Below are 71,516 nucleotides of genomic sequence, written 5' to 3'. Positions count from 1 at the left end.
GGGAAGGGCAGTTTCCAGTCACCAGAGGTGCATGGGTCACAAATGCAGCCCTTCCAGCTCCCTTGATCCAGGCATTTTGCGTGGAGAAGGCAGGATTCCCACTGGCATGGGATGCTGTGTTTATGCCCCCCACCTCCTGCCCCCTGCCAGCAAGCCTGTGGGGTGCCTCTGCAGTCCCATTGCCATAGTTGGTTGGGACGTGTAGGGGTGAGGTGGGGGAGGCAGATGGGCACACTCAGCAGCTGATGTGTCTTCTTCCACATCCCTGCTGAGCGAGCTGGTTTCGCTGGCATCCTCAAACATGTCCTGGGAGCACACAGGAAGAGAGGGTGGTGGCTGAGTGGCTTGGGGAGTTACGCGTTTGGACTGTGTCCGAGCAATTGTCAGACTGCCTGCCACGCGTTTGGGGCACACCGTGGTATCCCCATGGAAAATGGCATGTAATTTATCGTAGTAGGGGCACGTGGTGGCATTGCTGCCTGACCTCTCATTATGGTTCCTCACACTCCGGTAGTCTGTCCGCATGCCCTTGGATTTAGTGTGACACTCTTTTGCGGTTCAGTCATGGCCTATCTTGGCCATCTCCCGTGCCACTTCTTGGAAGACATTAAAGTTGCAGTGGCTAGCCCTCTCCCCAAATGTCCAGCAGATCTAGAATCTCCTGGTGCTGCCAAGTTGTTCCCCTCCCTTTCGGCCCCATGCCTGATACCTATACAGGGGCCAAGCAGAGAGAACGGGGCTCGTCAGTTTCCGCACCACCGGAGGTGCGAAACCGGCATCAGCAGCCTGCCCCCATCACTCCCCCCCCTAGCAAATGCAGTCGGAAGGACAGGGGAGTGTATTGGCAGTTTAAAGGACCTCCAGGGCAGGTGCCCCCCCCCCCCCCGGCTGATGCTTCCTTGACCTTCCGCCTGCTGCCACGTGGCCGCTGGAAGATGGCCGCCCACCCTCACTTGTTGCGCCCTTCCAGCCAGCTGCCGCGCACCCACAGCAATAGGCACACAGACCTTCATGGCTCTACCGTCCCCTCAGTCTCTGCTGGCCTTTACATCTTCTGCGCAGCGTAAAGCACCGGCATTAGACGGTCCCTGTGGCTGCCCACCGCGAGGAGTCACCAACTTCCCATTACTGTTGGATGCCCGCCTTCCCGAAAAGTGACCCACACAGAGGTACCAAACTGCACATACCCCCCATCCCCCAGACCCCCCCCCCCAGCAGCTCACCAGCCACTTTCCCGGTCCTCCGTTCGTGCGCAAACCGTAACTGTTGGAATGGAAAAAAAGCCGCCGCGCCGCTGCCACAGCTGCGGACTGGGCGCAAATGGCGAAGGCGGCTTGGCCGAAGGCGCTGACCACTCCCCTTAGCACACCTTTTCCTGTCCAGTGCTGACCACGCCGGAAAGCGCACTGACCTCATGTCCTCCCACACCTCCGCCTCCCGAATCCAAATTAGAGCGCGCCGGCAGGAAAAGGCGCGCTTAAAGTCACTTTAAAAAACACGGGGAAAAAGAGGCTTCACCACAGGATGACCACGGATCCTGGTGAACGTCATCTGGATCTGTCGACATGACTACGATATGTAACGCGTGCTACAGCCCCATCTAGCAATGCCCTGTGTGTCTTAACTCTCTCACATGTGTGTCCACATATATAGTACCTAGTTTAATTGGGAAATCCTGGGTTGGTATTGACAACCCATGGTGTGAAAATATTAAACGTGTAAGTGTCTAATCCTGTTTTTGCCCTGAGCACTGATGTGGACATTCAAGGTTATTTTGGTAGAGCTGCAAGTTGTCAGAAACTTAAGGAGTGAGGAAGTTGAGGATAAGTGGTTTCTTTAATAACAGCATTAGGTTGTCATTCAGACCCACAGTGGGAATGCAAAACTCTTTGTTGAATTGTGGAGTTGTCACCCGCTTGCTTACCACATGCTGTTTTGACTGAAAGAGGCAAGTGGGGCGGGGGACCACCCATCAAGGCATGTCTGGGCACTTCTTATTTTGTTGTTTATTCGTTCAGTCATTTCCGACTCTTCGTGACTTCATGGACCAGCCCACGCCAGAGCTTTCTGTCGGCTGTCGCCACCCCCAGCTTCCCCAAGGTCAAATCTGTCACCTGCAGGATATCATCCATCCATCTTGCCCTTGGTCAGCCCCTCTTCCTTTTGCCTTCCACTTTCCCTAGCATCCGCCTCTTCTCCAGGGTATCCTGTCTTCTCATTATGTGGCCAAAGTACTTCAGTTTTGCCTTTAATACCATTCCCTCAAGTGAGCAGTCTGGCTTTATTTCCTGGAGTATGGACTGGTTTGATCTTCTTGCAGTCCACGGCACTCTCAGAATTTTCCTCCAACACCACAGTTCAAAAGCATCTATCTTCCTTTGCTCAGCCTTCCTTATGGTCCAGTCTCGCAGCCATAGGTTACTATGGGAAATACCATTGCTTTAACTATGCGGACCTTTGTTGTCAGTGTGGTGTCTCTGCTCTTAACTATTTTATCAAGATTTGTCATTGCTCTCCTCCCAAGAAGTAAACGTCTTCTGATTTCCTGGCTGCAGTCAGCGTCTGCAGTAATCTATAGGCAACTAATAAAAGCCATTTGTGCAACCGACTCTGGTGCTGGCATTAGCATTGCTGAGCTTGTTCTGTTTCATTGCTTTCAATACTGATGAGTGCATCAATGTGTCTTGCATTTATGGAAGTATCAAAGTTACTCCTCAGCCACACCAAGCAACCTACAGTAGTGTTTTGTTTTTGCATACATCTCTGTTCCTGGAAAAGCATTCATGGGTGTATGAAAACTTGTTCTGCTTTTTAAAGATATGCTCTGTGCTTTGAATATTCTGAAGCAAACTGGGGTTTTTGATAGTGGCAACACTCCTCCAGCAGAAACTGGATTCAGAAGTCACAAAGTCTGAACCATAGACTGGAATCAGAAGTCACAAAGCCCCACAAAGGATTAAATAAGCCACAATGGCTTGTTAAACCCATCGTGGGTTATCATGTCATCTGTTGGGAGTTTTGTTTTTAATCCACGATGGCTTATTTGGCCAAAATAACCCAGGGAGAGTTTGGATAACACTTTCAGCAATAGAGGTGGGAAGAGGCAAAGCACAGTACCTTATTTTAGAGGTACTCCCCACATGACATGTTGCCCCCCACCCCGTTGATCAGCTGAAGCTCCCAATGTTCTTTGGGGTGGCCATTACTCCTCCCTCCCTCCTCCCAGGGCTATCCCATCAGCCACTGCAACTTCTGCCAGCTGTAGAGGAGCCGCTGGGGTACTTTGTGGAGCCGCTGGGGTACTGTGTGTTATTTTGGTAAGCCATAGAGTTCTCCTGCTGGAGAACTCTATGGCTTACCAAAATAACACACAGAACATGCAATGGAGCCCTCTACATGACATGTTAACCAATGGGTCTCTGGAGAAGCAACGGAGCAGCCCATTGTGTTTTTTTCTGTTGTTTAATTCCAGAAAATAAAGTACAGTGAGTTGTGTGTCCGTCCCCAGATGATACAATAAGCAGCACACCGGACACTTGCACAATCACCCGTTGTTTATTGTGTCATCCGAACCCAGCCCCACTGTAATTACCCAGTCTGCCGAGTGGGTTATTTAACCCATCATGGGTTATCGAGTTGTGTGACGGTCACCGTGGGTTATTTTGGTTGCCTACAGAGTCGCCAAGAGTGATCAAAGCCACTGCTGCTGCTCTCCTCCACCCAGCAGAAGTTTCCATGATCTACCATGCAACTGATTGCACTTGCAGCCCGAACCCTTCCTCTGGCAGTGTGCTTTGCAACCTCCCCAAGTGTCAAACACTGTCTCGTTGGGTGGTAGCCGCTGCACAGGGCTGTCATTTTGCTTGTTGTGCATCCTTGCAAGGGGATGCCGTGTATGAAGATTAGTCACAATTTTGCAAACTTCTGAGAATAATCTTTGCACCACCCCCTTTTTTTTAGTGCACCCAGGGTTTTCGCTCCTTTGTGTGTAATCAGTGAGTGAAACAGCACCACTGCTGGGGCAAGAGGCAAGGGGATGACTCAGATTACACACAGTAGCTTAATAAACTAAACACAATAGTTTATTTGTCTGATCATGTTGCGGCTAACAGTAACTTACTTTCAAAATAAGCTACTACAAGTAGCTTAATAACCCATCACGGCTTAAAATGATGTCCGAACATGGCCATAGAAGCATTTGTGATAGAGCATGGGCAAAGGGAATCTTAGGCATTTCCCAAGATTAGTGGCACACCAAATCTTAATAAAGGAAGTCCAGGTTCTCTTGTAAGTATATTAATTGAAGTAACACAAGAAATCTATTATGAGCACTCATTTAAGCAAATGTTCTTGCTAGATCTTCAATTGTCTTTAATATACTATGTACCAAAAATGATCTGTATACCTCAAATAAATCCTAACTGTGTAACATTATATATACCCTCAAATAAAAACTTTAAAACCAAAACAAACCAAAACGCGTTTTGACCCAATTTGGGTCTTCCTTAGTGGTATAATGGAATTGACATATATATACAATACAGAAAGATAATTTGGAATCGTCTTAGCCACTATTCTGTTGCTTCTTTTTAAAAAAGGCTAAAGGGAGCCTACTACGTTCAAATTCTTTTGACAAACTGGTGGCTTTTATATACATGCCCTCATGTTTCATCTAATGAGGTGATTCTGAAATGGCATGGAGCTATTTTATGCAACTGGTCTGACACTACTTGTGATTAATCTGTATGTTGTTACACAGGCTGCTAGTGGAACGATTAGAAGCTTTCCCACGCCTTTCTTTGCAGTTCACTGTTTTAGCCATAAGGGGTCAGGCCAGATCTCTTGCTAGATCTTCTAGAAGCAGAATCCATCTGGGAAGCGCAGTCTACCTTGAGTAGGAAATAATATAAAATGCTACATCTGATGAGCATAAATGCATACCAAAAAGAAAAAAAATACCCCTTAACTAATCAAATACTAATTTTTTTACATCTAATCAACAAAGCAAGATCTCTCTCTATATCTATATATATATACACACACACACAACATTGTGATTTTTAAAGGTTTCTATGTGCACCACAATCTAAAAATGCAGCTAGTAATGCAACATCTCTTTAACCTCCTTTCAGTATGATGGAACTGCATACTAAAATAGCTTTCTATACATGTTGGAGTATTTTAGATGCACACATTACAAAAAGCTTCTTTGTTCTTAGAAGAATGCAACTGATTAGAGTACTTCAATAAAGCATCAAGTCTCAAAGGTGAGTATTCTGGTTCAGCGCTCCTCACCTGTGGATCAAAAGCTCATCAGGCTAAGGAACTGAAGAATGAACACTAAAGTAAAAGCATGCCAAATTAAGCCTTGAGATACCTAAATTATGTGCCCTACAGAAGTAAAAGCATCTGCTCAAACAACCAGAAGTATCATTTATATGTCACACTATTGTGTAGTCCTAATCAGTGCTGGAGAGTCAATACTTTAATTCAGACCAATTGGTCTGACACTATTTAACCTTCATACCCAATGTGGTATGAAGCAATGTAGCAATAAATGATCATTAGGTGTACCAAGTAGCTCAACTGCCCAAAATGTAATTTGTAAGTCTGTAAGTGGCTCATTTTCCTTTTCCCTAAGTGTTATCATAGGTGCAACACTAAAACATCATTACTTTAAATGAAGGAGAATTTATACATTAGTTGATACTTTTTACCAACTGATAGGGATTGGTGGACTCCCCAACAACCACGTCACGTGCCACTCACCAGACCCCCGCTGCTTGCCTGACAAGGTACAAGCCCCTAGTTGCCCGGAGTGAAGAAGTATTAAAGTACACCTATTTCTCTCACACACCCATGCTTCTGCTGTGCTATATAGCATTAGAGCAGAGATGGGCAATTTGCAGCCCTAAAGATGTTTCAACCCATAACACACATCCTTTGCCATTGGCTACTGGGCTGATAGGAGTTATGGCACCCAACACCTGGAAGGCCATGAGTTACCCACCTCAGCACTAGATGGTTTCCAAGCCCAAACCCAAGTATTTTATAGCTATTTATGGGGAGGATCAGACCAAGGGTCCATCTAGTCAAGCATTCTGTTCATGCAGTACCCAACTGGATGCCTACAGGAAGCCCACAAACAGGTCATGAGGGCAATAGTCCAATCCCTTTGTTGCTTCCCAGCAATCAGCATAGAGGCTTACTGCCTCTGATTCTGGAGATAATATAGAGCCATCATGACTAGTAGCCATTGATAACATTCTCTATGTATTTGTCTAGTCCCCTTTTAAAGGGGTCCAATTTGGTCATTGTGTGAAAATCTGATCTGTCCTGAATGTCTCACCATTCAGGTCTCGTTCTAGAATTAGGAGAGGAGCAGAACTTCTCCCTGTCCACTTCCTTCATGCCATGCATAATTTAGAAACCTCAATCCTATCTCTGAAGGCCTATTAGTAGGGCTGTGCATGGCTCTTCCAGATTCGCAACTTCCGGATCAGGTCCGCTCTGCTTCGCTGCGGAGATCCGGATCGGAGCTCCGCTTTCTGACCCATAGACTTGCATTGAAATCCAAAAATGCCTACAACTTTTTTTCTGTTAATGTAGGAAACCTCAAACTTGGCACCATGATAGCTTATCCATGTATACACATGCATGCCAAGCCTCAAGCAAATCCAGGCATCCCCTGATTTTGGGGGGATTTTTGAAAATCAGACACCCCATTTTCAGAAATGGGATTTACTCTGACATTTCTACAGATAAAAACTTGGATGCAGGCACCCTCACAGATGCCATCTAGATACACATTCATGGCAAGTTTCAAGCAAATTCCATCATCCCCTGATTTTTGGCGGGGTTTTCCCTTTTAACTCACCCCAATTCAAGTCACATGCTAGAACTCCATCAATTTTCACCTTAGAAACCTCAAATTATGCACCATGACAGCTGATCCATGTATACACATGCATGCCAAGCCTCAAGCAAATCCAAGCATCCCCTGATTTGGGGGGGGGGAGTTTTGAAAATCTGACACCCCAGTATCTCAGGGATTTTTAAAGCTGCAGATAGCTCAATGGGCTTTCTTTATTTATGGCCATTTCAAAGGAAATCCCAACATGCCATGAATTGGGGAGTAGATAAACCTAAATATGAATCTTCTTCCACACTTGAAAAATTGATTTGGAACTTCAAAAAGTCTAAGTAAGTGCAGGAAGGACTTATCCCCTGAGTCAAAGCAAGACACACACAAACCATCCCTGCAAGGCGAGCACAGAGGAGGAAAGGCAAGCATGCCAGAGGCTTGTGGGGTTGAACCACAAAGCCCATCATGTAGTACAGCTCCCAGGCACTAGGCAGGCAGAGAGGCAGGCAGAGATATGCCATAGATCTATGGGGAAGTCAGTCCCAGCAGATACCCCAAAACAACAGCACCCAGGCAGAGGCGGGAAGGCAGGCATGGAGCAGACATTTCTGGGGGCATAACGAAGTGAGCCAAGGATGGTTTCAAAGCCAGTAATGCAAACCATCCCTGTGAGGCAGGAGCAGCACAGAGAGATGCCTTTTCTTTTGCATCCCATAACTAGGAGGCTAGGAGGATAAGAGTAAAGCTTTGTGATCCTTGCTTCAGAGTTGATTGACTGCATTGTGATCACAGTCATTATTAAAGAACAACAAAATAATAACGTTAATAATAGCAGTACTAATTAATATTAATAGCAATAACAACAACAACAACAAGGAGTTGAACCACAATGAAAGCCTGCCTGACTTCACTGAAGAGGAAAAGCCAGGAGAGTTTGCACTATGGGGTGTATAAAATGTAATAAATAAATAAATAAACAAAGGAGGGGTGGAATTAAAAGCAGCAGTGTTGCTGAATAAACAACAAGAAGATTTTTTTTAAAGGCTATGTCTGTCTTTTACCAGTAAGAGGAAAGTGGACGTGCCGAGGGGGAGGGGGAACTGTGCCAATTTGACTGGCCCTAAGTACCAGTCTTTAAGAAGCTACCAGACACTTCAACTCATGACAGGCATTGCTTCTCCATTGGTTAATCTTTAGAGGGTTCTGATGACCCTCCAAGGACAGGAGTGTGGGCACTGGGCTAGGGGATGTCATCCCCTTGCACCACATCTATTCAGTTGTTCACCAAGGTTAGGGTGGGTAACAGTGCTGTGTTTCCAATCTGTTATGTATTTGCTTAGTATATGATTTCAGGTGGTGTTTATGCGTTTGGTGGGGCTACTGTTTAAAAAAACACTGGGAAAAGTCCGTTCAGAGACTAAGAAAGAAAAGTTTCCCAGTATCCCAAGTTACTAAGTATCCCATTTTGATTATCCCCCCCTCCAACTTTGGGATTGGAGGATGCTTCATCAGGTGATCATGATTGGGAGTTGAATCTGCCTCTGAGCACTTCAAAAAGGTACCTCTCCCGCTTTTTTTACTCTTTTTTTAAAAAAAATATAACAAGCAAACCGCAGCACGTAAAGTGCTGAAAACAGGCTCGAAATAACCCCCACCCATGACTCTCTAAGCACAGCAAGTTTCAAGAGATAGCTTGAAAAACAAAAAAGTTATCCACTAATCTTTTCCGCAATGCAATCCTATGGGCGAAAAAATCCAAAATGGCGGGCGGAGCGCTCCGCGAAAAGAGGAGCAATCCGCTTATGGTTGCTTCTCTTCGCTATGCTTCTCCAGCCCCCCAATCCGCTTCTCCTCCATCTGAAGCGGAGGTGGATCACCCCGATCTGCTTCTGCTTCTCCGATCCGAGAAGAAGTGGATCACAGCCCTACCTATTAGCCATGATTGACATGGGGGCAGGAGACCTGAAAATGCCTTACACCAACATGAAGGTTTGGACCAGGCATGTTTTGTTGTTTTGCAGAGGATGCTTTCCTGGTGGTCTGGGTATATTATTTCTGGTGACCCAAAGCTTAGTTTGGGGTGTAAATTCACCAGTTATTTTTAACACCTGTTGTGCAAAACTATCTTTGACCAGATAGAATTCTGATGGAGTTTGACAATCCACCAGCCATATAGACATATGCTATAAGATAGCCCAAAGCTTTAATTGGGCTTGGAGGAGAATAGGAACCTCAGTTTTGTATTCAAATTGCTCATACAGCTCTGTGTTGAATAAGGGACTAGGAGCTAGGGAACAATTCCAGCCTTGTAAATTTAACTGATCTACCCTTCCTCTCCATCCCCCTGGGCTAAGTTTAGGTGTTGGGCAAACCAGGGTAAATGTGTAGTGTTGGGGAAACCATGCTAAATTTAGGTGCTGAGGAAACCAGTGGAGGTATTGATCACATATGCTTGAATGTAATGGCCATTGGCTATAAACAATGACATTTGATGGATACATGCTTGGAAGAAAACACTAACAAGAGAATTAGTAAAATTAGAAGCCACCATTGTTGAATTTTCCCTTGGGGCTTTTCATTATGGCACTGAGCGCCATTTTGAAAAATGAAAACCTGTAATCCTAGAACTGGCCATGGGTTCTGGGTGGCTTATTAACCACTCCAACAACCCACCCTCACCAGGTTCGCATGTAACAAGCTGTGCCTCCACTACAGCTTGAATTTTCAAAATGCCAAGTCCCACAGGGAAACTCACTTACAGTGGCTTGCCTTTACGTGTGAACCAGGTCACTGTATGATCTTGATCCTAGCTCTTTTTATTTGGAAACAAATCCTGTTTATTCCCAAGGAGCAAGTCTGCCTATTTCTGTTCTAGATGGTTTAGGTAGAATCTAAGATCCACTGAAACTAATACATGTAGGCTACAATCCTAAATGAACCTACCAGAGAGGAAATCCTGTAGAACTCAGTGGAATTTATTTCTGAGTAAACATGTTTAATATAATCAGGCTCAGGAAGTGAGATTGCAGTCTTGAAGCCAATGGAGCTAAAGAGATTGTGTTCCCCCTCCCCCCACCCACAAAATTGAAGTTATGGTCCTGTACACACTTACTTGGGAGTAACCATCAATGAACTCAGCATACTTTCAAGTAAACTGCATAATCGAAAACTTCATTGCTACAAACCTAGACACACTTAAAGAGTATTTCCTGTTGAACTCAATCTGCATACTACAAATATGCATAACATTGGTTTGTGCTTCTTTTTGAATAGCTAGGCTACTGGTGCTCCTTAAGGAACTGGAGAACATTTGATTAATGCCATTGGATTGGATCCTGACATCCCATTCCACAGATGGCAGAGCTCCTTCTGTTTGCAGAAGTTAGTTGGAACTAGCAGAGGCTCCCACGGGTGGGTGGGTGAGAGAGACATTGGTACTTACCGAAAAGGTTCCTTCTGGGTTGGTGTGCAGCAGGCATCCCACAATGGGTTATCTCCCCCTATCTCCCAGGAAAACCAGGGACTCATGTGACTTGAGTTTTAAGCCCTCTATCGGTCTGAAGCTCCTCCTAGCCAGTTCTGTCCATGGCTAAAGCTCAGAAATTGAGGAAGAAAACATCTTTGTATCATAGGTAAGGAAGAACCACAGAGGACTACATACCTAGAAATCAATCTGGGAATCCAAACTTTGAGGATCCTTGGGAGAAGGTCTGGCCAGCCATGTGCAAAGACAACCGGTGTTGTTGTAGGGTGTGGTTGAGATGCCTTCCGAACACCAACCCAGAAGGAACCTTCTCAGTAAGTACCACTGTTCCGTTCTCCAGGTTGGCGTGAGGAAGGCATCCCACAATGGGACATCCTAAAGCTAAAAACCCTTATTTGGGTGGGAAAAACCTGAGCCCGAGTCTATTGTACTGTTACTCCTTGCTGGAGGACTCTCCTGCCAAAGGCATGTGTTTCTATTTTGTAATGTCCTGTAGAGGAATTAGGACTTGTCCAGGTGGCCGCCTTGCAGATTTCTGCCAGAGGGGTGTTAGTACTTAACACAGCTGCTTCTCTAGCGGAGTGAGCTGTGACTCCTAATTGCTTGGGGAGGGAAGAAGCCTCATAAGGCTGAGAAAAATGCATGCTTTTAATGATCTAGCTAGGGTAGATCTGGTAACCTTCTTGCCCATAGCAATAGGGCGAAAAGAAACAGACAGTGAGTGAGATTTTCAAAGTGACTTTCTTAGGTGAACTTTAATGACTCTGTGGACATCCAACTTGTGCCAGCCTTCTTCTGTGGATGAGAAGGGTTAGGGCAGAAAGATGGAAGAATAAGCTCCTATGATCTATGGAATAGCGTGTTGACCTAAGGGATAAAGTTCAAAGGACGATGAAATCCCTATGGAAGGTGATGTTCAAAGGAAGGTCTGTTCAAAGGATGACAAAATCCCTATCTAAGGTGATGAGGCTTTTCTGATTGAGATGGCAGATAACTTTGAGATTCTGCAAGCAGACATGATGGTCACAAGGAAAGGAACTTTTTTGTGACAGAATTCATAGCAGGATAGATCCAATCGTTCAAAGGGAGGTTTAGTCAATGCAGAAACTAGGGATGTGCTCCGCTCCGATTAGAAGCGGAGAATCAGAAGCGAATTGGCCTGCTCCGCCTTGCCCAGAGGCAGAGTAGAAGCGGACCGGGGACCCGTAGAAGCACGGCGAAGAGAAGCGCCCATACATGGAGCGCTTCTCTTTTCGCGGTGCGATCCGATCGCCATTTTGAAAAATTTCGCCCATAGGATTGCATTGTGGAAAAGAATAGGGGATAACTGTGTTGTTTTTTAAGCTATCTTTCTGAAACTTCTTGTGCTTAGAGAGTCGTGGCTGGGGGTCATTTTGAGCCTGCTCTCTGTGTGCTGCGGTTTGCTTGCTAGAATGTTTTGAAAAAATTGGTTTAAAACAGCGAGAAGAGGTACCTTTTCGAAGAGCTGAGGGGCAGAGTCAACTCCCGGTCATGATCACATGATCCCAAAGTTGGAGGAGGGGATAGGCAAAACGGGTAACTTGGGATTCTGGGAAACTTCTCTTTCTACTCTGAATGGAGTTTTCCCAGTGTTTTTTAAAACAGTAGCTCCACCAAATGCACAAACACAACCTGAAACCATATACTAACAGGAAACACAGCACTGCTACCCACCCTAACTTTGGGGAACAACTGAATAGATGTGGTGCAAGGGGATGAGCTCCCCTAGGGCATGTGGACGTGCCCAGTGCACTCTCCTGTCCTTGGAGGGCCATCAGAGCCCTCCAAAGGTTAACCCGTGGAGAGAATGCATATCATGAGTTGAAGTTGAAAGTTTGCTTCTTAAAGACTGTTCCCTAGACAGGGATAGTCAAATTGGCACCAATGATTCCCCCTCCCACTGGGCACGTCCACTCCCCTCTTATTGGTAAAAGACAGATATAGCTTTTTTTTTAAAAAAAATTCTTCTTGTTGTTTATTCAGCAACACTGCTGCTTTTAATTCCACCCCTCCTTTGTTTATTTATTTATTTATTCCATTTTATATGCATTACTGGCTTTGAAACTATCCTTGGCTCACTTCCTTATGCCCCCAGAAATGTCTGCTGCCTGCCTGCCTTCCCTCCCTCCTCCCCTGCCCGCCTCGCAGGGATGGTGTTTGTGTCTTGCTTTGACTCAGGGGAGAAGTCCTTCCTGCGCTCACTTAAGAGTTTTGGAAGTTCCAAATCAATTTTTCAAGTGTGGAAGAAGATTCATATTTAGGGTTATCTCTACTCCCCAATTCATGGCATGTTGGGATTTCCTTTGAAATGGCCCCATTGAGCTGTCTGCAGCTTTAAATCCCTGAGATACTGGGGTGTCTGATTTTCATAAATTCCCCAAAAATCAGGGGATGATGGGATTGGCTTGAGTCTTGGCATGCATGTATATCCCTGGATAAGCTATCATGGTGCTGAGTTTGAGGTTTCTAACGTGAAAATTGACAGAGATATCGAAAGGGGTGTGAATTGGGGTTATGGGTGGTGCGTTAGAGGTTAGAGCCCCGCCAAAAATCAGGGGATGATGGGATTGGCTTGAGTCTTGCCATGAATGTGGCTCTAGATGGCATCTGTGAGGGTGCCCACTTCATTTTTTTTTATCTGTCAAAACGTCGGAGAACAGTCCATGTCTGCAAATGGGGTGTCTGATTTTCATGAATTCCCCAAAAATCAGGGGATGATGGGATTAGCTTGAAACTTGGCATCCATGTGGACACATGGATAAGCTGTAATGGGACCGAACGTGAGGTTTCTGACGTGCAAATTGACGTAGTTCTAGCATGGGACTTGATTTGGGGTGAGTTAAAAGGTTAGATCCCTGCCAAAAATCAGGGGATGATGGGATTTGCTTGAGTCTTGCCATGAATGTGGCTCTAGATGGCATCTGTGGGGGTGCCCACTTCAATTTTTTTTATCTGTCAAAACGTCGGAGAAAAGCCCATGTCTGCAAATGGGGTGTCCAATTTTCAAAAATTCCCCCAAAATCAGGGGATGATGGGATTGGCTTGAAACTTGGTGTCTATGTGGACACATGGATAAGCTGTCATGGGACCAAACATGAGGTTTCTGACGTGCAAATTGACAGAGATATCGAAAGGGGTGTGAATTGGGGTGAGTTAAAAGGTTAGAGCCCTGCCAAAAATTAGGGGATGATGGGATTTGCTTGAGTCTTGAGAGAAAACCAACATTCCAGTGCTTGAGCCAAATAGAACGTCTGGCCACGTTAGCAGCTGTTATGGAGGTGGCTCAAAACTGAAGTGTATCTTGTGTAGCATCAGCCAGGAAGACAAAAGATTTAGAGAATTTGTTCAGTCCTCTTTATAAAGTGGTCTGATCTAATTCCTTATTGAGATGGAAGCTCTAGCAAAAATAAGACGATACTGCTGAGGCCCTTCAAGTGAATGCTGAAGCTTCATGTGCCTTTTTAAAAACCTGTATCCGATTTCCTTTCCCCATGGTATTTTAGGGGAATGTCACCATCTTTTGGCATTAGTTAACAAAAGAAACAAAAGAAACTAAATAATAAATAATATTTAATACATAGTGTGATTTTAAAATTAACACTTAATATAATTTCCAGAGAGCACGTTTTATACACATTCAGTACTGATAATATAATAAAAACCATGCTCAATGATCACAGTAAGCATAGGCCAAATGCGTTTCGACAAGTTGTCTTCTTCAGTGGCCAATTAGCTAAAAATATACATAAATCTCAGATACAGGAACAGGAATTTTAATTTGAGTAATATAAAAGTAAATTAAACCTACCCGGGCTGTTTTGCACTTCAGAAGAATTATTGAAAAGGGGGGGGGGCTGACCTGGTTGTTCCCAAACTTAGGAAAGGAAAGGAACCTCTCGTGCAAGCACTGAGTCATTGCTGACTCCTAGAGGGCGCCTGCTTTTGCTGACGTTTTCTCGGTAGACTTTGTAGTGGGGTGGTTTGCCATTGCCTTCCCCAGCCACAGTTACCTTTCCCCCAGCTAGCTGGGTGCTCATTTTACTGACCTCGGAAGGATGGAAGGCTGAGTCGACCTGAGCCGGCTGCCTGAGAACCAGCTTCCACTGAGATCGAATTCAGGCCGTGGGGAGAGTTTTGGCTGCAGTAACTGCCGCTTACCACTCTGTGCCACATGAGGCTCCCAAACTTAAAGGATATATAAACATTACTCCCCTCAATGGAAAGTACGGTGAATCCTGGAATGAATTAAAATATTTACACATCGCTAAACTTAAGGCCGGAATGCATCTAAACATTTACCAAGGATAAATCATAAAACAAATAGAGAGTACTCACAATGTTTATGATCTTCCTCGGCTTACATGAACAAGTAGCTAATGTCTGAAAAAAACATTTTGAAGCGAGGCTATTTCTAATGAGATAAATCAGTGGTTCCCAAACTTTTTCAGGTCACCGCCCCCTTGGTTCCACAAACTCATGCCCAGCACCCCCCTACCCTACACTATAAAAATCATTATTCAGAATAGTGGTTTTCAACGACCCACCAAGGAAGATAATAACAATAAAATACAAAACAGTAACAATTAATTGAATACTTTATTCAAAATCCAATTCGTGTGCCCCGCCATGCTGGCTGCAAACAGAGGTGTTCGCTCTCTTTTCCCTCCCTCCCTCGGCAAGCCTGGGGCGGGTGCTTCCCATTTAGAGGGGATTCTAGGAGTTGAAGGACTTTTTTCTGTCTAAACATGCATAAAATTGTGCCTTTAACTTATCATGTCACACTAGCATGAATACAGGAATCAAATAGGATTTCCTTCTTCAGTGGAATACACTTACTTAGGAGTAAGCACCATTTTGTTACAGGAAAGGATAATGTATTTTAATTAAAATTTTAAAATAATTATCTGCCACCTGGTACAGAGTTTTCCTATGGAAAACCTGGCTGGGACTGAAGTAGAGGGGCACTAATTTTACTGTACTTATTGTCTTTCAATATGGTTAAATATCCCACAGTTACCTTGCTATTCTATTTCTACAATTCATTTTCTCCTGTCTTTTCTTCACCCTCTCTTCGTTTTCAGGCTGAATCCTATGCACATTTACCTCAGAGTAAGTTCTATTGATCTCAGTGTGGCTTACTTCTGAGTAGACATACTTAGGATTGTGTTGCAGCTCTGTTTTTATGGTGACACAAAATACCATGGTAAACATACCATGTTTACCAAAAGAACGCTTGAAAAAAGGGGGTTGGACACCCTGAAATAAGCAAGGGCAGATAGGAATGGTTTCAGCAAGCATTCTGGAAAAAGGTGCTGCTGAATCTTCTCTAGCCAGGAAGGACCTGGGGAATTGCAATTCTCTCTCCCTCCCCCTTTTCTTTTCTCTCCCAATCCTGTTGTAGTCCAGATTTTTGGGGGGCTGGGAGCACACACAGAGACACACAGCAGCTCTCTCTCTAACCCCCCCTCCCTCCAAGCCCCCCCTCTCTGTCTCCAACCCTCCCTCCCCCCAAGCCTCACAATAGCTGCCGGGCTGACTACGACAGGAGGGCAGCAGCTCAGAGGGGAGATGGCCCCAATCTGCAACTCCTGACAGGGGAAGGGAGCCTGGTGATACCTTGCAGCAGCACAAGCAGTCCTGCTCCCCACCCAGCCTGCCGGCTGACTGCTGTTCTTGAGAGCTGCTCTGCCGCCCGCCGTCCTCCACATGCTCCTTCCTCTCCGCCACATGGCTGCTGCTCCCGCCTTGTGCAGCAACTATCGCGAGAGGTCAGCCAGGGCAGCAGCTCTGGCCGAGGGAGGGAGGGAGCGGGTGGGTGATGGTGGTGGCGGCTCCAGCAGGAAAGAAGCCCTGGGCCCTCCTAGGCAGGAGAAGAGTGGGCAGGGCAGCTGAATTCGCCGCTGTTTCCTGCTCTGCTGCCTCCTGTGGGCGCTTCCCCCACCCCCTACTTCTGGTGGGGCCGCTGTGGGCTTGAGATAGGAGGAGAGAGCGGCTGCGTGAGTGAGAAAGTCCTTCCTGAGCAGGAGCAGTGTGGGGAGAGCAGCTGAATTTGCCGCTCTTTCCTGCTCGGTCCCTGGGTTTTAGGACCTTCTGGAGAGACCACCTCGAGCATCCCCCTGCCGCCCCTTTGCCTGTTAGTGCCCCCTGCCAGTGCCCCCCTGCAGTCCCTTTGCCTCTTAATGCCCCCCTATGCAATCCCACCGCCCCCAAGGGGGCAATACCGCCCACTTTGGGAACCACTGAGATAAATGGTGGTGATAATCACCTGTGCTCTCGCCAAAGAAAGCTAAGCCCTTCAAAGGCAAAAGTTCCTGCCTGTATCCTGAAAGGCACTTCAATTTGATTACAACAATAAAAAAATCAAAGAAAGGACAATATGATAACAAAGGCGCAAATGCAATCCTACAAAACACGGGACCAATTCCACTCATCATTCAGACCTGCTGGCATAATTGTTTGAAGCGTAAAAATCCAAAAGAGTTCCCTTCTTTTTAGTCTGTTCTCCAGTATTTTACCAGAGCCAGTCTGTTTTTCAAGTACCCAGAATTTAACATCTATGGTATGACCTAATTCCATAAAATGTTTGACTAGGGGTGCATTCACTCTATGATTTCTAATGCAACTCTTACAGTATGCTCACATATTCTTATCCTTATTTTTCTGGTGGTCATCCCTACATATAGGAGTCTGCATGGACATTGAATAACATTTATTCAATTTAAATGTTGTAAACCGCCCAGAGAGCTTCGGCTGTGAGGCGGTATATAAATGTAATTAAATAAATAAATAAATAAAATAAATAAATAAATAATAACATAGATGACACCCTTAGATTCACAGTTGTACAGTTCCCGAAAGGTATACTTTTTATTTAGAGGGTTTGTGAAGTCCTTACTCTTAGGCGGTTTACACAAACACTGCAGTGGTGGCACAGATAGTTGCCCTTGGTTTTCTGATGTACGGTGCATACCTGGCTGCCGTTACTGTTACTCTTAAGGGTGCTGTGAACTAGTAGATCTTTCAAATTTTCAGCACGTTTATAAACAAGGATTTAATGTCACAGCTGCCACAGGGGCATCTACTAAGCAAAGCTGTCACAGGGGCATCTAAGGGAAGTTTTCGTTCTTCCATCACATCATGAGGAAGAGTGTAAAACCTCTGTGCTGTACTGACTCCCTTTTTCCCCTGGGAGTTTTCCACTCATCCTTCATTAATTTATTGAAGGAATTAGGAAAAGGTACCTCTTTGGTGTCTGTCTTGGGGTCTGGAAACATTTCTGTCCCTCTAGATAATGTTTGCTGCTGCTCAGATTGTAGTGGCTCGCTAGCTAGGGAGGCAATTGCTTTGGACAATAAAGGTTAAAAAAAAAGTCTTCTTCGTTAAAGAATCGATAGGATGAGAAATGGTCTGCAATTTGTGTGTCTGACCATCCACCCTCCTCCCCTTCTGAAAAGGACTCCTGCAGTGATATTATGGAGGAATCACTGTCAGGGTGGAGCCCAGCCAAGGCGGTCTTGGATTTTGTTAGTGCGACCTCTGGCTGTGGAGTGTGGGTCTGGAGAGTCAACCTCAGAGCCTACTGAGTACAGACTGTGGGAAGGATTGGGCTGTTTTGATTTTGAAGCCTTATTTTTGTTTTTAATTTTGTTTTCTAAGCACAAGTGAGGAGAGGAGGAAGACTTGGAATTGTGCAAGCTTCTGGTGCATTTTGCAGAACAGCTTGATCTCAAGGTTTGCTTATCTAATAAATGATCAGTCAGACTGTCCAGTACTGCCTTAGTGATCTGTGCTAAGACTGATTTATCTGTTTGAGCCATGCTTGAGTCAGGTGTTTGGGCTATCTCATTGTTCTCTGAGCAGTGGAGGTGGAAGGGGGAGAAAAAATGGATTTGATCTCACCCTTGATGTTGTTAGAGTGTCTAGCTGTTTGGTTGCTGCCTCCAGCTCTGAGTGGAGATGGTGGCCGTGCTTAGCCCCCCAACCCCACTCCAATGCCCCTTCTTTTGAGGCCAGGATCACACCATTCCTGGTGTCTAAGATACTCAGCAAGGGGCCGTAGCCCTGAGCTGGTGATCTCTTTGATCCCTCATGGCTGGAAGACTCAGTAGGTAGCTGAAGCTGGCAAACTGGTTATCTCCCAGATCATCCAGGTAGACCGTCCTTTTGTCCGTTGTTAGCTCCTTTTCAGGCCTTGAAATGGTTCTCTTTGCAGGAGGGGGTCATAGAGAATGATAGGCAAGCGGCAGAGAAAAAGAAGCAGAAAAGAAACTTTTTTCTTTTTGGTAAGAGAGGGTGAAAAGAAAGGCTGGATGTGAGAGAGAAAAAAGGTCAAAAGGGTAAGGAGTTTAAGAAATCTTAGAAACAGAGATAAGTATAGGCTTGATATAGGAGATGAGAATAAGCTCTGTCCTGAGCGAAAAGCAGGGATGAACTGGCTAGGAGGAGCTTCAGACCCATAGAGGGCTTAAAACTCAGTCACAGGAGTCCCTGCTATTCCTGGGCGATAGGGGGAGATAACCCATTGTGGGATGCTTTCCTCCCACCAACCTGGAGAAAGGAGACAATCTTTACTGATTTTTCCTTTTCCATGCTGTCCTCAGTACCACTTCCCATGCTATTTCCAGAGCAGATTTTTTAGGGGAGGAAAAGAGGAGCTGCTTGAGGAAGGGAAAAACTGAAGCTTGTCTCCTCCCTGCTTCCATCCACAGGAACACCCAATTAGTGGAGTTCCACTCCATGCAATTCTGGAGCCAACCCATTCATTACATTAAATTAAAAATTGCCATTAAAGTAAGTAAAAACAAATATCATTTGGGAAGTTATAAAGTAGTAATCAACTAAAACAATGACTTTAAAGCTTTTATTGTATCATTGTCACTTCAAACGTTGTAAAACAGTTTTCTACAATTTTGAGCTTTTCTTCAGAAAGGAGATTTTCCTGCTTCAGTTTTGAAATAAGCGCTTCCAGAGATTTGAGTCTGCTTAAGGTTTTTCTCTCCTGTACTTCTAAAAGTGCTATTTTGGAGTGCAACTTCAGAATTTTTTGCCAGAGTTGTTCCTTGTCTGTGTCTTGCCTACAGTATGAATGCTCAGTTTGTAGTACTTCAATGCCACTGCAACTGGTGATACACACAGATTGTTCAACTTCTATGTTTAATTTCTGGTCTGCAGGTAGGAATGAACCCTCTAACAACAAAGGAGTTCTTGAACACTCTGAAGGAACTATAATAGTGATAACAGATTCCTTATTTCCACTGAACTGTTCTAAAGCTTGTGACACTGTGTGGAACAACACAGAATTTTCATCAGTTTGTTGTACTTCTACAGAAGAGCCTGCAATCTGAGTGTCCAGTTGATCAGATGGAAGATCAGAAATTGGTACAGTGACATTATTAAATTCCAGAGTTGAATCCAAGTGTTCAAGATGCAAAGCCTGCAAAACTGTGGCTTTAGAATCCGAGACACGCTCAAGACATGAATGAAGGTCATGAACGGAAGTTTGCAAAATTGTGGTTGCACTACTGAAGATGTTCTCTACAGAGTTATTAAAACTATTTTCTGGGGAAGTCGAATCGATGGTTCCTGCATTCTGCACATCGGCTGCTATTAACACAGAATTTGCTTGCTCCATATTCTGTTTAACTGAGTTATTTGGACATGCAATGTCATCTTCAGCTTTTACTATATTCTGAAGTAGTCCTTCCTTTCCTGGCGACTTGCTTAAAGTTGTACAAAGTGCTTTTCTATGTAGGTTTTCTTCAAGTATAATATTTCTCTTTGGTGAACCATGTTTAAGAGATGTATTTGCTACACTTATGTTCCTTTCTCTGACATCTTCTATTCTTTTCTCTTGCATTTTCTTCTGGGAAAGTCCTTTTTCCTAAGAAGATAAACATTAAAAAGCCACTGAATATGACACATTACAGTAATTCCTCCCCCTATGGAGCTTTACAATGCAGTCCAATGCATGCTTGTTCAGTAGTAAGTCCCACTGTGGTCAACAGGGCTTACTCCTACTAAGTACAGGGCTGCAGCCCTAAATGCACTACCCTAGCATTATCCTGCTGCTCAAAAGGAATTTAAGCAATGTCCATAATCGTCTGTTCCTCTACGATGAACAGTTTACGCATTTGGGATTAGATCCAGAATTTACCTTCCATGAGAGGAAGGGCTCTGTTCACAGAATGTCTCTCTGCCCAATTTTGGGGGATTGCCCTCCTGCCCACACAACTTATTCCATTCAGCAAGGTCTCCTGATTCTCTGTAGCGTTTTCAGGGGGTTGGAAGAGCTGCCATCAGAAGGAGGGAGCAGGGAAGTCCACTCCCATCAGTGCAATCGATTTAGCGTAAATCTGGATCCAACCCCTGCTAAATAATTTCTAGGCATCTAACTTTTATTATTTTATTTTCAACGTTAAAATAAACCCAGTCAAATCTAAAACTAATGCTGCAATTAACTTTTCTCAGGTGCAGATCCCTACGAAGTACACACATTTATGTGCACAGCTCCACAGGCATGCTAAAATCAGTATGTGAACAATTTTCAGCTCCTTTACGGCGGTGAAGCATTTTGAGCTAAACGTTATGGCTTAACGTGTTGTGTGAACCATGCCTTAGCATGTCGTGTGAATCATTCCTAACCATGGTGGCTATATAACCCAAGGTTTAAACACGTCCGCTAACCATTTGCTTCAAAAGGGTCAGTGGGCGGCCTAACCATGACTTACCATGTTGTCTGTACAGGCCCACAGGGTTGCCATGTCTTAAGATACTTTCCAAGTAAAGGTTTAATTTTGTTTACATATGACATTTCAACCACACTAGGTCCACTTTGCTGAATTTTCCCTTGGTCAGATATTTCGATTCAACTACTTCTTGCTTCTGGAAAACTTTCTCAAATATTTATATAGCGTGTAAAATTAACTTGCCATACTTTTTTAAAGTTTTGTTTATCAAATATGCTACAATGGATCCCATTGTTTTAAGGGAATAGAAAACATTCCAGAAAATTTACATCACTGGTTGGTGTTAGAAGGGATTCTATGAAAGGTCAGCTTAATCACAAATTCACACCACATAGTTATAACCAAATCATGTCCACAAGCTGCAATCTCCCTTCTCACCCCTCTTGTAAGCAGACAAGTGCCTGTGAAGAATTTAGGAATGGCTTTAATACCAATCCCATTACAGCAGTGGTTCTCAACTTTTTTTGCTCCATTCCCCTTTCACGATTGTTCAGAATAATTCCCCCCTTCCCAAGATAGTCTAACTCAAAAGGTGCATTCCAAATAATATGCATATAATATTGAAAATCTTTTATATTTTTCTGTATTAGTCCCATTTAAAGGGGCAACGCAAAGCATGGCCCCTTTTACATTCTCAGCTCCCAGGCTTTGCGTTGCCCCTTTAAATGGGAAGCTTGAAACTTCTAGGATTACGAGGGAGGGAGGGAAAAGAGAGCAAAGGCCTGGCTTTTGCAGACAACATAACACTTTTCTGGGACGTTTTTAATAACATGTGTAGGAAGACATAATCTACAGTACTTTGCTGAATAGTGGTCCCAATTCCCCCCCTGGAACCCTAAAATTCGCCCAGGGGGGGGAATTCCCCCCTTGTTGAGAACCCACGCATTAGAATCAACATAAATACTCCCACTGTCACTATGAGGCAAAGCATCTTCATCACATGACTTATTTCTAGTCTACAATATATTATTTTACCTGATTATCAGATGATGAAAAAATAGTTGGCACTGCAGTTGTTTTCAAATATCGAATACCCCATCGGACGTCAAGAGAATCTGGTGTAAAATGGTCACTACAGAGGACCTGATGTTTACTGGGAATCCAGGTGTCACATTTCATATTTCGTAACCATTTCTCTAATCTTTCTTTATCATGAAGAGGAAATCTGCTTCAAAGGATTTGTACAAAACAGTATGTCATGCTTCTGGTAAAGTATTGCCTGCACAATTGCCTTTATTTATTCAATTTATATTCTGCCCATATACAAAATACTCTAGACAGCATTTTGGCATTCTCATACATTAGGATCGAACTAGGGTCTTAGAAAACATATTATTCTTAGCAGTATTATTTATTTATTTATTACATTTTTATACCGCCCAATAGCCGAAGCTCTCTGGGCGGTTCACAAAAATTAAAACCATAATAAAACAACCAACAGGTTAAAAGCACAAATACAAAATACAGTATAAAAAGCACAACCAGGATAAAACCATGCAGCAAAATTGATATAAGATTAAAATACAGAGTTAAAACAGTAAAATTTAAATTTAAGTTAAAATTAAGTGTTAAAATACTGAGTGAATAAAAAGGTCTTCAGCTGGCGATGAAAGGAGTACAGTGTAGGCGCCAGGCAGACCTCTCTGAGGAGCTCATTCCACAACCGGGGTGCCACAGCGGAGAAAGCCCTCCTCCTAGTAGCCACCTGCCTCACTTCCTTTGGCAGGGGCTCACGGAGAAGGGCCCCTGTAGATGATCTTAAGGTCCGGGCAGGTACATATGGGAGGAGGCGTTCCTTCAAATAACCTGGCCCCAAACCGTTTAGGGCTTTAAATGTCAATACCAGCACTTTGAATCGGGCCCGGACCTGGACTGGCAGCCAATGAAGTTGTAAAAGGACTGGCATAATGTGATCTCGCCAGCCAATCCCTGTTAGTAAATGGGCTGCCCTGTTTTGTACCAGCTGAAGCTTCCGGACCGTTTTCAAAGGCAGCCCCACGTATAACGCATTGCAGTAATCCAAACGAGAGGTTATCAGAGCATGGATAACTGTAGCTAGGCTATCTCTGTCTAGATAAGGGTGTAGTTGGTATATCAACCTAAGCTGATAAAAGGTGCTCTTTGCCACTGAGTTCACCTGTGCCTCAAGTGACAGTTCTGGATCCAAGAGCACCCCCAAACTACAGACCCGATCCTTTAGGGAGAGTGCAACCCCGTCCAGGACAGGGCAAACATCACCTCGCCGGACAGATGAACCACCCGCTAACAGTACCTCCGTCTTGTCTGGATTGAGTCTCAGTTTGTTAGCCCTCATCCAGTCCATTACCGTGCCCAGGCACTGGTTCAGAACAGCCACTGCCTCACCTGGGTTTGATGAAAAGGAAAGGTAGAGCTGGGTATCATCCGCATATTGATGACACCTCAGTCCACATCTCCGGATAACCTCCTCCAGCGGCTTCATGTATATGTTAAACAGCATAGGGGATAAAATAGAGCCTCGTGGAACCCCATGGCTTAGGAGCCACGGCACAGAGCAATAATCCCCCAGCACCACCTTCTGGTATCGGCCATCCAAGTAGGAGCGGAACCACTGCAATGCAGTACCTCCAACTCCCAGCTCAGACAACCTATCCAGAAGGATACCATGGTCGATGGTATCGAAGGCCGCTGAGATTTCCAGGAGAACCAACAGGGTCACACTCCCCCTGTCTCTCTCCCGACAGAGGTCATCCCACAGGGCGACCAAGGCAGTTTCCGTTCCAAAACCAGGCCTGAAACCCGATTGAAATGGATCTAGATAATCTGTTTCATTCAAGAGTGCCTGGAGTTGTCCTGCAACCACCCGCTCAAGCACCTTGCCTACGAAAGGGATATTAGCCACCGGCCTGTAGTTGTTAACATCCTCTGGGTCCAGATTAGGCTTCTTCGGGAGTGGTCTAATTACTGCCTCTTTTAAAGAGGCCGGCACCACTCCCTCTCTCAAGGAGGCATTTACAACCTCCTGGACCCAGCCGGCGATCCTCTCCTTATTTGATGTAATGAGCCATGAGGGGCAAGGGGCAAGCACACAGGTGGTCGACCGGACTTGGCCAAGCACCTTGTCCACATCCTCGGGCCTGAATAACTGAAACTCATCCAATAAAACTGATCCGGACAGCGCTCTGAACGCCTCTACTAGTGGTGCTGCATTAAGTGTGGTGTCCAATTCATGACGAATCTGAGCGACTTTATCTTCAAAGTGCCGTGCAAACTCGTCACAGCGTGCTACTGAGGGTTCAACTATCTCACGCCCTGGCCCAGAGTTTAACAGGCCACGAACCACTCGGAAAAGCTCCGCCAGACGACACTGAGAAGATGCAATGCTGGTGGAAAAGAACTGCCTCTTTGCCACCCTCACCGCCACAGAGTAGGCTCGATAGTGAGCTCTAAAACTAAAATTAAAAACTAGCAATTATGAGGGTCACATATAAATTAAACAAATGGCATGACATCACAATCCAAAGTGTTGGTATTTGACCTATGAAGCTACCTAAATGGGTTAGGAACAACCTGGGTATCTCATGGACTTCTTCTGCCCACGTGAGTCTGACAATGAATCAAGAAGTACCTCAGAGGCTCTTCTCTGAGTCCCACCATCATCACCAGAGCAGAGGCAGGTGGTGCCTGAAGCCAGGACCTTTTTTATGGTGGCACAAGGAGAAAGCATTTTTAGTTTCCTAGGCTTTTTGGGTCCGTTTCTTTCACTTGACTTTTATATAGCTGAGCTGCTGTGTACATATTATGTTAACTTACAGCTCATGTAATTTTGTTTATTTTATGCCCATAAAGTCTTTCCTTTCCCCAGCAACACAATAGCTCTGTTCAGAAGACACCTTAAACCACAGCTTTAACCATGATGAAGAAAGCAAAAACCTGTATTCACTGTGGTTAAAGCCAGGTTTAAGGTGCCTTCTGAACATGGCCAATGTGGTCTGACACTGGTTCCATGTTCTTACTGACTGCTTTATCAACAAAAACCATTCCACTAAATTATCAGAATTCTAGTTTAATTATCTATTCTTCTTATTTCACTAACAAAATTGAAGTTTGATGCAATCCAATTCTTTGTAGCCATGCCATAAACTTCTTCTGTGCCAACCAACAAAGACAAAGTTCCCAATGAACTAATTCAAACAAAACACTCCAAACAACGATGCCTGGACCAGTATTTAGCTTTTTATACAAAAACGAGAATATTAAGTTGTACAATTAAACTAAGTAATTATTTGAAATAATCATATAAAAGTCACTAAGTTTTTAAACTCAGTAATTATTTGAAATAATCATATAACAAGTCAGTAGGTTTTCAAAAATAACAATGTCAGTGAAAGTCTTAATCAGTTTCACAAAAGAATTATACCAGGCAATCTACAGTTGTATCTGGCAGTCTACTAGTTTTCAGACATACCAGTTATATCTGGCAGTTTACTACAATGGACCCCGGGTGGAATTCCATTTTGAAAGGGAAGTCTTCAGGTATTCAGATAAACGTTACTCATAACAGTTTATAATAATTTACAAAACTTATAACAATTTTTAAGTACTGATAATGTTGAAAAAACAGTTTAACATTCCTGAACGACTGAATTGTCAACAGTCTGCCAGCTAGTAAAGGTGAAAGAGCCTATTTTGGGGCTGGGATAATGGTGAAATAATCTCTTATTTCTTCAGCTTACCCTTCCCAAAAAGTCAATACTCCTAGGATCAGTCATAGACACACCCAATATCATGATGGCCACTGAGAAAGTTGCTAGAAAATACAAATTGTTTAAAAACCTACCTATACTTCCTTGAATGAATGCATTAAAAGTTACTAATGGTAAAGAAAATGAACTCTAAATGTGCTCTGATGCTCTATTTCTCAGCCCTGTCACAGAAAATTTGTTCCAGGCATAAACTATGCTGTGATATCATTAAACCAATGCTAAATACTTGCTGGAAGACACTTTATGGCCAAACCTGTATTATTTTGTGGCGGCTGATAAAACAACCACCATTTTGCAATCCTGTGTATATATACACGGGTTTATGTTCCACTGAATCCTGGGGGGTGTCATGCCAAGAAAACATGTATTGGAGCTGGCTTTGTTTTATAATTAGTTTCTTAATTTAGTAGGGGAGAAGTGAAAGTCACACTCTTGTCTAATCTGGCAGCACTAAACCACATGTTATGTTTTTATCCCTGTCAATGGTTCCTTTCCCATACCCATTTTATTCTCACAACAATCCTGTGAGATAGGTTGGGCTGAGAGAGAGAGAGGGAGAGAGAGAGAGAGAGAGAGAGAGAAACTGGTCCAAGGTTATCTAGTAAACTTCATGGCTGAATAGGATTTGAATCCAGGTTTCTCCAGTTGTAGTTTGATACTACTGACTCTTGGAATGGCAGGCAGCTGCAGGTGCAGTCTGGACTCCAAATACACCTATGCACTTTAAGAACATAAGAAGTGCCTTGATGCTGGATCAGACCAAGGGTCCATCTAGTCCAGCACTCTGTTCAACAAGTAGGACATGGTGCAATAGCACCCTCCCACCCATGTTTCCCAGCAACTGGTGCACAAGGGCTTACTGCCTCAAATACTGGAGATAGCACACAACTATCAGGGCTAGTAGCCATTGATAGCCTTCTCCTCCAGGAATGCATCCAACCCCCTTTTAAAGCCATCCAAATTGGTGGCCATCACTACATCTTTGAGGAAGGAATCCACTCACACATTCAGCTTCTTTTCTCTGCTGTTTCTTTGCATCCTTATGGGTCTATATTAGACTAGATATGAATAAATAGATCTACTTACTGCAAATACCGATGGCACGGCTGACATTTTAACCTCCGAGCACTAACCTGTCATCTGGTTATTACATGCTCAGTAGGGTGTGTGCAGATGCATAAGGTTGAATGTGTTCACATGCAAAGGAGCTGGTTTTCAGATGTGAGAACAGTACAGCACGGGTGCATTTGCTGTGGCTTCTACTGTTTATTTATTTATTTTATTACATTTATATACCGCCCCACAGCTGAAGCTCTCTGGGTGGTTTACAACAATTAAAAATGGTAAACATTAAAAGTATACAAAGTTTAAAAACCATCCAAAACATAAAAACAGTATTGTTCCAGCCTTCCCCAACACAGTGCCGTTTAGCTGGGTTGGACTTCAACTCTAATCATCCCATCCAACGTGGTGAATGGTCAGAAAAGATGGGGGTTGTAATCCAATATATCTAGAGGCCACCAGATTGGGGAAGGCTGGTTTATTCTTTCACATCCTAGCTTTGGGACCTATGCACACCGCCTGAGGGAGGGAGGGAGCCCCCTTGGCACTAGGGGCGCATACTTCCAAGTCAGCATGGAAAGGATCACGCTGCACAACCCTAAGCACGCTCTGCATGCCCGCCCACCACAATGAATTTCTGGCACCTATTTCCCTGTCAGCGTGAGCTTCGTGAGGGTTGCCTGTAGTTAGGGTGGCCATATGGAAAGGAGGACAGGGCTCCTGTATCTTTAACAGTTGCATTGAAAAGGGAATTTCAGCAGGTGTCCTTTGTATATATGGGGAACCTGGTGAAATTCCCTCTTCATCACCACGGTTAAAGCTGCAGGTGCCCTCTTTTGTATCTGCTCACTCTAGTATAGCTGCTGCAGCTTTAACTGCGGTGATGAAGAGGGGATTTCACCAGGTGCTGCACACCTGCCATTGTCCCCTGCTGAAATCCCCTTTTCTATGCAACTGTTGAAGAGACGGGAGCCCCGTCCATTCTTCCATAGGGTCACCCTTGCAGTCCCCGCAAAGCCACCCCTCCAGCCTCCCTACGCGAGGCACTCACGGGTAGAAGCTGAGCTTGCGCTGGTCTCGGGCGCTCTGTCCCGCTCGGTTTCTGCAACAGGTGGCTGCACAGTACCGAGGCATGGCACGGGCTCCGCCGCGGCCAGAGGCTCCAGACGGCACCAGGGCGGCAGCAACTCCTCCCACCTCTCGCCCTTAGGTATACACACACATACGCTTCCGCTTCCGGGAGTTTCTGTCCCGCCTTCTCCTCGTAGCCGGAAGGGGCGCTGCGTTTGCGCGGTGTCAGTCAGTCAGTCCGTCGGTTCGTCACCCGCGCGGGGCCACAACAGCCTTCCACGTGCACCCAAGCGGGCGTCCCGCGTGACTCCGGGCGGCCAATCAGGGAGCGATTCGTGGAGGACAGTGGCCCTTGTGCTTCGCGCCGCGCCTCTCTCGGGCGACGTTATAAAGGAGGCCTCGCGGAGAAGAAGACGAGCGGCGGAGGCGGCGTGTATGTTGGGGCGGCAGCAGCAGCAGCAGCCGCCGGTGAGTGGGGGATGCCGGGCGAGTCTTGGGGGGGGGGGGTCTTCCTCAGAGCTGCTCCCGTGGCAGGCGGGGCGGGGCGGGGCGGGGCGGGGCGGAAGCCTGAAGCCCCTGAGAGGAGGAAAGAGCAGCGATGAGAGGCAGAATACGGGGCTCCGTCCGCGTCGGGTGAGGAGACCAGAAGATGGCCACCAGTCATTCTCTTTGGGTTGTTTCTCATTTTAGTTAATTCCACTTAGAATAGACCCATTGACATGAATGGACCAGTCCCATTCATGTCAATGGGATTATTATTATTTATTACATTTATATACCGCTTCGGCTATGGGGCGGTATGTAAATGTAAATAATAATAGTAGTAGTAGTAGTAATCCCATTGACATGAATGGGACTGGTCTGGTCCAAGTTTATTCTAAGTAAGGCTAACATTGGGCGCTACTTAGTTTTTTGCCACCCCCCCTTCCCTATGGGGTCAGTTGTGGGTTTTTAAAAAATGGTTTAATAGGGACCGAACTGTGTGCTCAGCATTTTATTTTTCCTTAAACAGTTTTTAATCTTGCCCTTCAGTATAAGTTGCTGTCAGGATGTCTAACAAGCCCAAAATTTCTTTTCCCCACTTCACAGTTGGCGTCTGTTGGCTCAGGGAGCGTCATGGCGGGGTGGGGTGGGGGGTGGGGGGTGGGGTTGAAGCCAAGCCTTAGTTTAATACCCCAAATGTCATTTGCCACCTTGGCTCTTCTGAGCTGTCGAATCTGCCTCGGAGCGCGTCTTCTTCCCTCTGTAATTATAGGCGTGGAAGGAGGGAGAGGTTAGGCTGCTGCAGAAGTTGCTCTGTGAGGAGGAAGTGGCGCTCTGCACATACTTGGAGGCAGTTTCCTTTATTGGTACGTCACGTAGTCCACAAAATTCCATCAAAGCAGATATAGGGTGGGGTATGTGCTTTCTGGTGAGAGTTTACTTATGGTAAAGTTGGAAAACTAGTAAAATAAAAGGGCCCTGGATGGAAAGCTGATGAATTTTATGAGAAAGAGAGAGAACCTGAAGTGGACGAATGTGGCAGTAAATAGGCTGTGTTTCAGTTTTTGGTTTTGGTTTTAAAAGGGACAGTGTGGTGTTAAAGTCTGAAACTCGCCTATCTCTCCTCCTCTTCCCACCCTGAATTTTAGTTGTTTAAATTCACCTTGTATTTACTCAATGTTGAGGGAAAGAAAGACTATGTGTGTTCTATGTGTTATGTCAAATGTTTTAATTGGTGGCTTGGTGAGATTCTTAAATTTTACAAGGAGATGTTGGTTCTGAAATGTAAAGGAAGTGGAGAAAGTTTTAGAACCATTTCTCTTGAATGTTCTAGCAGTCCCATCTAGCTCAACATGCCTGAGCCACATGTCTTCCACATGCTTAATTAATACAATGCATATATATTCAGCCGCTACTTGAACTGCGATATGTGGCTTGCCCTATCTTCTTGGTTTTTCTACTTTGCAAAACTATTATCAGTCAGGAACACTTTATAGCTTGCATATCCATCTTTGCCTGCCAGGCTCTGCCCTTTCCCTACCCAGATATTGAATAGTATCACATGTATAGCTGCTTAAGTGGAGTAGCAGTTGCTCCTTGTTGGTAGTACAGTAAAGTGAAAGAAACTAGGAATGCTGTGTCTACAGATTTTTAAAAGCCAGTAAAGTTTTGGGGGAGAGTTCCCAAGATGTGGGAGGTCACTGAGAAATCCCTATCCCTAGTATTTGCTAGCTTAATGGCTCTCTGGTGGGTCACAAAGTAGAGCCTTTAATTCCTTGCACAGAACAAGTAGCGATTGATAGCCTTCTCCTCTAGTACTTCTGTCTTCGGCTTGTTAGCCCTCATCTAGCCTCATACTCCTCTGGCCCCTGTCCATGGTTTTAATTGCCTGCCTGGTATCACCCAGGGAGGCAGTTAAAGGAAGTGGAAAAGAGAGGCAAAGCTTATTTATTTATTTATTACATTTCTATACCACCCAATAGCTGAAGTTCTCTGGGCGGTTCACAAAAATTAAAATCATAGTAAGACAACCAACAGGTTAAAAGCACAAATACACAATACAATATAAAAAGCACAACCAGAATAAAAGCTGTGTCATCCACATCCTGATAGCACCTTACCCAAATCTCTAGATGAGTTCTTCCTGAGGTTCATGTCCTTCATGCTTTTCAACATCTACAAGATGGAACCTTGAGGCATCCTAAATGTCAGTGGCCATGGGGCGGAACAAAAGTGTGCCATTACCACTTTCTGAGCCTGTCTGAAGGACTGAAGCCACTGCCTCCAAGGACCATTCTGTTGAGAGGATCCAGAAAGATATGTTCTTCAGTGGCATTGAAAGCCACTGAGTGGTCCAGGAGAACCAATAGGGTCACATCCTCGCCCCGCCCAACATAACTCCATCCACCAGGACAGCTTCTGTCCCAAAGTCAGATTGGAATGGATCTAAATACTCAACATAATCCTGAACTGCCTGGAGCTGACACCACATCTACTCCATGACATTGCTCAGAAATGGTAGATTTGCAACTGGACAATAATTTTCTATAGCCAGTTGATCTAAAGTTTGCTTTTTGATCATTGGCAATTTTACTACTGCCTACTTCAACCGTATCTGTATATTAAGCCAAGCCCTGGCAGATTTCACCAACTAGGATGGGCAAGAATCTAAAGAAGAGGAGGGTGGTAGGCCTCATTCCTCCAAGCAGCTTGTCAACATCCTCGGGTTACACAAGCTGAAAAGTGTACATAACAAGACCAGATGGTGCCATAGCTACATCCATCTCAGATTGTCAAAATATGTATTTAATCCTTTGTTTCTGAAGTATAGTTCTTAAATTTGAATGATTTATGAAATAAGTACTTTTTGTGGAACTATATTGATTTTAATTAGCGAAATGAAGATTTCAGAAATCTTCGTATTTTTCTTCTGGTGTTTAAACTTTAAAAAGTTTAGACTTTAGAAACTGTCCCAGTCAGTTTGTGTTGAGCTTGATTTATAATAGAAAGTTTTAGTGTGTGTGTGTGTTTAATAGAATCTATATTATTATATTGCCATTGCATGGGTAGGTGTCAACCTTAAAAGACATTATCTCTCCTAATGCTGCTGGTGAGGCTGCAACGTAGTCAATAACACTGGTGTCTAGGTGGTTAATGAACGTGAACTCACCTTTCCTGTCCTCGGGGAAGGAGCCATTTAGGACTATAAGTCCAGTTTTAAAAATCATTTGGACAAACCTCTTCCCTTGTATATTTATTGTTGGATCCTTAGAACGTCTGTCATCTATAAATGGGAAGTCGTCCGGTATAAAGTAGGATAGTTGTTTTATTGCGGACCAGTCCGTATATTTAAATAATATTGTCCCTACCCTAACTAGTCATAACTTCTATCCACCCCGCTTAAAGGATAGGAACATTTCGGTGCTATTGTATGCAGACGACGCTGTTCTCCTTTCACATACGCAAGTGGGGATGCGTAGAATGTTGAGAGCGCTAAGCGTATATTGTAAGAATGAAGCCCTTCAGGTTAATTACAATAAAACCAAAATCTTAGTTTTTGGGGAAAGGAGGAAAGTATATCATTGGCAGCTAGATAGTCGCCCGCTTGATCAGGTGAATAAATATAAATACTTAGGAGTAACTTCAAAGCTCCGGATCCTGGTCTGAGCATTTGGGTGCAGCAGCCTCAGCGGCCAATGTAACAGCTAATTCTATTTTCCGCTTCGCAGCTGGTGCAGGAGGACAGTGGATAGCACCACTGTTACAACTGTTTAAAAGCAAATTATTCCCTCAGATTCTGTATGGAGCACCCATTTGGGCCCATGCAGATATCACACCATCAGCAGCAGTACAGCATAAATTTCTATCTAGGACTCTTGGAGTTCCCAGATCTACATCTAAGGATATTGTCTGACTGGAAACTGTATGTCACTCAATCCATACATTGACTCTAAAAGCAGCAATATCCTTCTGGTTAAAGGTAGTGTTTCAGTTGGCCTCACCATTGGTGCTGTCCACATATGACGATATGGGGAAGGATTCATGGGCAGACAGGATGAGACACTGTCTCCAAATTGGGCTTCTCGCAAGCATTCCTCCTTACGAGGGGGTTTGACGGGACCAAGGATGAGATTTCTAGAAGGCTGTATGACTGTGATATTCAGACATCTATGGCAGTGGTTGAAGTGAGGCGCTCAAATGGGCTCTATAAAAGTATCATTACTGCTCTGGGAAAGGCTCCCCTATATTTAACTTCTGGAATGCCACAAGAGCTGAGATTGCTATTTACTCGGTGCAGGTTAAATTCACTCCAGCTGATGGAGGTGAAGGTGCGCTATAAAAATCACCCTAGCGCCAATGTAGATTGCCCAGCAGGCTGCCCTAAAGCTGAGGATATGATTCATCTCCTAGTTGAGTGCCCAAGGTATGCGGAGCTGAGGAAACATTACCTTGAGCCTTTAATTCCCAGATTTAATTTCATGTCATCTAAAGGTGTAGTTCAAACACTTTTAGTTGGTACAGACTATTATACATCATTTAGGACTGCCAAGTTTGTACACCGGGCGATGGAGGTCCGGAAACTATTGATTGACTCAAACGATTAAATTCTAATAACCAATATTATATGTTGGATAACATTGTAATTATAACCTGGATGATTGTTATCCTAGTAACTCTCTTTTTTGTAGCACTTTTGCTGGATAGTGGCAAGCTCACGGCGGGTATATTATTGTCTCATCTGTTTGCGAATGGCCCATGCGGCTAATATGCAATAAAGTTTGTTTATATTGCCATTTTAAGACCAAATTCCTGTTGATTGAATCAAATGTGATCAGAAGAGACATGTTCTGAATTTCTCTAAGATTGTTAAGCTATGACTTTTAGAGGTGAATTTTGTTAAGCAGTAGTTTCCAATAGGTAGTGGGTTCAAAGAGTCTGTCCCAATTCATATTAGTTTTCAGGAGTCACAATGAGCCAGTGTGGTATAATTATTAAAATATTGGATTCAGGAGACCCAGGTCCAAATTCCCATTTACCCAGTGAGCTTCATGGCTGACTGTGAACTGGTTCCCCTTTTCAGCTTAGCCCAGCTTTTCTGAACGTGGTGCCCTCCATTGGCCATGCTGGCTGGGGCTGATGAGATTTGGGCCAAAATATTTAAAGGGTACCTAGGTGGAGAAGTTTAGCCTAACTTGTTTCAACTAGGGCTGTGCACTGCCTCAGATCTGAACCCTGGATCTGAGGCAGTTCGGGCGAAGGCTGAGATGGCCCGAAGCCAATTGGCTCTGAAGTTTCAGGCCTACTCGGTGCTTCGGAGCCGCCTCCAACCCTCCACCAGCCTCCTTACCTGCTGTCGCCAGTGCCATCTTTCTTCTGGCAGCTTCTGGTGCTGCGGCCGGAATGAAAGGGAGTAGGCTGCGGGATTTTAAGATATTGTGCGGCCTACTCCCTTTCATTTTCAGCGGCGGCACGCAGAAGAAAGATGGTGTCAGCAACTGAGGCAGCAGGCAAGCCCCCTTCCCCACTTATCTGCTGCTGCTGGACGCAAGTTGGCAGCAGACCCAGGTAAGCCCCCCTTCCCCACTTACCTGGGTCCGCCACTGGCTTGCGTCCGGCGGCTTCCACTCTGACGACGTTGAAGCCCAGAAGTAGGCTGCGGCCTACTTCTGGGCTTCAGCGTTGTCAGAGTGGAAGCCGCCGGACGCAAGCCAGCAGTGGCAGATGCAGGGAGGGGGGGGAGGGGTTTACCTGGTGCCTGGCTGAAACTGGGGCTGTGCAGGGACTCTCCGATCTGCCTCGGAGGGTGCACAGCTGGTTGCACAGCTTTGGCGCCAAGGCGGATCGGGAACCCCCGAGGCAGCCTAGAGGTGGATCGGGGCTGCTTCGGGGGCTCTGGATCAGCCTCCAAGGCAGATCAAGGGTGGGGGTCCTTTGTACAGCCCTAGTTTCAACCACTCACACTGGAGTAGTTGCACTGATATCTAGAGGAATGACAGACTTAGTCCTATAGGGACTTTTCCTTTGAAACTGCAGAGCTGAAGTGAAACCCACTAGCCTCTGCCATCATCCAGGTGTCTGTGGGATGCTGGGTTATGAGTGTCTGAATATGTCTGCTTAAACACAGGGAGGCCCACCTGTCTAGATCAGAGAATACTGCTGAGATTGGTACCTGAATCTTTTTGCTTTCATCTTATGACTCCTTTCTCCTTTTGTATCTTGTTTATTAGATTGTGAATGTAGAGGCAGGGATTTATTTATTTATTTTAACAAAATCTCTGTATAGTGCCTAGGGGGAAAAATAGGTGTGTTATAAGTGATAAATAACCTATCTCAGCTAAAGGGTAGAGGTGAGGATAAAATTTATAGAGATGCCCTATAAACTGCCTTGAATTCCTTTGGAGAAAGGTGTAGTATAACATATAAATAAACACAGTGGGTTAGATGCAGTCTTAGTAATACTTGCAGTAGACCTGTTGAAATCAGCCAGACTCTGTTCCCAATTATTTAAATTCCATTGATTACAGTGGGTCTAAGTGACTAAGGCTGGATCTGAACCAATGTGTAGACAATAAATTTACTATTTTCATATGGATCATGTGCTGCCCACCCTTAGTTTGATTGTCCAGGTAACCTGGAACACATGTGTTTTTTAAAAGTCTTCTAGAATCATTCTAGCTAGCATGTCTGAGATGGTTTCTAGCTTACTGTTAGGTTTTATTGGTCTTGAGTTGAATCCCCATCAGACCTTGAACTTGATTATGCTCAGCTGGACTCCGCTTCTTATTTCTGTCAGTTTTTTTTGTCACATCACATCCTAATTTTAGAAGCAAAATAGGATGTTCTGCAGTTCAGCCTTTTTATACAGTTGCCAGCTTTGTTTTTCCATTAAACAGTGACACAGCTAACAACTTTGAAAACACAGTGAGCATTTTAATTGAAAGGACTCTCGTATCTTTTCCCAGTGTGTGTTTTCAGAAATCTATTTCTTAAAGGGCTGTAGTAGAAAGGAGTGGGGAGTGGGGGGGTGAACTGAGGGAGGAGATAGTGTTGACAATGAAGCAACTTGTTTGTTTCAGAGTCTGCCCTTCTGTGGTCTCCTTTCTGGGAACAAGGTACAAAACAGACATGTTTAGGCATGTGTAGTAATTTGCATATGTAACGTATAAAAACGGTATAGGTGGGGATGCATGCCATTGTACAGACTGAAGTTGTAATTACCAATGTTCTGAGATAATGAATATCTGTGCAAGTGTTGACAACTGTAGAGAACAAAGAAGTTGTAGTGGGAGTTGGCAGCCTTGAAAAGCAGATTTCACATTTGTTTTAACTATTTATTTATTTATTTTAAAAAATTGTATCCCGCCCTATATCACTAAGATCTCAGGGTGGTGTACAGATAAAAACATACAGTATAAAGCAATAAATATACACAGTTAAAAACAAATTAAATCTTATAGCCTACCTTATGTGGTGGGTTCAATGCAATTTCATCAGAATATCTCTCTCCCCAAAGGTCTTATAATTAAGTACTGCCCTTATTATGAGTAAGCAAAGAAAGATAAACTAAAATTTTCTTTCCATTTGCTATCAATCCCATTACCCTAAAATAAAGTTCTCTTGACTTACATTTTATTCTTTTTACCATTTTATTCTATTTACCACCTCCTTCCTATTCTGAGACCACAAATGCACAACTAAAAGGGGAAATAAAAATACCCTAGAACACCACCACCTGCCACATCTTTTTTTAAAACAGTATAGTTAGTTCTTAATTGGTTTGCTATGAAATAGAAAGGCCTAGTCCTTGCTGAAGAAATAGATGCAAAAGGTAGAGGTTGTGGCCATGATAGTTCAACTGAGTTTCTTTTATGCAAAGCAATAATTTCATTATAGTACTTACCTTCTCTTGTAAAATAGTTCAAACATGACTCACATTTTAATAAATGTCAGAAGTATTTGGATAACCTTAGTTTACAAAGGCAAGTGCTTCGTTTAAGAGATGCACATTTGCCCCTTCCTTCTCAGTTATTGTCAGTACATATGAATGTAGATTAGCATTAAAACATTCATTCCATTTTTATACTTCTCAGTAGCCAAAGCTCTCTGGGTGGTTCACAACTACCAAACAAAAATATAATACAAAAAAATTCACATATAAAATTTAAAAATGTTTTGAAACAGCAAAAAACGCTTACAGTAATATACCAAGACCTGATAAAAAGCTGACATTTTAAAAAAAACATAATATGCTGTGAAATGCCTGGGAGTAGAGGACAATCTTAACCTGCTGCCAAAACTATTTATTTATTTATTTATTTATTACATTTTTATACCACCCAATAGCTGAAGCTCTCTGGGTGGTTCACAAAAATTAAAACCATAATAAAACCAACAGTTTAAAAACACAAATATAAAATACAGTATAAAAAGCACAACCAGGATAAAAACACACAGCAAAAATTGATATAAGATTAAAATACAGAGTTAAAACAGTAACATTTAAATTTAAGTTAAAATTAAGTGTTTAAATACTGAGAAAATAAAAAGTTCTTCAGCTGGTGACGAAAAGAGTACAGTGTAGGCGCCAGGCGGACCTCTCTGGGGAGCTCATTCCACAGCTGAGTGCCACTGTGGAGAAAGCCCTCCTCCTAGTAGCCACCTGCCTCACTTCCTTTGGCAGGGGCTCACAGAGAAGGGCCCCTGTAGATGATCTTAAGGTCTGGGCAGGTACACATGGGAGGAGGTGTTCCTTCAAATAATGCACCAAATGGAGAACTTCCTACCATTGGAGAGCTACCACTAAGAAGGCCTTCTCTTTTATTGCTGCCCTCTGAGCCGCCCTTGGGAAGGAAGGAGTTGTTGCATGGTGATGGAGCTAGAGATTACTTGAGCTCCTTTATGCAACAACTCCTCCTCTTGAGGGACCAGATCGCATGTGGAGAGAAAGCCCTCTCCCTAGGGTCTCAGTCAGAAATCTCAATCACATTCTTCCCATCCAAATTTGAAGAAAAAAGATACATTCTCAAAAGCCTTTACGGAGACAAAGGGAGAATAGAGGATACCTTTAAACAGGAAACAAAACTAAGCTTTTAAACTATTTAACCTGTTCAGACTACAAACTTGCTCCCGCATGACACTCACCAGAGAACACCTCGCAAACCACCACCTCTTTGTTGGGAAGAGAACCAGGGTCCAGAACACTTAACACATCAAGCTATTTAATAAATAAAATGTATGCATATATCAATATCCCTTATTCCTGCACATAAGGCAACTTCACAAATTGTTTATCTTAGGTTAACATCACCTGTTGTTTCCTTGGTTTTTCTTTCAATGTAATTTCTGTGCATTTTAAGGGGGAGTGGAAAGACATGTCTCCCAGTATGGGCAAATTTGATGATATCTTCCATCCTTTAATCCTGCCATTATTTTTTAGGTGATTATAAATCTTTATTAATTGAAATAACGAGAAGAGATTCTAAAAATAAAACTCATTTGATGAAAACTGTAAATAATTAAAACAGTTTATAGAAACTTTGCTATAATCCTACCAAAGCGAAGCACAACTGCCATGGATTCCAATGATAGTAATTTAAGCATTTTGCTGGATATTTAATTTAGATTTATGTATTAAAATTAAGAGGAAAAAAACATTTAAAGACCCCAATACACTATTTTTTTAAAAAAAGTTATCCTGAAAATGGCTGCTTTTTGAAGTTAAGCTTGTGGGAATATAGATACAAGTATAAATGGTCTGGAAGGAGGACTGCAGACATATGTGGGAAATGGAAATATATTAACTGTAGGAACCTCAAATCCTATGAACACTTATCAGCCTGAAAAGTTAGCATAAGAGTAAAGACTTGAAACTGTTCTTTCTCTACACGTTTTAAATTAAGTAAATAGTTGGGTAGTGAGACATCTGTGTATAAAAATATTAACCATGATGTTGCTGTTTTTCTTCCCAGGTGTCCTACAATGGCGACCACACAGTCTGTCTTCATATTTGCTCTCTGTATTTTAATGATAACGGAATTAATACTGGCTGCAGAAAGTTATTATGACATTTTAGGTGTTCCAAAAAATGCTTCTGATCGTCAAATCAAGAAGGCATTTCACAAATTAGCAATGAAATACCACCCAGACAAAAATAAGAGTCCTGGAGCAGAAGCAAAATTTCGGGAAATTGCAGAAGGTAAGTTGAATCCTATTATATTTTATTCAGTATTCATTGCAAGAAGAATATTAAGGCTAGATATAATAAATGTGTTCTGTAAAACACTTGGCATCTTTCAGATAGAGCTGATGCTTAGCTACTTGTGTTATGGTCTGTGTACTTACACCTCTTGGAGCTCAAGGGAACTAATAACAAATGAACACAAATCTTAATTCTACTCCAAGGAATAAAAAATTATCTACCTTCCACCTATGGTGTCCCTTCAGTCATCTTTGGAAACTTGTGTAAATACATTTTTATTACTATTTATTTAATATTTATACCCTGCCTTTTAGGACAATGACTTCACAGGGTAGTTTCCACCAGTAGATAAAAACAACTGCAGTAAAAAGAGAAAATGCAAATTAAGATTAAAGACTGAGTAAATAAACAACCTAAGGTCTAGCATGGGAGTGATCAAAGCAGGGCAGCTTAAGCATAACATTCAGAAATACTTAATTTTTTTGTTAAGAGTTCAGTGTGGTCATCTTTGAAAATGAATTTGCAAACTAGCTAAAAGTGGGCTAGATGGAACAACTATTTTTATTGTATTTTATATTATGGTTTTATACTGTTGTTTTATATTATGAATGTTTTTAATTTTTGTGAACCGCCCAGAGAGCTCCAGCTATTGGGCGGTATAGAAATGTAATAAATAAATAAATAAATAAACTATTAGGTGGATTCACAGTTGGCTACAGAATCGGACTCAAAGAGTACTTATCAATGGAACCTTCTCAAACTGGGGAGAGGCAACAAGTGGGGGTATCGCAGGGCTCAGTCTTGGGCCCAGTGCTCTTCAACATTTCTATTAATGATTTGGACGAGGAGGTGCAGGAAACGCTGATCAAATTTGCAGATGACACAAAATTGGGTGGGATAGCTAATACCCTGGAAGACAGAAACAAACTTCAACGTGATCTTGATAGGCTGGAGTGCTGGGCTGAAAACAACAGAATGAAATTTAATAGGGATAAATGCCAAGTTCTACATTTAGGAAATAGAAACCAAAGGCAAAGTTACAAGATGGGGGATACTTGGCTCAGCAGTACTACAAATGAGAAGGATATTGGAATTGTTGTAGATCACAAGCTGAATATGAACCAACAGTGTGATATTGCTGCAAGAAAGGCAAATGCTATTTTGGGCTGCATTAATAGAAGTATAGCTTCCAAATCACGTGAGGTACTGGTTCCTCTCTATTCGGCCCTGGTTAGGCCTCATCTAGAGTATTGCGTCCAGTTCTGGGCTCCACAATTCAAGAAGGACGCAGACAAGCTGGAGCGTGTTCAGAGGAGGGCAATAAGGATGATCGGGTCTGGAAACAAAGCCCTATGGAGAGAGATTGAAAGAAGTGGGCATGTTTAGCCTGGAGAAGAGAAGATTGAGGGTAAACATGAAAGCACTCTACAAATACTTAAAAGAGTGTCACACAGAGGAGGGCCAGGATCTCTTCTCGATCCTCCCAGAGTGCAGGACACGGAATAACGGGCTCAAGTTAAAGGAAGCCAGATTCCAGCTGGACATCAGGGCAAACTTCCTGATTGTTAGAGCAGTACGACAATGGAATCAGTTACCTAGGGAGGTTGTGGGCTCTCCCACACTAGAGTCATTCAAGAGGCAGCTGGGCAACCATCTGTCAGGGATGCTTTAGGGTGGATTCCTGCATTGAGCAGGGGGTTGGACTTGATGGCCTTATAGGCCCCTTCCAACTCTGCTATTCTATGGTTCTATGAAATGTAAATAGACTAACTAAGAAAAGTTTAGCCACCTCAATTACATTTTATTGGAGAGTAGCACATGATTAGAATAATCCAGGGTAATCTGTCCTGGCAACTAGCATTCTGAAATTAATATTTTTCTTTTACACTCTATTGGCATGGATGTTATTTTGAACTAGTTTGATTTTTAGAGCCCTTAAGAGGCTCTGCTAGATGTTTTCAAAGAATGCAATCCTGTACTCAAAAATCAAACTACATTGAGTTCAGTGGGACTAACGTCAAGGTAAATGCGCACAAGATTGCAGACTAAATCAATTCCTTAAATGAGGTTGTTTACTTCTCCTGAGTAATTTAAATGGAACTGATCTGGAAGGGCTGTAACCTGGTGATGCAAAAGGTCTTGGTAGGGCTTGGGACCCTGGAGAGTTCCTGATAGTTCGTGTAGACTCAATAGAAGCTAGATTGACCAATAATCTAAAATGGCTTTCTGTTTCTATGTTGCCTATATCACTCACAGTATCAGAGTGGTTCCCTAACTGGTGGTTTTAATTTTTGTGAACCGCCCAGAGAGCTTCGGCTATTGGGCGGTATAAAAATGTAATAAATAAATAAATAAATAAATAACTTGAATGCACAATTTTTTCTCAATCCTGTTACTTGGGAGCTTTTAACTGTTTTAATTGTTTTACTGCTTTTAAATTATATATTGTTTTAATTTGGTTCATGGTTTAATTTGTTTTTAGCTGTGTATATTTACTGTTTTATACTGTATGCTTTTATCTGTATGCCACCTTGAGATCTTAATGATATAGGGTGGGATATAAATGTTTTAAATAAATAACTTGAAATGGCTAGAAACTGAGCAGGCATGCTGAAGTACATGCTCTACTAAGCTCAAACTTTTCTTTCTGTCTGTGTTAACATATTTTAAAACGGCTTCTTGCATTGCTTTTACAGCATATGAAACATTGTCAGATGAAAATAAACGTAGAGAATATGACCAATTTGGCCACGCCGAAGGACGAAGAAACAATGGAAACTCTTTCCAGCAGCCATTTAACTTCAATTTTGATGACTTATTTAAAGACTTTGACTTTTTTGGCCAAAACCACAATACACAGTCAAAGAAACATTTTGAAAATCATTTTCAAAATCACCAGCAGGCTCACAGCAGGCAAAGACGTTCTTTCCCAGAATTTTCCTTTGGAGGAGCAGGAATGTTTGATGACATGTTTGAAGACATGGAAAAAATGTTTTCGTTCAGTGAATTTGACAATACGCAAAGGCACACAATGCGAACTGGAAACAAATTCCATGGATCTAGTAAGCACTGCAGGACTGTCACTCAGCGTCGAGGAAACATGGTTACTACGTTCACGGATTGTTCTGGACAATAATACTTCATAGTTTCTTTCTTCTGTCCTTAACTACTTTTTTCTTTTTACCCTTTGCTGCTAAATCACAGAGATCCTTCTGCGGACTGTGTGAGATTTATAGCTTAATCACTTTAACTGCTGAAAATAAACTAGCTAACCTGATAAATATTACCAGAAGTGCAACAAAACAAAATGGGATGGTGTTAACTTATTCCATTGGCTGCATAGAATGTCCATGTGGGGGGAAAATCTCCATGTGACAGTGTTAGAGTCTATTTTTAATAATATAGAAGCAAGGTTACCAGATTACCTCACTGTTATGCTTATACTTCACAGTTGATGAAGTGTTGAGTTAGTGGTACACTAGACATCATTTGTTTAAAGTGTTAACCTGTTGAGTGCTTGTGTGATGTTGTTTTTATTTAGCACTATGTTTACCTACTGTGATCTTGAGTTTGCAAGTTGCCAGTAGTGACTTTAAAATACAGTAAAAACAGATGGTTGGGCAATATTCTGAGCTTTCAGTGTTCTGGGGCAAACTGGTACTTTTGATTGTGGCAAAGCTCCTGCAGAAACCATATTTATTTATTTATTTATTTATTACATTTTTATACCGCCCAATAGCCGAAGCTCTCTGGGCGGTTCACAAAAATTAAAACCACAATAAAACACCCAACAGTTTAAAACACAATTACGAAATACAGTATAAAAAGCGCAACCAGGATAAAACCACACAGCAAAGTTGATATAGGATTAAAATACAGAGTTAAAACAGTAAAATTTAAATTTAAGTTAAAATTAAGTGTTAAAATACTGAGTGAATAAAAAGGTCTTCAGCTGGCGACGAAAGCAGTACAGTGTAGGCACCAAGCGGACCTCTCTGGGGAGCTCGTTCCACAACCGGGGTGCCACAGCGGAGAAAGCCCTCCTCCTAGTAGCCACCTGCCTCACTTCCTTTGGCAGGGGCTCATGGAGAACGCCCCCTGTAGATGATCTTAAGGTCCGGGCAGGTACATATGGGAGGAGGCGTTCCTTCAGATAACCTGGCCCCAAACCGTTTAGGGCTTTAAATGTTAATACCAGCACTTCGAATTGGGCCCGGACCTGGACTGGCAGCCAATGAAGTTGTAAAAGGACTGGCGTAATGTGATCTCGCCGGCCAGTCCCTGTTAATAACCTTGCTGCCCTGTTTTGCACCAGTTGAAGTTTCCGGACCGTTTTCAAAGGCAGCCCCACGTATAACGCATTGCAGTAATCCAAACGAGAGGTTATCAGAGCATGGATAACTGTAGCTAAGCTATCTCTGTCCAGATAAGGGCGCAGCTGGTATATCAGCCTGAGCTGATAAAAGGTGCTCTTTGCCACTGAGTTCACCTGTGCCTCAAGTGACAGTTCTGGATCGAAGAGCACCCCCAAACTACGGACCCGATCCTTTAGGGGGAGTGCAACCCCGTCCAGGACAGGGCAAACATCACCTCGCCGGACAGAAGAACCACCCGCTAACAGTACCTCCGTCTTGTCTGGATTGAGTTTCAGTTTATTAGCCCTCATCCAGTCCATTACCGTGCCCAGGCACTGGTTCAGAACAGCCACTGCCTCACCTGGGTTTGATGAAAAGGAAAGGTAGAGCTGGGTATCATCCGCATATTGATGACACCTCAGTCCACATCTCCGGATAACCTCCCCCAGCGGCTTCATGTATATGTTAAACAGCATAGGGGATAAGATAGAGCCCTGTGGAACCCCGTGGCTTAGGTGCCACGGCACAGAGCAATAATCCCCCAGCACCACCTTCTGGAATCGGCCATCCAAGTAGGAGCGGAACCACTGCAACGCAGTACCTCCAACTCCCAGCTCAGACAACCTATCCAGAAGGATACCATGGTCGATGGTATCGAAGGCCGCTGAGAGGTCCAGGAGAACCAACCGGGTCGCACTCCCCCTGTCTCTCTCCCGACAGAGGTCATCCCACAGGGCGACCAAGGCAGTTTCCGTTCCAAAACCAGGCCTGAAGCCCGATTGAAATGGATCTAGATAATCTGTTTCATTCAAGAGTGCCTGGAGTTGTCCTGCAACCACCCGCTCAAGCACCTTGCCCAGGAAAGGGATATTAGCCACCGGCCTGTAGTTGTTAACATCCTCCGGGTCCAGATTAGGCTTCTTTAGAGTGGTCTAATTACCGCCTCTTTTAAAGAGGCCGGCACCACTCCCTCTCTCAAGGAGGCATTTACAACCTCCTGGACCCAGCCGGCGATCCCCTCCTTATTTGATGTAATGAGCCATGAGGGGCAAGCACACAGGTGGTCGACCGGACTTGGCCAAGCACCTTGTCCACATCCTCGGGCCTCACTAACTGAAACTCATCCAATAAAACTGAACCGGACGGCGCTCTGAACACCTCTACTAGTGGAGCTGCATTAAGTGTGGTGTCCAATTCATGACGAATCTGAGCGACTTTATCTTCAAAGTGCCGTGCAAATTTGTCACAGCGTGCTACCGAGGGTTCCACCATCTCTCGCCCTGGCCCAGAGTGTAACAGGCCACGAACCACCCGGAAAAGCTCCGCCGGATGACACTGAGAAGACGCAATACTGGTGGAAAAGAACTGCCTCTTTGCCACCCTCACCGCCACAGAGTAGGCTCAATAGTGAGCTCTAACCCGTGTTCGATCAGACCCAGCACGAGTCTTCCTCCACCTGCGTTCTAGCCGTCTCCCCTCTTGCTTCATCGCCCTCAGCTCAGGTGTATACCAAGGAGCTGACCGGGCTCTGCTCAGAGGGAGAGGACGCTTGGGCGCGATCGTGTCAACCGCCCGAGTCATCTCTGCATTCCACAGAGCGACCTGGGCTTCGACAGGAGCACTGGCCATATCAGCAGGAAAATCCCCCAGAGCCCTCTGGAATCCATCGGAGTCCATTAGCCTCCGGGGCGGACCATTTTAATAGGCCCCCCACCCTTGCAGAGGGGAAAGGCCGCCGAGAGTCTAAACTTCAGTAGGAAGTGATCTGACCATGACAAGGGGGTAGATGTTAGTTCCCCCACTTTCAGATCACCATCCTCCTGCCCAGTCGAGAAAACCAGATCAAGCATGTGTCCCTTTGCGTGTGTTGGGCCGATGACATGTTGAGACAGCCCCATGGTTGTCATGGCAGCCATGAAGTCCTGAGCCGCTCCAGAGACAGCAGCCTCGGCATGGAAGTTGAGATCCCCCAGAACCACCATCCTGGGGGTTCTCAATACCAGGTCCGAGACAACCTCTGTCAGCTCAGGCAGGGAGACTGTGGGGCAGCGGGGTGGACGGTACACCAGCAGAATCCCTAATCTGTCTCGAGTACCCAACACACAGTACAGACACTCAAGATCAGCACTCGACTGAACAGGAAGCCTAGAGAGGGAGATTGTATTCCTATAGACCACGGCAACCCCCCCTCCCCGGCCCTCGAGTCTGTGCTGGTGCTGCACCGAGTACCCAGGAGGGCAGAGCTGGGTGAGAGCAACCCCTCCCAGTTCCCCCACCCAGGTCTCAGTGATGCATACCAGGTCAGCCCCCTCATCCACAATCAGATCATGGATGAGAGAGATTTTGTTTTGGACTGACCTGGCATTCAGCAGCAGCACCACCAGACCCGAGAGCAAGCTGATAAGGCCGCCAGGAACCATCTGGTTGGGGGAAGGACTAGAAGAGGGGATAGCTGTAAGGAATCTGTCCCCTCTTCTCATCTGGCCTGTTCCTCCCCCAGCACCATACCTCCCCCTACCCGTGACCACAGTTATGCAGGCACCCCCATATTCCCCAGAGCTCCCCAGGCATATATTAAAAATTATTTAAAAATTGATTAAAAGTTTTTTGAAAAATTGCTGTTGGTTGCTGGTCGGCTGGTGTTCTTCAAAACAGGGTGGCTCCTCTGTGCGTCGCCGAGGCGCGCGCCGAGGCACTGCCTCTGGCCGGCTGGAGCTTTACCTACAGTTTGGAGGAGGGTTTAATGTAATTTCTGCAAGTTCTTTCTGAATTCTTTTAGCGCTAGTTGAAAGTTTAGCAGCTGTTTTGCTAGAGATTTTCCCCTCTTTTTTCTTGGGCTGAACCTGTTCTCTTTGTTGATCTTGTTGAACACCTTCTCGCTGATCTCCATCAGAGCTGCCTCCACTAGTGCTTGGACTATCGTCAACTCTTTGTCCTTCAGTGGACATCTTAGATTCTGTGGGAGGAAGGGCGGGTGTGGGTCTCTGGCTCTCCAGCTTCGGTAGGCTGCGTGTCAATCCTTATCCGGGGTGGGGGTGAGGGGTGGGGGGTCCGCCCAGGAGGGGGTGAGGGGGTGGGGAGTTCCTCTTCGCGGCCGGTCACTGAGACATGCGCGCCCGCCGCTCGTCCACCCGCCCTCGACGGCGACTTCCCCAGCTGCTGCTGCATTTGTGGTAGAGCAATGGGTAATGACCACTATTGCCCTTGGAAGGGTGAAGAACTGCTGGTATACGGCTAAATGTGACATGATTTCTAACACATTCAATACGTGAAAGGATTAGGAAGGAACTGGAGTGTTAGCTGTGTACTCTCCCTTTGAGATATCCATTCCTCAGAATGCCCATCCTTTTACATCAGGGTTTAGCAACCTGTGGCCTTCTAGATGTTTTAGCTTATAACACCTGTCATCACTCACCATAGGGTATGCTGGATGTTAGAAGTTGTAGAGCAAAACATATGTGAGGAGAGTGCAATTTGCCCACTCGTCCATCTTTATACTCTTTCAAATTCAAATTGTTTTTTTTAAAGGCATACTTTTTTTGTTTTGATATCAGTAGATGCAAAATAAGCTTGGTAGAAGAGAGAGCCTAACTATCAAAAACCATTCTAATCAAAAGTCCTTCCAGGAAGGCTCGTCCACCTATTGGCACCCTCATTTCCTTTCCTTTCAAAGCTATCTAAATTAGTGTCCATCAACTTCATCAGGAGGGCTTTAAAGTTTTAAACTGAATCCTACAAGGGAGGGAGAAGTAAACTTGGAGGCAACAATGGATGAAGGCTTATGCACCATAACAGAACAGCTCTAATAGAGCCCAAAAATAGTCTTCACGCTAACATAGGGAAAAGGCCGGACTATAAGCACATGGTCTTCGATGTGTATATACTAATTCCCAGAGTATGGAAAAAGAACAGAACAAACTCAAATTCTTAATACATGAAGGCAAAGACGACTTGATAGGTATAACAAGCTTGGTGAGATGACTCCCATGACTGCAGTACAGCAATTGGAGGGTATAATTTGTTAAAAAAGAACAGAAGAAATAGAAAGGGAGGTGGAGTCATACTATATGTTAAAAAATATCCCAGCACAGAAACACAGGAGGATGAGCCTGGTAGCCCCATTGAGATCATCTGGATTAAAATAAACGGGGCAAGGAATAAATGAAGCATGGTAGTCGGGAGTCTACTACCGACCACCCAATCAAGGAGAAGATGAGGGTGAAACTTCAAAAAACAAATTGGCAGTGTTTCAAGGAAGTGTGATATAGTGGTGGGGGACTTCAATTACCCCAATATCTGTTGGGAGAAAAATTCTGCCAAAAGTGGCCCTTCCAAGAAATTACTGACATGTGGGACTTAAAACTTTCTCCTACAGAAAGTGGAGGAAGGAACTAGAGGATCGGCTATCCTTGACTTGATACTGACCAACAGGGATGACTTAGTGGATAAAGTGGCAGTTATGGGAACTCTGGGGGAAAGTGACCATGTCATACTTGAATTCTTGATTTTAAAGGAAGCAAAAGCAGTGTAGCCATAAACATTTTTGGTTTTAGGAAAGCTGATTTTAATAAACTCAGAACTATGATAAGTAAGGTCCCATGAGAAAAGGAGTCCAAGATGGGTGGGAGTTTTTTAAAAAGGAAATTTTAAAGGTACAATTACAAACAATTCCAACAAGGAAAAAAAAGATAAAGACAACAGAAGAAAACAGTGTGGCTCCACAAAAGCTTAGAGATGACCTGAAAACAAAAAAAGGACACATGTATGAAGTGGTAGGAAGGCCAGGCTCAAAAAGAAAAGTACAGACAGCACAGAAGTGCAGGAATGGCATTCAGGAAGGCTAATCCTGAATGTGTTGAGGCTAGGGAGAAATGCTAAAAGCAATAAAAAAAAGCTTTCTTCTGGTATGTGCATAGTAAAAGTCAGAGGAAAGAATTGTTCAACTGCTTAATGAGGATGGCAATTTGATAATAGATGACAAAGAAAAGGCTGAGGTGCTTAATTCCTACTTTGGCTCAGTCTTCTCCAAAAAGCGGGACTATGACACACGCACACACACTGGCAAAAGTGAAGTACAAGCTGAAGGGGCAGGATTGCAATTTGAGATTGATAAACAAATGGTCAAGGACACTTAATTTCTTTGAACGAGTTCAAATCAGCAGGGCTCGATGGAACTGCATCCTAGAGTAATGAAGGAGCAGGCAGAAGAACTCTCAGAGCCACTGTCTATTATCTTTGTAACATCATGGAAGATGGGTGAAGTGCTGGATGACTGGAAGAGGGCTAATGTCCCTATCTTCAAAAACCTGAGAACTATAGACCAGTTAGTCCGACATCAATCCCTGGGAAATTTTTGAAGCAGATTGTAAAGAAGTCAATCCGTAAACACCTTGAAAACAATGCAGTGATTACTGTAAGGGAAAGGTAAGGGTTAATTGGAACTTGGGACTGGAATGTATTTTAATTGTATTTTATGGTTCCATAGGAAGAGATATGGATGCCAGGCCAGCTGCATGGGGGAGAAGACTGGAGCCAGTCCGGCCATAACTGTCTTGTCCTTGAGTGATTAAGCAGCCCGGGTGAGAGGTGTGAAGACACACCACGCATCAAAGCTGGAGGGAGGGGGGAAAGGAGTGAAAAGAATTGTATAAAGTTCCCTCCGGTGAAAGGAGCCAGGTGGTTGTCGGCTGAGATCGGTCTGGGGTGACGTAAGAAACTGTTAGCGTTAGTTTTAGCTTGCCTGTTCTGGGTTCTTATATATGCATGCTTTTATTGTCTTTTATTCTGCTAGTCCCAATGTATTCCTATCCTTTTCCTAAATAAAAGGTCTTAAACCTCACGTTGTGAGCTGTGAGTGTCTGTGCCTGGGGATCCGTGTTAAATCCAGTTAAGAAACCAGCTGGTGCTGGGCGCTTTTCCTTTACATGGTGGGCAGCGCTGGGATTTGACACGGATCCGGAGGGGCAAGACGCTGGTAGGAAAAAGGGGATAGAGACGAGGCATAGGTATGAACCCAGTGATGGGCAACATTGATTAGGCAGCCGGCAATGTCTCATAATCAGGGAGCAATTGCTCCAGGCGAAGAGTTGTTGGGGGCAACCTCTCAGGAAGGGGCGGAAGGGGAACCCATCACAGCCACCTTTGAATGGGTGGTGGAAGGGATGCCTAGCTCCGCGGAGAGAGCCCGGAGGCGACAGGTCGCACAGCTCTGGATGCCAGGCGAAGGGCAAGAAGAAGCGGGGTATGATGTTCAGCCCAGGGCCCCATACCCTCAGGGGATGGGGGGCGGAAATGGCCTAAGTGCGGAGGTGGAGGGAGAGAGCAGAGAAGCGAAGATGCAGCGAATGTATACGGAGTGCCTGGAGATAGTAACTCGTCACTTGCGGATGGTCGAGATGAAGGAAGAGAGAGAGGGGACCCGAGGGCCGCTACCACCCTTGGTTCGACCGGCAAGCGTTTCTAATGTATCTGGAAGGTGATGACTTGGGGGCCTTTCTGGCGGTCTTCGAGGATACCTGTGACGAGTTGGGGGTCCCGTCCACCCACAAAATAAATCTTCTGTGCCCACAGGTTTCCAGGACTTTGAGGGAGCTGATAACTACAGTTCCCCGAGAGTTGCGGCAGGACTATGAACATTTCAAGACGGTGGCGAAGGAGCAGTATGCCCTTTCGGTGGAACATTGCCGCCAGAAGTTCAGGCAGCTCACCAAGAAGCTGGGAGAAACCTTTGTGGCGTTTACTACACGAATGTTGACCGCTATGGAAGCTTGGCTGGAGGCAGAGGGGGTTCGCGACCTCAAGGGGGCCAAGGATCTGATGGCCAAGGAGCAACTCTGTCGGCAGTTCCCCGAAAAGTACGACGCCTGGGTGGAGAAGAATCCGAAGACTCCGATGGCTGCAGCACAGATGGCGGACCGCATGCAGGCATTCGAATGGAAGAGCCTTGGGGGAGCCCGCAGGGCAGAGAAAGGTCCGGAGAGGCGTCCCGGCGGAGCATTGGCGGAAAAGAAGCCAGCTTGGCCCAGGAAGGAGCGGAAGGAAAAGGGAAGTGCCGATCCAGCAGCGGCGGCACCCCCGGCGAGTGGGGGGTGCTTTTACTGTAAGGAGCCCGGTCATCTGAAGAGGGAGTGTCCGAAGTTAGCAGCGAAACAGGCAGGAGCGAGTGGCGGCCCAGCGCCAGCATCTCCGTTGTCGAATTGGAGCAACGACAGTGAGGGAGAAACCGCCGACCTGGAGTGGGAGTATATGAGCACAGAGCCGACCGGAGCAGCGAAGGAGACCGCAGGTCCGGAGAAATAGTGCTCCGCTTCCGCCGTCGCTATGCGCCTGGAGACCCCCGCGCAGCTCCAGTGGAGTCGGAAGAAATTCTGTGAGTGTCTGGTGGTCGATGGGAGAAAGGTGCGGGCTCAAAACGACACCGGCGTGGACTTGAGCAGCGTACATGTGGGCCTGCTCAAGCCGGAACAGGGACTGCCGGGGCGAACTGTGACCGTTACTCCCTACGGGGCATCTCCTTTTGAGGCGCCGTTGGCCCGAATAAAGATTGAGTACCGGGGGTGGAAAGAGGAGCTGGTTATACTTACGCATATGGAAGGGCCGGCTTTCCTGCTGGGGAATGATTTGTGTTTTAAAGCTACACAACTCTCCATGGTTACTCGAGGGAAAGCCACCAGGCAGAGGGAGGACTCGGAAGAGGAAAAAACCCCAAGCGGGCCGAGGGAGGCCGGGGAGGGGGAGGTGAGTCCCACCCAAGCCAGATTGGACACCCCGGAGTTTCACCAAGAACTACAGCAGGACCCCACCCTACAAGGGTGCCGGGATGCGGCTGGGGGGATGGCGGAAGGACGGGGGAAGACGGGAACAGCTTTGTTCATATTGCAAAGGGGTGTGCTGTACCGGTTGTTCTCGCCCAGAGGTGGGCAGGTGGAGAGGAAACAGCTGGTGGTGCCCCAGTCGGCACGGAAGAAGGTGTTAGAGGCAGCCCACGAGTTGGTGTGGGGGGGCATCTGGGTATTCAACAAACCTTGGAGCAGGTGAGCCAAGACTTCTACTGGCTGGGAGTGGCAAGGGAGGTACGAGAGTTTTGCTCCACCTGCGAAACCTGCCAGCGGGTAGGGTTTCCCCGGGATCATCCTAAAGCCCCACTCCGCCCCTCTCCCATTATGAAGGTTCCGTTTGAGAAGATGGGGGTGGATATCTTGGGACCCTTTAGCCCTGCTACCCGATCGGGGAAGAAGTATATCTTAACCCTAGTGGATTATGCCACCCGATTTGCAGAAGCGGTGCCTCTCCACCATTTTGGCCCCGCAGTTGGTAAAAGCCATGATGACGGTTTTCACGCGCCTGGGGGTTCCCCGAGTGTTGGTGCACGACTTAGGGGGAGGATTTATGTCCCAACTGTTAAAGGAGTTGTGGAAGTTGGAGGGGGTGCAGCAGTGTACCTCCGCCGCGTACCATCACGAAGGGAATGGGTTAGTGGAGCAGTTTAACCAGATGTTAGGGAAGATGTTGAAAGCTTATGCCGTTAAGCACGCTTCCGATTGGGATCAGACCCTGCCCTATTCTGGTTCCTGACTTGGAGCTGAGCAGAAGCAGGGAAGAGCAGCTGGCCCAGCTCAAGTAGGAGCTACAAAAGTAAGCCAGATTCCCAGGGAGCGAGTGAACAGGGAGCGAGCAAACAGGAGTTTGACAGGGGGAGTGTAGGGGAAGAGGAGACCAAGGAAAGGGGAAGAAGAGAAGCCTCAAGGAAACCCAGTAGGCTGCCAATTCAAAGAGGCCGTGTGCTTGCCATGTGTTCCTGAGTGCTGAGTGAGAGGGTCAGTGTGGATAGTTGCTGCAGGAGCTGAAGGGGGAGTGGCCTGATTGTCAGTTGGACTCAGCAATCAGTGCCTAAATGCTGTTGATTGTTGTCCTTTCAGTGACCTCATTCTGGTTCCTGACTTGGAGCTGAGCAGAAGCAGGGAAGAGCAGCTGGCCCAGCTCAAGTAGGAGCTACAAAAGTAAGCCAGGTTCCTAGGGAGCGAGCGAACAGGAAGAGCAAACAGGAGTTTGACAGGGGGAGTTCGGCAGGGGAGGCCTCTAAAAAAATAAAAAAAAATAAATAAAAAAAGAGGTAGGAAACAAAGAAAAACACGAAGAGAACCCCCACACACAAAACCACCACCAAAAAAAAAAAAAAAACCGAAAAGATCTTACTTTCCCTTAAGACATACTCATATAGTTGTGTACCTTCAGAGAGGACAGAACAAAGCAAAGGCAATTCTACTATGATCAAAAAGGAAAAAAACCAAAGCAGAAATCGACAATATGGATGGAAAGGAGTCCCTAGAGGTGGTGACCTGCAAAGGGTGTGCAATGTTCGTGTTTCTGCCTGAGCTCAACATGGCGTATACCTGCAACAAGTGCAAGCTGGTGGCACTTTTGGAAGAAAAAGTGAGAGGACTTGAGCAGCGAGTGTCCACCCTCCAAGGAATAAGAGAAGTCGAGGAGTTCTTAGACCGAACGGTGGAACTGCAACAGCAACAAGAAGCACATGAGATTGAAGAACAACAGCCAGCTGAAGCAGAAGTGGAGTATGCTGAGGGGAGGAAAGCCAATGAAGAGGAAACTCCCTGGAAAAGAGTGACAGTTAGGAGCGGAAGAATTAGAGGGCGTTCTGCACCGGTGGAGCCATTGGAGTTAAGCAACCACTTTCAGCTTCTGGAGAATAAGACTGAAGGACAGTTTGCAGAGGAGGAAGTACAGGAGACACCATGCAACAGTGACCAAGAGGCAGAAGGTAGGTCAACCAAGAAGAAGAGAAGAGTAGTCGTTGTGGGAGACTCCCTGCTGCGTGGGATTGAAACCCAAGTATGTCATGAAGACCCATGGACTCGCCAGGTGTGCTGTCTCCCTGGAGCACAGATTAGAGATGTGACTGAAGGGTTACCGAAGCTCATAAAGCCCACGGACACATACCCCTTTCTTCTCATCCATGTGGGAACAAATGATGTCGCTAAGCAGAGCTACGAAGAAATCATTTCAGACTTTGAAGTTCTGGGAAGGAAACTGAAGAACTTTGGGGCCCAGGTAGTTTTCTCATCCATCCTCCCGGTTCTTGGAAGAGGATTAGAAAGGGAAAGAAAAATACTCCGGATGAACGACTGGCTTCGAAGGTGGTGCTGTCGTGAGAGTTTTGGATTCTGGGACCACAGGCTACACTACTTGGAACATGGACTGCTGGCAAGGGATGGGTTGCACCTCACAAGGGCTGGAAAGAATGAGTTCGGCCACAGCATGAAGAACTTCATCAGGAGGGCTTTAAACTGAATCTTACGGGGGTGGGAGACGTAAATTTTGAGGCAACAATGGATGAAGGCCAATGCACCACAGTACAGAGAACAGCTGCAACAGTGTCCCAAAATAGTGTCTGCAACAAGGTAGGAACAAAGCCAGACTATAAAACACATGGTCTTCGATGTCTATATCGAAGCATGGGAAACAAACAGAATGAACTTGAACTCTTATTACATGAAGGCAAATACGACTTGATAGGTATCCCATTCTCAAGAAACCTACTCTTGATAGGCTATCTCTGTCTAACTACCGACCTGTCTCTTTGTTGCCGTTTGTTTCAAAGATCCTGGAGCATGCGGTCTACTCTCGCTGTCTTGACTTTCTTTCTAGTAACTCTGCTTTGGATCCATTTCAATCTGGATTCCGTCCTCTGCATTCCACCGAAACAGCCCTTACTAAGATCACCAATGATCTCCTTACTGCCAAGTCTAAAGGCCATTATTCCGTTCTTATTCTCCTTGATCTAACTGCAGCTTTTGACACGGTTGATCATGATCTTCTCTTAGATTCCCTTCATGACCTTGGATTTTGTGGCTCTGTCTATAACTGGTTTGCCTCCTATCTAGCGGGTCGCTCTTTCAGCGTGTTGACTAATGGCAGCTCATCTTCCTCCTTTCCCCTTTCAGTAGGGGTTCCGCAAGGCTCAGTGCTTGGCCCGTTGTTGTTTTCCTTATACATGTTGCCCTTGGGCAAGCTTATTCAATCTCATGGCTTCCAATATCATCTGTACGCCGATGATACACAACTATATCTGTCATCTCCGGAACTTTCTCCTGATGTTCACGATCGTATCTTGGCATGTCTTTCAGATATCTCAGCTTGGCTGCTTCATCGTCGCTTGAAACTTAACATGGCAAAGACTGAATTGCTTGTTTTTCCTCCTAAACCTTCTCCTCATCTCTCATTCTCTCTTACTGTCAATGATGTTACGCTTACTCCGGTCAAGGAAGCTCGTAGCCTTGGCTTTATATTCGACTCCTCGCTCTCCTTTATTCCTCATATTGAGGCAGTAGCTAAATCTTGTCGATTTTTCCTGTATAATATTGCCAGGATTCGATCATTTTTGTCTGTCTCTTCTGCCAAAACGCTTGTTCATGCACTGGTTATTTCACGGTTGGACTACTGCAACCTTCTTCTCTCTGGCCTTCCTTCTTCTCACATCAGTCCATTGGTTTCTGTTCACCACTCTGCCGCAAAGATCATCTTCTTGGCTCGCCGCTCTGACCATGTTACTCCGCTTCTGAAATCTCTTCATTGGCTTCCAATTCACTTCAGAATCCAATATAAACTTCTGTTAACCTTCAAAGCTTTTCACGGTCTAGCTCCTTCCTATCTCTCCTCTCTCATCTCACACTATTGCCCCGCTCGTGCTCTTCGCTCCTCTGATGCCATATTTCTCGCCTGCCCAAGGGCCTCTACTTCCCTTGCTCGGCTTCGTCCATTCTCTTCTGCTGCCCCTTACGCCTGGAACGCTCTTCCAGAACATTTGAGAACTACAAGTTCAACCGCAGCTTTTAAAGCTCAACTAAAAACTTTTCTTTTTCCTAAAGCTTTTAAAACTTGATGTTGTGCAGACTTCTACTGTTACTTTCTACTGTTAGTTTTACCCTACCCTGTGCCTGCTTACCCTACCCTGTACCTGTTTGCATTCTCTTCCCCTCCTTATTGTTTTACTATGATTTTATTAGATTGTAAGCCTATGCGGCAAGGTCTTGCTATTTACTGTTTTACTCTGTACAGCACCATGTGCACTGATGGTGCTATATAAATTATTAATAATAATAATAATAATAATAATAATAATAATAATAATAATAATATAACTGAAACTTGGTGGGATGACTTCCATGACTGGAATATAGCAATTGAAGGATATAACTTGTTCAAAAAGAACAGAAGAAATAGAAAGGGAGGTGGAGTTGCACTATATGTTAAAAACATCTATCCCTGCACAGAAATACAGGCGGATGAGACTGGGAGCCCCGTCGAGAGTGTCTGGATTAAAATAAATGGGGCAAGGAATAAAAAGAATATGATAATCGGAGTCTACTACCGACCACCCAACCAAGGAGAAGACGAGGACGAAACTTTTGAGAAACAAATTGCCAGTGTTTCAAGGAAGTGTGATGTAGTAGTGATGGGGGACTTCAATTACCCTGATATCTGTTGGGAGACCATTACTGCCAAAAGCGGCCCTTCCAAGAAATTCCTGACATGTATGGGTGATAACTTTCTCCTACAGAAAGTGGTGGAAGGAACTAGAGGGTCGGCAATCCTTGACTTGTTATTGACCAATAGGGATGACTTAGTGGATAAAGTGGCAGTTACGGGAACTCTGGGGGAAAGTGACCATGTCATACTTGAATTTTTGATTATGAAGGAGACAAAAGTCGAGCGTAGCCATACACGTACTCTGGATTTTAGGAAAGCTGATTTTAATAAACTCAGAACTATAATAAGTAAGGTCCTGTGGCAAGGGAGCCTAATGAGAAAAGGAGTGCAGGATGGGTGGGAGTATTTAAAAAATGAAATTTTAAAGGCACAGTTACAAACAATTCCAACAAGGAGAAAAGATAGAAGACAACAGAGGAAACCAATGTGGCTCCACAAAAAGCTTAGAGATGACCTGAAAACAAAAAGGGATACATATAGGAAGTGGAAGGAAGGCCAGGCTACAAAAGAAGAGTACAGAAAGGTGGCGCAGAAGTGCCGAAATGGCGTCAGGAAGGCTAAAGCTCAGAATGAGCTGAGATTAGCGAGGGATGCTAAAAGCAATAAAAAGGCTTTCTTCAGATACGTGAATAGTAAAAGACAGGAAAGAAATGGTGGTTCAACTGCTTAATGAGGATGGCAAATTGATAACAGACGACAAAGAAAAGGCTGAAATGCTCAATTCCTACTTTGCCTCGGTCTTCTCCCAAAAGCAGGTCTATGACCCCCCTGGAAAAAGTGAAGCAGAAGTTGAGGGTGCAGGATTGTAGTTTGAGATTGATAAACCAATGGTCAAAGAACACCTAATTTCCTTGAATGAGTTTAAATCTGTTAAGTATATGAAAAGAAATACTTGCTTAGTCATTAAAATTGTGTGTGTATGGCTATCTCAGGGTTAAACAGAGAAAGACTATCTGTGGGTAATTACCTTGAGATAGAGGCTGTTCTGGGAACCTTGCCAAGATTCTAAGTTAGCCTCATCACAGCTGTATGTAATGTAGATAAGAATTGTGTAGATCTGTATATAGTTTCTCACTTTGTAAAATGGAACTGATCACTGCTTACTGATCACTGCTCTATGATCACTGCTCTCTGTGTATGCCTCAGTGTGCTGATCTGAACTGATCTGAATTGGACTGCACAGAAGCCTGAAGGAAATAAACCAGCTCTGCTGTGTAAGACCTGCGTGATGTGTGTTTGTTTCTGAGCACAAACAGAGTTCCAGAGAGAGAAAAGTTCTGGCACAATAACCCAACAAAGGTTATGGGCCCAGTCCAGCCTAGACCAGCCTACGCCAGCCTAATCCAGGCAGAAGAACCAGAACTTGGTGGGAACGGTGCAGTATCAGAACCAGAACCAGGAGTCTGCTAAAACAGAAAACTGTTGATGAAGGAAGACATCAAGCTAAAGCCAGTGCTGCAAAGTGAGGAAAAATCTCAGTCGGCTGACTCTGAGGAGGACTCTGAGCAGGAGGACGGTGAGATACCAATTCCTAAAGCAGAGGAAATGGCAGGAGCTAATATGTCTGGTTTACATCAATTGTTGGAAAAGCTGAATGACTCTAACTATGCATTATGGTCTTACAAAATGCAAATGTATCTGATTCAGGCTGAACTGTGGTATGTAGTCACAGAGGATCCACCAGATAGAGCAGATCCACAGAATGCTAAATGGTTTAAGGACGATGCAAAAGCAATGGCAGTTATTGCATTAGCTGTGGAAGACTCTCAAATTTCCTTCATTCAGTTTTTGAATACATCAAAAGAGTGCTGGAATGCGCTACAAGCTGTATATCAAAGAGAAACAGCGGGCAGTAAAGTAATTCTAACCCGGAAACTGTATGGAATGAAGCTGAAACCAGGGGAGTCTATGTCAAACCATTTGAAAAGCATGAGAGAAATCTTCAATCAACTCAGGGCACGAGGGATGGAGTTTACAACTATACACCAAGTCTATGTGATTTTGTCAAGTCTTGATTCATCGTACGACGCGGTTGTCACCATGATGGAAAGTCAAGAGGAGAAAAATTTAACCCTTGAGTATGTAGCTGGAAAACTACTGGAAACCTATGAAAAAAGACAAGCTTCAAAACAACAGAGCCTTAAACATCCTGTGGCTGAATTTCAACAAAGCCATAAATCTTCTGACGTGGTGGCTGCATTAAAGGCAAGGAAATGCTTTAACTGTGGTTCCACAGGACACTTAAGGCGGGATTGCAACAACAAGAAGAAAAAGCTGTTGACAGCAAAGTGGAGAGAAGAAAACAACATGAATGAAGCTGAATCAACAAAGAAGTGTCTTCTAGCAAGAGTCAAAGAGACAATGAATCCTTGGTTTTTGGACTCTGGGGCTTCAATAAGTATGGCAAAAGACAAACTTTCATTTGTAACCTTGGAAACTTCTACTTCAGAGCAAAAGTGTGTTACCCTTGCAAATGGAACAAAAATCCAGATATGTGGTGTGGGTAATGTATATTTTGATTGTCTGGGAGTTGAACTACAAAGTGTTTTATATGTACCAGAACTAGAAACAAACCTTCTAAGTGTGTTTCAGTTAACAGAAATGGGGTATGAGGTTTGTTTTACTGAAGAAAATTGTACTATAAAACAGGGAAACAAGGTGTGTGTGCAGGGAATAATGAAAGAATCTTTGTATATAATTAATACTTGTACAGAAAATGAAGTTGTAGCCAGCAAAGTCACAACAAAAACAATAGCCAATTGCAAACCACACCAAGAGTGTATCCATTTAACTCATAAAAGGTTTGGTCATGCTAACTATAAAACAATTTCTAAGATTCCAGAATTGTGTGAAGGGGTGAAAATCAAACCATGTTCTAACTATGTAGAATGTAATGTATGCAGTGAAACCAAGTGTCATAAGTCAAACATTCCAAAACATAGTGAAAGAACAACAAAAAGAATTTTTGAATTAATTCATGCAGATCTTGCAGGTCCTTTTGAGACAAGTCAAGGAGGAAACAGATTTTTCTTGTCTATTGTTGATGATTACAGTAGATTTGGATTTGTGTATGTGTTAAAACAGAAGAGTGAAACTTTTGGAAAGTTCAAAGCCTTTGTTAAGTGGAGTAAAAATAGATTTAAAGAACCTATAGCTAATCTAAGAACGGACCGGGGAGGTGAATTTCTTAGCAACCAATTTAAAAAATTCCTCAGTGATGAGGGTATACAACATGACCTTACTGCTCCATATTCACCATTTCAAAATGGAGTTGCAGAAAGGAAAAACAGAACCTTGCAGAACATGTTAAGAGCTCTATTGAAAGAGTCAGGATTGTCTAACCTGTTCTGGGCAGAAGCTTTGTCCACCTCAAATTATTTGTTAAACAGGCTTTACCACTCTGTACATGAAAAAACTCCATATGAAATGTTTTACAAAAGAAAACCTAGAGTGTCACATATAAGGGTTTTTGGAAGTAAATGTTTTGCTCATATTCAGAAAGAAAACAGACCAGGAAAGCTAGCTCAAAGAGGTTTGGAATGTAAACTGTTGGGATATGATACACAAACAAAAGGCTATCGTTTGTGGTCTCCATATCACAAAAGTGTAATTGTGAGCAGAGATGTAGTTTTTCATGAACAAATGCAGGAAACAAAACAGTATGTAAGTTTGCCTGTAGAACAGAAAGCTGTAGAAACAGAAGAAATTCCTGAACAATCTCAGCAAGAGAGGGAGGGGGAAGAAACTGTAGAGGAGGAAACTATGCCTGTAACTATGCCAAGACGATCAGAAAGGGAACGCAAAGCTCCAATTCGTTATTCAGATGAATACCAAAGCAAACAGGTTTCTCATAGAGCTTTACTAATAGCCTATGAACCTACTTCATTTGAGGAAATTCAGGAAATGGAACCTACAGAAGCTCAGGGCTGGCATGAAGCAATGTCAGAGGAAATCAGAGCAATGGGGAAAAAAATGAAACGTGGGAGCTAGTACCTTTACCTGAAGGTCAATGGGTATTCAAAGTAAAACAAAATGAGAAAGGACAGGTGGAACGTTCAATGGTAAAACACAAAGAGATGTTTTTAAAGCTGGGTCTCAGATTGTAACACAATTTAAACAACATGCGCAAGAGGAGGACTGTTAAGTATATGAAAAGAAATACTTGCTTAGTCATTAAAATTGTGTGTGTATGGCTATCTCAGGGTTAAACAGAGAAAGACTATCTGTGGGTAATTACCTTGAGATAGAGGCTGTTCTGGGAACCTTGCCAAGATTCTAAGTTAGCCTCATCACAGCTGTATGTAATGTAGATAAGAATTGTGTAGATCTGTATATAGTTTCTCACTTTGTAAAATGGAACTGATCACTGCTTACTGATCACTGCTCTATGATCACTGCTCTCTGTGTATGCCTCAGTGTGCTGATCTGAACTGATCTGAATTGGACTGCACAGAAGCCTGAAGGAAATAAACCAGCTCTGCTGTGTAAGACCTGCGTGATGTGTGTTTGTTTCTGAGCACAAACAGAGTTCCAGAGAGAGAAAAGTTCTGGCACAATAACCCAACAAAATCTCCAGGGCCCGATGAACTGCGTCCAAGAGTAATGAAGGAGCTAGCAGAAGAACTCTCAGAACCTTTGTCTATTATCTTTGCAAAATCATGGAAGACAGGTGAGGTGCCGGACGACTGGAGGAGGGCTAACGTCCCTATCTTCAAAAAGGGCAAAAAGGAGGAACCTGGGAACTACAGACCAGTCAGTCTGACATCCATCCCTGGGAAAATTCTGGAGCAGATTATAGAGAAGTCAATCTGTAAACACCTTGAAATCAATGCAGTGATTATTATTTATTTATTTATTTATTTATCATACTTATACCCCGCTCCTCAGCCAAAAAAGGCTCTCGGAGCGGCTTACACTTAGCAAAAAAGACAGTCCCTGCCCTCAGGCTTACAATCTAATAAAGACATGACACACAAGGAAAAGGAGTCAAGGAGGGAGGGAGGGAGGGAGGGAGGAGAGAGAAAGAGAGAGAGAGAGAGAGAGAGAGAGAGAGAGAGAGAGAGAGTCCAGCAGGAGCAGGCCCTGATGTTACTTCTGCCTGCTCCTGTCCCCTCGGTCCTTCTTCTTCCCCACAGGGCCAAGATGGCAGTTTGATTACTAGAAGCCAACATGGATTTGTCAGGAACAAATCCTGTCAGACTAATTTGATCTCATTTTTTGATAGGATAACCTCCCTTGTGGACTGTGGGAACGCTGTGGACATCATATATCTTGACTTCAGCAAAGCTTTTGACAAAGTACCACATGACATTCTGATTAACAAACTAGCTAAAAGTGGGCTAGATGGAACAACTATTAGGTGGATCCACAGCTGGCTACAGAATCGGACTCAAAGAGTACTTATCAATGGAACCTTCTCAAACTGGGGAGAGGCAACGAGTGGGGTGCCGCAGGGCTCAGTCCTGGGCCCAGTGCTCTTCAACATTTTTATTAATGATTTGGACGAGGAGGTGCAGGGAATGCTGATCAAATTTGCAGATGACACCAAATTGGGTGGGATAGCTAATACCCTGGAAGACAGAAACAAACTTCAAAGTGATCTTGATAGGCTGGAGTGCTGGGCTGAAAACAACAGAATGAAATTTAATAGGGATAAATGCCAAGTTCTACATTTAGGGAATAGAAATGGCTCAGCAATACTACAAACGAGAAAGATCTTGGAATTGTTGTAGATCACAAACTGAATATGAGCCAACAGCGCGATATGGCTGCAAGAAAGGCCAATGCTATTTTGGGCTGCATTAATAGAAGTATAGCTTCCAAATCACGTGAGGTACTGGTTTCTCTCTATTCGGCCCTGGTTAGGCCTCATCTAGACTATTGTGTCCAGTTCTGGGCTCCACAATTCAAGAAGGACGCAGACAACCTGGAGCGTGTTCAGAAGAGGGCAACCAGGATGATCAGAGGTCTGGAAACAAAGCCCTATGAAGAGAGACTGAAAGAACTGGGCATGTTTAGCCGGGAGAAGAGAAGCTTGAGGGGACTTCCGGGAAAATGGCGTTGGAGGCTGCAGTGCTGTGTGAGTCTCCGCGACTCATATAATTTAGTTTAGAAGTTTTACTGTTTTATTGACCTATTTTAAGCAGTTTTATTGTTTTACCCTTTCACTTGTTTTTAATTGCTCTTACTGCCTCTGCATTTCCAGCTTGCAGTTTTGCAGCTCTTGATGTGCTGCCTCCTTCCTTGAACTGCAAACTGCTTTTTACCAAGAATTTAATTAACACTTGGCAGCTTTCGAGTTTTAGTTGCCACTCCCTGAAAGGGGTTTTAAACTTTTTAGTAGGGTGGACTTTTTTAGCTTGCTTACCTCTTGGTCATTTGGCTGACCATGAGAAGGAAACGAGTTTTATCACCTCCACAAAATGCAAGTAATGTGCCTCGTGCCAAACAGTGCAGGCTCGACAGTTTTATTGCTCGGCAGCCTCCTCATGCAGTCTCTGCTGCTTCTCCGAGAGATGAAATCACTTTATCTAACAGATATGCTCCTCTGGCCGAGGGAGGCGAAGTTACTGGTGAGTCTATCTTAGGAGACGCTGGCGTTTCTCAAACAAACCAGCCAACTGGCAAATCCACGGAAAACTCCCAAAGCAATGTTTTCTAACAGCGAGGACACTCCAATTGATTAATTCTAACTTAGAAACTGTGCTAAGTTCTTTAAATAAACTGTTGACATGGCTCCCAGAAAAGCTTCTCTGCCAAGGCATCCAGGCTCAACCTCCACCCCGCCCTCCCCGTTTAGATTCGGTATTCGAACCTCTCTGCAATAATGGAGGCTGTTTATCTACAGCCCCCAATAGTGGACCAGATATCGGAATAATAGAGCGAAAAAATGGTGGCCTAGTTCTTCAGCCTTGCTCGATGGTTATAGATGTACATCCCCATGGAGGACAACACCCATTCTGGGCATCGGTTCAAAGTGCTAACTTAAACCTCAAATGGCTGCTAAATATTCAGCCATCATATTTGTTGGCTGTGGAACTACTTTTCTCTTCACCTGTTTATAAGAGGTACCTATTGAAGTTTACTAAACCTACCACCCCAAATTTACTAATGAAGGAAAAACTTTTTCTGCACACTGTGGGGATCTACCCATCACGGCTTTTTAAAGATCTCCAGGTTAAACCATTAATATCCATCAAAAGCCGCTCTAATTCTAACCTCCAGCTGCAGTTTAATGCCCCCAAACGGAGTAGCAGCAAATCCATGGCTTTTTCAACTGCGGTGTCTGAAGAAGCAGATTTACCACACAAAAGCTTTTTTCCTTCTTCCTGCCCACTGTATGAAGACCAGCCTCAAAGCATTCAGCAATCTCCGAGCAGGCCCTCCGACTCCCTCATCTTGGAACAGGAACTGCCTCCCGATTCACTTCATTTGGGGGTGGAGGTTGATTTCTTTTGTGCTCAGCCCTTGGTTGAAGGGCAACATACCATCACTACCTTGCAAGACCTGATAACTTTTGGTCAAGACACTCCTGTGAAAGTTGACAATGTTTGTCCGACGTCGTGCCTCTATCCAGGAGTGCTGCATACATCGGTGGGGAGCAAGACATCATCCATCCCATCCTGCCAAATGCCACAGCTGTCTGGAGGGCTGCCTAATGCTAATCAAGTAGGGCTGACATCAGAATTAATATCGCCCAGTATCATTGATTCCGACCCACAGCTTCCATCGAACCATATGACAGCAAAGAGGAATGGCTGCATTCAGAGGGACATGGATGGATCACTGGTCGGGATTACCCCTCTGGATTGATGCCAGTGGCCCCAGGGTGATTCTTACCTTAGGATCATATCCTGGAATATTGCGGGCTGGGCGAACAAACGTTGGGATAGCTGCTTTTGTCAATATATCTCTTGCTTTGATGTAATCTTGCTTCAGGAAACCTGGGCCATGGACACTGTTGTTGTTAATGGATTTTCCTCCTACTCTTTGAATGCTCACCTGGCAAATAAGAAAGGTCGTCCAAGGGGTGGCCTTGCCATTCTGGTGTCCTCCTCACTGATAGCTAAGGTTACTGAATTGGAAAACTGTGAACAACTGGCGCTTGGAATTTGTTTGGAAATTAATGCTAGTCATTTTATTTTTGTGAATGTTTATATCCCTCCTGCTAAATCCAATGAGCAGATCAAGAAACTCTGGCATAAAGTAGAGAGCTACTTATCCATTCAAATTATTAGGTTCCCTGATGCATATCTATATATTCTGGGTGATTTTAATGCCAGGATTGGCTCCAATAACAATGATCTAGAAGCAAGATACCCTATCTTGAGTGAACTTAGGGAAAATCGAAATTTTCCACACAGAAACTCAAAAGATCAGTTTCTGAATTACGCTGGTTTTGCCTGGCTCAATTTCAGCTCAGTCTAGATTTAATTATTTTAAATGGGGTGGACCTTTGGGAAGGCTCAGGTGAATTTACCTTCTCAAATTTATTTGGTTCAAGCACAATAGACTATGGGCTGGCATCTAGAAATGCCTTCCAGTTAGTTTATCATTTTTATATAGGTACAAGAACCTGTAGCGATCACCAGCCTTTAACCCTTACTTTATGTGCCCCAACTCCTAATTTAAGACTACCCCATACCCACTTAACTGATGTCCTGTTCGAGTGCCCACACAGAATAAGGGTAAAATGGTCTGATAAATTAAGCAGTCTTCTAGAGGAAAGATTAAACTCCGATTCAATAATTCAACTAAGATCAGCAATTTTGTGGAAGGAATCGGCTGCATCCTCTATAAAAGCATATGATGATTTAATCGACTCCTTCCAAGATGCTTTAACTCATGCAGGCAGGTCAGGGCCAGATAATACTGCCCCTATGATCTATAAGGGCCCTATTTGGTTTGACAGAGAATGTTACCTGAAGAAAAATGAGTTAAGGGAGTCTTATATAACCTACAGAAAATCGGGCTACAATTATCTCCCTTCGACCTATTTTCAGCTAAAAAAGCAATATAAGTCCCTCATAGCCCAAAAAAGACGCCAAGCTGAACGAAACTCCTGGTCCTTGCTGTTAAATGCCTCCTTGAATAATGATTCAAAAATGTTTTGGCAGATCGTGTCGGGCGCCTTACGATCCAACTGCCAAGCACCCAGTTGCACAATTCCAGCTCAGGTCTGGGAGGATCATTTCAGAGCCATTTTTACCGATCCAGACACTATACAATCAGCTCAGGCTGATATGCAGGATGTAACTTTCTCCTCCTTCCCCCCATGGAATTCAGTCTCTAAGGAGGAAATGATTGAATTAATCCAACAACTTAAAGGGGGTAAGGCATCTGGCATAGATTTTATCCCTGCTGAATTTATTAAAATCAATCAGGATTGGTGGGCCCCTTTGTTAGCCGCTCTTTTTACCATTATAAATCAATCTGGCAAAATCCCTGACAGTTGGAGACACGCAATTGTGGTTCCGATATACAAAAAGGGACATCCAAAGGATCCTGGGAATTTTAGACCTATCAGCCTCCTCTCAATAATAGGCAAGCTCTATGCTCGATTTCTATCTAATAGACTAACTGACATCCTCGAGGCCAATAATGTTGTCACAGAAGCCCAAGCTGCCTTTAGAAAGAATCACTCCACTTCTGATCATGGTCTGATTCTTTTTCACTTAGCGGAGAAACATCTTAAGTTTCTACGTAGCAAACTGTTTGTCGCCTTCATGGATCTGAAGTCCGCTTTCGACTCCATCCCTAGAACTAAACTATGGGAGAAATTAGATAAAATCCTGGTGGACAAAAGACTTCTTAATCTTATAATGGTTCTATACAGCGACAGCAGGATGCAAGTTAGATGTGGCACACAGGGACAGCTTTCAAATGAAATTCCTATGTCTAGAGGAGTAAGACAGGGCTGTATCCTCGCACCTACACTATTTAACTTATACATAAATGATATTGAGGAGGCCCTGTCTGATCATGAAGGACACTTGCCCAAACTTGGCGCAAGGAAAATTCCTATTTTACTTTACGCAGACGATGCTGTTATTCTCTCCCGCTCTAGACCTGGTTTGAAACATCTTTTAATGAAATTCTCCAACTTTTGTTTGACCAACAATCTGAAAATTAATTTTGAGAAATCTAAAGTCATGGTCTTTGAAAATAGATTTTCTCAACGTCAGTGGTCCCTTGATGGGCATATCCTGGAACAGGTGAAAATTTTCTCTTACCTGGGGCTGCTTTTCCATCATACCCTGTCCTGGAGTGCCCATAGATCGGCCACCCTTAATAAAGCTTCAGTCAGTTCAGCTGCAATAACACACTTTTTCTTTACTAAAGGGGGAATGTTTATACCGTCTGCCATCAAAGTGTTTAATGCCAAGTCTGCAGCCCAGCTTTTATATGCCTCCAATATCTGGATAGGAGGATTAACATCTGAGATAGATAGGCTGCAGACAAGGTTTTTGAGGACCCTTCTTCAACTCCCAAAGTGTGTCCCTAATTCTGTACTTCTGCTGGAAACCGGGGAAAGCTCTCTTTCGCTTAGGGCTTGGTGGTCTGCCTTAAAATTTTGGATGGAAGTTAGTCTTTTTGGGAGGGGCTCAGGTCTGCTTCCCTGTCTGGCTCAGGACAACTATGTGAACAGCTGGTCCAAGCTTCTTGCCAGGAAGGCAGCTTCAATAGGTCTCTCCTCTTCCCTCCTCCTTAATCTGGGCTTGAATTTTGCTTTTAAAGCTGTTAAACAAAGACTGTAGGATATAGCCTTCTGCGACTTACGCGCTCGCTCTCATGTTTCTTGCTCTCCCAGTGCATTGCACGTTCATTACGTTGGGCCTCTTCAGCTAGCCGACTATCTAAAGAACTTGTCGGTGGCTAAATATCGTATTGCCTTCTCCAAGGCCAGATGCAATGTTTATTGTATTGAATTACTTCAGGGCAGATATGCTGGTGTCCCTTATCAGGAATGACGGTGCCCCTGTAGGAACATGGAAGTGGAGATGATGGAGCATATCCTTCTGTCCTGTAGCTTTTATAATCAGGCCCACCATCTTATGATCACCCCATTGCTGAGCAAACTGTCCAGAAGTACAGGCAAATTTTATGTTAAGTTTTTGTTGGAAGATAAGTCCTCAAGTGTAACTTTGGCTGTTGCTAAATTTCTTTCAGTGGCGGCTAAGATTAGAGCTCATTGTGTATTAGACTAAAGTTGACAATAGCTCTAACTGTATGATTTCATGTTTGATTCTTGTGTTTGTTTGTCTGTTGTTTGTTTCTTTCTTTTTATGGATCTATGGATCGCAATAAAGAAAGTAGTAGTAGAAGCTTGAGGGGAGACATGATAGCACTCTTCAAATACTTAAAAGGTTGTCACACAGAGGAGGGCCAGGATCTCTTCTCGATCCTCCCAGAGTGCAGGACATGGAATAACGGGCTCAAGTTAAAGGAAGCCAGATTCCGGCTGGACATCAGGAAAAACTTCCTAACTGTTAGAGCAGTGCGACGGTGGAATCAGTTACCTAGGGAGGTTGTGGGCTCTCCCACACTAGAGGCCTTCAAGAGGCAGCTGAACAACCATCTGTCAGGGATGCTTTAGGGTGGATTCCTGCATTGAGCAGGGGGTTGGACTCGATGGCCTTGTAGGCCCCTTACAACTCTGCTATTCTATGATTCTATGATTCTATCTGCTGTTTGCCGCCCGGGACGCGAAGAGTGACAGCTTGGGGTTCTCTGCAAACAAGCTGGTTTTCGGGTGAGAGCTTAGGGGCTCTTTGAAGCTATTGAGGGAGGGGTGGGAAGGGCGGACCAGTCCCACACCCATTTTGGTAGTAGCCTATATGCCGGAGCTGCAGAACCTGCTGAGGGAGGTGGGGGAGGCAGCGCAGGAAAACTTAGCTCAAGCCCAGCAAACTCAGAAGGGGTGGTATGATAGGAAAGCCAGGCAGCGCGTATTTCAGGAAGGGGACAAGGTGTTGGTGTTGAAGCCGCTGAAGCCGGAGAAGCTTGCAGTGAGGTGGGAGGGCCCTTTGGTAGTGGAAAGGAAGTTGAATGAGGTTAACTATTTACTGAAGGATCCCAAGGCTCAGCGTCACTCTAAGGTGTATCATGTCAACATGATGAAGCCGTTCCATGAACGCGTCATTTGGGTATGTAAGATAGAAGAGGGGGTCTTGTTAGAGGGAGAAGCGGGGGATTGATGTGTTAGCCAGCTACCGGGGAAGGGAAGGGCTGTCGGACATCCAGATGCCTGAGGAATTGAACCCCAAGTAGCAGGAGCAGCTTAAACAGTGCCTGGGGGAATTTGAAAGTTTGTTTTCGGGGCTGCTGGGAAGGACATCCCTAACTAAGCACTCTATTTGCACCGGGAACCACCCACCTATCCAGTCCCTTCCCCATAGGCTAAATGGCAAGCAACTAGAAGTAGTAAACAAGGAAATTGAGGAAATGCTGGCTATGGGAATTATAACAAAGAGCCAAAGCCCATGGTCCTCCCCCCTCGTCCTTGTGGCTAAGAAAGATGGCACTGTCAGATTCTGCATTGATTACCGAAAATTGAACAGCGTTTCCACGGTGGCGGCTTATCCCAGACGATTTGATAGAAACGTTAGGAAAGGCCAAATTCATCTCCACATTGGATTTGACCAAGGGATATTGGCAGGTGCCGTTGGATGATGATGCTGCCTTGAAGTCAGCCTTTTCCACCCCTAGGGGGCACTACCAGTTCACAGTGTTGCCCTTTGGGCTCTCGAATGCCCCTGGAGGCTTTAAGAAACTTATGGACCAGGTTCAAGGCGTGCTCCCATCCTCCAAGCTCCTGATTTTGACCGGCTGTTTGTGGTGCAAACGAACACTTCGGAGGCGGGGCTGGGAGCCTTGCTTTTACAGGAAGGAGAGGGGGGCAGCTACAACCCATCACGTTCATCAGTAAAAAGCTGCTGCCACGGGAGAGAGCCCTAGCTACCATTGAGAAAGAATGCCTGGCTATCGTGTGGGCAGTGGGGGAAAGTTGCGCCCCTACCTCTGGAGGCGGCCGTTTCAGATACAAACGGACCATTCCCCACTGTGCTGGCTGTCCCGGGTAAAAAACACCAATCAGAAGCTGTTAAGATGGAGCTTGGCACTGCAAGACTATGAATTCACCATCACCCATATTAAGGGAAAAGATAATGTAGTAGCCGATGGGTTGTCCCGAAGCTTCGGACGGGAAAAGGAATTGGAGAGGTGGAGTGAGAAACCCCTGCCTGGGGTCCATAGCATTCCCACAATGCTATGTGTCCAGATGCTGTGTGTCCAGATATAAATAAATATATTTTGACTTCAGCAAAGCTTTTGACAAAGAACCACATGACATTCTGATCAGCAAACTAGCTAAATGTGGGCTAGATGGAACAACTATTAGGTGGATTCACAGTTGTCTACAGAATCGGACTTGAAGAGTGCTTATCAATGGTACCTTCACAAAGTGTGGGTAGGTAATGAGGGGGGTACTGCAGGGCTCAATGCTCTTCAACATTTTTATTAATGACTTGGATGAGGAGTAGCCAGGAATGCTGATCAAATTTGCAGATGACACAAGGTAATCCCTTTGAAGACAGAAGCAAACTTCAAGGTGATCTTGATAGGCTGGTGTGCAGGGCTGAAAAGAACAGAATGAAATTTAATAGGGATAAATGTCAAATTCTACACCTAGGAAGAAGAAACCAAATGCACAGTTACAAGATGGGGGAATACTTGGCTCAGCAATGCTACAAATGAGAAGGATCTTGGAATTGTTGTAGATCACAAGCTGAATATGAGTCAACAGTGTGATGCAGCTGCAAAAAAAGGCAAATGCTATTCTGGCTGCATTAATAGAAGTATAGCTTCCAACTTGAGTATTGCATACAGTTCTGGGCACCACTCTTCAAGAAGGATGCAAATAAGCTGGAGGGGGGGGTGTTCAGAGGAGGGCAAAGAGGATGATCATGGGTCTGTAAACAAAGCCTTATGAGGAGACACTGAAAGAAATTGTCATGTTTAGCCTGGAGAAGAGAAGACTGAAGGGAGACATGATAGCACTCTTCAAATACTTGAAAGGTTGTCACACAGAGGACGGCCAGGATCTCTTCTCAATCCTACCAGAGTGCAGGACACAGAATAATGGGTTCAAGTTATAGGTTCCAGTCTAGATTCCAGCTAGACATCAGGAAAAAAACTCCTGACTGTTAGAGCAGTACGACAATGGAACCAATGACCTAGGGAGGTGGTGGGCCCTCCCACACTAGAGGCATTCAAGAGGCAGCTGAACAACCATCTGTCAGGTATGTATTGTGCATGATGCTGGACTCGATGGCATTATGGTCCCCTTCCAACTCTACTATTCTATGATTCTATGAACACAAACTGGCAGTAAATTCCATAAGCGAATGGAGTATTGTATGAAAAAAATAATTTTCTTTGGCCTGAAACTGTCAATCAGCTTTAGGTGATCTTGAGTTCTAATATTATGAAAGCAGTATCCATTTTCTCAACATGTATGGCATACAAGTTTCAACTGAATTGCTTGCAGATAGATATCCATGAGCAAAAGAAATTCTTGTGATGGTGTTTGGTGTTCTGCAAACTGTTGTATAAGAGTGGAAGACTGTGTAAATGCATCAACCGTTGCATACCTGTTAGAAATCCTGTACTGATGAAACACAGGCCATTGCTGATGACATTCTTTCCTTTCATGGTTGCAGTTCATGGATTGGGTCCAGGCTACTTTGATCCCATTTACTTCCCATTGAAATCAATGTGAAAAGCTATGGATGGCTGACTTAGTTCCCAGTGAAATCAATTGGGCTTAGGCATTCAGCATTTTTCATATTGATTTCAATGGGACCCGAGTGACTAACTTGATTTGGATGCAACCCCATGGATTTGAATGCAACACTAATGAGGAACATAGCTTATTCCTGTATCTGCGGAATTATACTTTTTAGGGGTCCATGAAGAACTCTTCATGGCCCTAGGGACACCCTGGACAAATTAATGCTACAGGTGGCTGGAGCCTTGGCAGATGCTGCGGTGCATCTAAGCACCCTGAAAATTTTAAAAACCAAAATTAAAACGGGAGGGGCGGAGGAGCCTTCACGGACTCTGCAGCATGGTGCTGTATTCAGGATCCCCAATATAAGGCTTATGAAAGAGCTCCATGCTTCAAATTTGGAGTCAAGCTGCACAGATCTGCATTCTGCTTCATGCTGAGTAAGGATGCTGCTCTGGCTTTTAAAAATCATTTTGCTTTCAACTTGATTTTCTTAAAAAATAAATAAATAAGGCATTTGCTTGTTCATTAACCCCTGGAACTGTGAGATGCAGACAAATTGCAGGCAAAGGAAAAGTGAGTTTCCTTGCGCGGCAAGGTTGTCTAAAAGCTTGTATTTAGCTTCTACACTGTGAAAACGGAGAGGGGTTTTTTTTTTACACAACATTAATCAGGATAACTATTCACTTTTTTCTTGTTAGAAATTACAGATTTCTCTCTCTGACTTGACAGCTAATTTTTATTACAATCTGCTATGTGAATTGGCTTATGTCTTGGAGCCACTTTGCATCTTATATTGCTTGTGCACTTCCAGGCAGCTCCCTGAAATCTAAAAACATAGTCTCTGAAATGGTTTGTCTCCTCTTTAACATATAAAAGTGCTACCCTAACCCTCTACTGTGTGGATTTATTTTTTTATGAACTCCTTATAGAGTTCAGCTACTAAGGAATCCGTTCTGTGGGAGGTGTAGGGTCAATTGATAGTTGGGATGCTGTCACTTCCCTTCTCTACCCAACTCTTTTAAGATTTCTATTTTTCAAAATAGCCGATAGAAAGCATTCCATACATCCTCGGGTACTTCATTCTTGGGCCTCAGCTAGACCTAGTGGTCTAGTGGGACGGAGGGGTGAAGATCCTGCGATGTTTTTATCGTGACATCTCCCCCTCTGTTCACACACAATGCGTAACGAC

General features: G+C 44.3%; 3 protein-coding genes across 3 annotated transcripts; 1 reads left to right on the top strand and 2 right to left on the bottom strand.

Annotated features, from left to right (window-relative positions):
* Nucleotides 1-19,216: 19,216 nt before the first annotated feature.
* Nucleotides 19,217-28,104, bottom strand: THAP5 (THAP domain containing 5). The gene is made up of 3 exons (XM_063125868.1): nt 27,974-28,104; nt 22,091-22,280; nt 19,217-20,250 (listed from the first exon to the last, which is right to left on the bottom strand). The coding sequence occupies exons 1-3, from the start codon at nt 28,054-28,056 to the stop codon at nt 19,231-19,233; spliced, it is 1,293 nt and encodes a 430-aa protein (XP_062981938.1). The 5' UTR covers nt 28,057-28,104; the 3' UTR covers nt 19,217-19,230.
* Nucleotides 28,105-28,363: 259 nt separating this feature from the next.
* On the top strand, nt 28,364-42,298 carry DNAJB9 (DnaJ heat shock protein family (Hsp40) member B9). The gene is made up of 3 exons (XM_063125867.1): nt 28,364-28,461; nt 38,445-38,671; nt 41,371-42,298. Exons 2-3 carry the CDS (start codon nt 38,455-38,457, stop codon nt 41,808-41,810), a joined length of 657 nt encoding a protein of 218 aa, XP_062981937.1. The 5' UTR covers nt 28,364-28,461; nt 38,445-38,454; the 3' UTR covers nt 41,811-42,298.
* Nucleotides 42,299-45,746: 3,448 nt separating this feature from the next.
* On the bottom strand, nt 45,747-46,097 carry LOC134398532 (ubiquitin-conjugating enzyme E2 E2-like). Its single transcript, XM_063125866.1, has one exon. It carries the CDS (start codon nt 45,975-45,977, stop codon nt 45,747-45,749), a length of 231 nt encoding a protein of 76 aa, XP_062981936.1. The 5' UTR covers nt 45,978-46,097.
* Between the last annotated feature and the right edge of the window lie 25,419 nt (nt 46,098-71,516).

This window comes from Elgaria multicarinata, chromosome 4 (genome assembly GCF_023053635.1).
Source record: "Elgaria multicarinata webbii isolate HBS135686 ecotype San Diego chromosome 4, rElgMul1.1.pri, whole genome shotgun sequence".
NCBI lineage: Eukaryota > Metazoa > Chordata > Lepidosauria > Squamata > Anguidae > Elgaria > Elgaria multicarinata.
Note: the sequence above shows the minus strand (reverse complement) of the source record. Positions and strands in the feature narration are given on the sequence as shown.

Coding starts and splice junctions, on each gene's coding strand:
- DNAJB9 (XM_063125867.1), top strand. CDS start 38,455: ATGGCGACCACACAGTCTGTCTTCATATTTGCTCTCTGTATTTTAATG. Junction 38,672..41,370: donor ATTTCGGGAAATTGCAGAAG/GTAAGTTGAATC, acceptor TTGCTTTTACAG/CATATGAAACATTGTCAGAT.
- THAP5 (XM_063125868.1), bottom strand. CDS start 28,056: ATGCCTCGGTACTGTGCAGCCACCTGTTGCAGAAACCGAGCGGGACAG. Junction 22,281..27,973: donor CGCAAGCTCAGCTTCTACCC/GTGAGTGCCTCG, acceptor CCTTTGAAGCAG/ATTTCCTCTTCATGATAAAG. Junction 20,251..22,090: donor TTTCATCATCTGATAATCAG/GTAAAATAATAT, acceptor TTATCTTCTTAG/GAAAAAGGACTTTCCCAGAA.
- LOC134398532 (XM_063125866.1), bottom strand. CDS start 45,977: ATGTCCACTGAAGGACAAAGAGTTGACGATAGTCCAAGCACTAGTGGA.